The sequence below is a fragment of the Triticum urartu genome, chromosome 5A, assembly GCF_056163025.1.
Source record: "Triticum urartu cultivar PI428250 chromosome 5A, HENAU_Tu73, whole genome shotgun sequence".
Classification (NCBI taxonomy): Eukaryota; Viridiplantae; Streptophyta; class Magnoliopsida; order Poales; family Poaceae; genus Triticum; species Triticum urartu.
This window is the reverse complement of record NC_141877.1, coordinates 143,660,568-143,732,656: the sequence shown is the minus strand read 5'-3', so window position 1 is coordinate 143,732,656 and position 72,089 is coordinate 143,660,568.

Genomic DNA, 72,089 nt, shown 5'->3' with positions numbered 1-72,089 from the left:
CGTTTCGGTATCAAAGGCAAATTGGCTCCTCATTACATTGGACCCTTTCGCATTCTTTCTAAACAAGGAGAAGTTGCCTACCAATTGGAACTACCTCCGCATCTTTCCAGAGTTCACGATGTCTTCCACGTTTCACAACTCAGGCGTTGCTTCGCGGATCCTATCCGTGGAGTGGACCACGAAACGCTTGATCTACAAGATAACCTCTCTTATTGGGAATATCCCGTTCGTATCCTTGATCAAGCCGAGCATACCACTCGACGTCATAATATCAAGTTTCTCAAGGTTCAATGGTCACATCATTCCGAGGAAGAAGCCACTTGGGAAAGGGAGGATCGTCTTCGACTCGAGTACCCCACCTTCTTCCCAGAGGATCCTAAATCTCGGGACGAGATTCTTTTGAGTGGGGGTGAGTTGTCACACCCTAGCTAGTCCATGCATTAGAGTGTGCATCATGTTTATTTTTCATCAGAAACTTGAAATGGGGAAGGCAGAACCCCCAGCACCCCTCTTGAAATCAACTAGGGTTTACTAAAAATAATTTCAATGAACCTGAAATGCCCTTCTAAAATGTTCACCCACTTTGCCTTGGGTTAGAACCTCTGGCAAAATAGGTGCACAATTTTCTAGGTCAACAAAAGGTCACTGGATTAAATCATATGTATGTTGCCTTTGGACATTTAAATGCTAATAAATATTTTAAATGTTCAAATAATTCTGGAATTAAGTCAGGGCTGTTAGGAATAATCCCAACAGAGCCCATAACTATTTTCAGGATTTTAGAAAGTGCCTAGGTATTTTAAATAAAGCCCTGAAGCTACATAAAAAATAGAAAAGAAAACAAAAAAATAGAAAAACTTACCTGGCGCCACCTACCAGGCCCACCTGCCGGCCCAGCCCAGCCACCCCACCAGCGAGCAGCTTGGCTTGGCCAAGCAGGCAGGTGCTCGACGGCGAGCACCGCATGCGCGCCACGCAGCTGCCGCCGCCTCGCCGCTCCCCTCATCGACCTGTCGACATGAGACGAACTTCCTTGCATCCCCCGACCTCGCAGACACCGCACTTTCCCCCTGGTCCCTCTCCATCGCTCTTCCTCCGCCATGGCCGACGCTGCCGTGCTCGCGCCACCGTGAAACCGCGTCCACCGTCGTCCCCGTGTTGCACCACCGTGTCCATCCTCTCCGCCATCGTCGACTCCGTCGAATAGCTGAGCCCCGAGCGCTCACACGCTCTTCAACGTCTTCTTCGACCTCATCTTCACCGAGCATCGCCGGAGATCTCTTTCGACGTCGCCGCCGCATCGACTCGTCCCCGACCGCGCCTTCTGCCTCTACGTGATCGCCGTGAGCTGCTGCACCTCCCCATCCTCCCCGTTCTTCTTCTCATGCACCACAACGAGCACACGAAGCTCACCCGCACGTGCCGCCGTGGATCTCGTCGCCGACGTGTCTCCGGCCAAACACCGGCCACGCCACCTAGTCTAACTACTTCACTGCATCCCTAGGGGCACAACGCACCTCACCACACGCCTCGCCGTTCCCCGTAGCCTCGGGCTCACTTTCGCCCGACTCCGGCGACCGCAAGGCTCGTCGCCGGTGATGTTTTCGGCCACCCCGAGCCCAACCACCACCACCAAACGCCGTGGTTCGTTCCCAGCTACCCGTAGCTGCTCTCCGCGCATCAATTGGTGCCCTGTGGGCGATTTCCGCAGCGCGCCACCGCGTCTGGCCTCGCCGGCGGCTAAACGCCGGCAGGTTTTGACCCGCTGACCGGCGAGGTTGACCTGCTGACGTGGGTTGACCTCCCCCCTCTCTCTCACCGACATGCGGGCCCCGCCCGACTAATTACTCTGTTAGTGCTAACTAAATAGGTTAGGTAATTAGTATAGTCACTGACTAGTGGGCCCTGCCAGTCAATTAGGCTAACTAAACGTAGTTAGTGCACAGAGACACTGACTAGTGGACCCCACCAGTCAGGTTTAACCTGGACTGGCGCCTTTGACCTGCTGATGTCACCCTGACGTGTTGCTGACGTGGACCTGCAGGGTATAAACTATTCGAATAGCCGCGTCCGCGGTAAAGGACTACTTGGTTGCCTATACAGTTCATAGACAAGTTAATGGATACTACTAAAAGACTCAAGATAAGTGTGAGTACCGAGGATGGCCCTCTCGTAGGATGACGAGGGAGGATCCCCGCTGGAGTATTGTGTTCGTGAGTAGTGGACTCGTGTGCGAAAACTATTTTACTGGTGGAGTTCCGTAGGATAGCTTAGCCAAGAGTCAAAGCTGGCTTGCTGCATCAACCCCACCGCCTTCTTGAGAATAAGCATGTATAGTAGGTTCTGATGTAAGACTTGCTGAGTACCTTTGTACTCATGTTTGCTTATTTATTGTTTTCAGACGACAACACTGCCCCCTCCGATGGGTTTTTTGTAGACCTTGACGTCGACGAGTGACTAGCCACCCAGGTGGTGATCCTGGCCATGGAGGGCCCTATGTAGATAGACAGGCTTCAAGAAGCCTTCTTTCTTTCTAGAGTCTGTACTCAGACTAGTTGCTTCCGCATGTGCTTATATGTTTGTATGACTTGAGTGTCGGGTCATGTGACCCCTATCTGTATGAACATGTTATGTATGGCTCTCTGGAGCCTTTAAATAAAGTACTTGGGTTGTAGAGTTTTGTTGTGATGCCATGTTGTATGTACTCGTATCGGGCATATTGTGTGTATGATTGAAATGCTTGGTATGAGTGGGATCCGACAATCTAGTTGTTTATCCTTGGCAGCCTTTCTTATGGGGAAATGTAGTCTAGTGTTCCTCGAGCCATAGTAGTCCGCTACAGCCCGGTTCACCGGAGTCCTGCTAGCCCAGCACTACTATTCAGGACACTTGACTGGCCGGCATGTGTTTCACTTCGTCCCTATGTTTGTCCCTTCGCGGAAATGTCACACGGTGACTTCCGGAGTCCTGCCTAGCCTGCTACAGCCCGGGGTTCCCCGGAGTCCTGTTAGCCTAGTGCTACAGCCTAGAATCACTCGTTGATGACCGACATGTTCGATGTGATTCATGTATGCCTGTCTCCATAGGTCTGTGGCGCTTTGGGTTCACGACTAGCCATGTCGGCCCGGGTTCTCTGTCATATGGATGCTAGAGACACTATCATATACGTGAGCCAAAAGGCGCAAACGGTCCCGGACCATGGTAAGGCGACACCCGTGGGATACCGTGCGTGAGGCTGCAAAGTGATATGAGGTGTTACCGGCTAGATCGATGTGACTTGGAATCGGGGTCCTGACAGACACTGCGCGCCCTGGCGCCTGCCTGGCGCCCGCGTGGTCTCGATCGTCATGGCTCACGCCATGATGGCCTCGCGAGGTTTTCCCTACCTTGATCTCTCCGCCCCTCGTGAGGCTGCCTGGCGAGGCCGCTTCTGAGGAGGTCTTGCGTCGTCCATCTCGCGAGGCTTGGCCCCTCGCGAGGGTCTTGAATGCCTTGTCAATGAAGATGGGCCATACAGACCTACCAGCCCAGCCACGCCGTGGGCCGCAGGCAGGCAAGTCTGGGGACCCCCATTCCCAGGACGCCGACAGTAGCCCCCGGCCCTAAGGCGCGCTCGGGCTTGGCTTCGAGGCAAAGCCAAAGGGTCAAGCGCGGAGCGCCGCGGGCCCCCAAAGCCTGTGGCCTCAGTTTACGCGTGGCGGTTGATTGGACGTGGGCGTCTCTGCTTCCCCACGCTGCCTCGGCAACTGCCTGACTTGACAAGTCCCTGCAACATGCATGGAAACCCATCATTACATGTGATCTTGGGGTTGCTGGTTGGCCTTCTCCTGCTATAAATGGGGAGGGGGTCAGAGCCCCCGTCGCTCATCTTCTCCTATTCCACTCGCTCCTTCTTCCTCTGCTCCACCGCCATCAGCAGCTTCAATGGCGCCTATCCATAGGTTTTCTATTGAAGAGAAGGGAAAGGTTCCTCTCGGCGTGTCGGCGCTGCTCCCGCCGAAGAAGAGGTTGATCCACCGCCGTGACGCCGCGGAGATGCAGGTGGTGACGAGGCCTTGGTGCGAGTGGCCTCCTCCTGGGTATCCACTGCCCCTGTACACCCAAGCCGGGGGCTCGGGAGGAAGAAGCGACGGGCATCGGCGCGCGCACCGCGGCCAAGGTCGACGCGCCGCGGTGACGAGTTCCGTCGCTCTTGGAGTCCACGTCGCGGACTCCTCACGCAAGCTCGTGCTGTGGGCGGCGATGCCCACAAGCTCCTGGATCCGCTTCCCATGCTTCTTCTCTGACGTGATGCCACCGAGGGGGCCTCTCGAGCTCTGGTTGCAACATGCTGACTGCGACGCTCCGGTGACCGGAGCAGAGGTTGAAGCAGTCTCCACTGGCAAGATCTTCATGACCCATAGCTGGGGCGAGGTCGCGTGGGTTTGCCGTGCGGAGGGCGCCCTCGCGGTCCACTTCGAGTACGACGGCGCCTCCACGCTGTTCTTCAAGGTCTTCGACACGGAGGGTCACCGCTTGGAGTGCGGCCCCGAAGGATGGCGCCAGGATGAGGCGCGCCTTACTCGGGGCTGCTCCAGCAGCAGCGATTCTTGGGAGTCCAGCGGTTCTCCCGAGCTCTACGAGACACCGGAGACGAGCGACGATAGCTACGTGCCCCGAGCTCTCACCGCGCCTGGAGCAAGGCCGCAACATCCGGCCGCCGCTGTCGCTGATCTGGATGGGGTTGGCGTCGGCCTCCCGCAGCCCACTGTTGATGATGGCGTCGGCGCGGGGGTGTGTAGATAGGATTCTCCTAGATTCGTGTCTTTTTTCCCTGCAAGGAATCAAGAAGTACCCCGTGGGGGCATGTAAAGGGTTTGCAATGTCTTCGTTGATGTTATCCCAATTAAGAAAGCCTTGTTAGCGCAAGTCCTGTTTAGGCTCGGTCTTCCCTTTCCAACCTCGCGACAACTTGTTGCTCTACACTGACAGGTCCCGGTCCCCAGGCAAGCTTCAACCATCGCTGGTATGTCAGGTCGCGTGCCGTGGTCAAGGCCAGGAGGTGAGTGGCCCGGGGTCCAGTAAGAGCCTCTGAGGCGCGATGCTCAGGGGGTCCCCTTTAGCGTTCAAGCAGCTGTAGTAAGATAAGAAAGGGAGGCGACGTTGCCGCAATAGGGCCATGGCGAGCGTGTCCCCTAGGTCCCAATGATTGGTTGATCTGAGCTTGTGACTTATCTTGGCGGTCCGGGGTTGATTCTTCGCGATGCGCCAGACCTGTGCGTGAACGTCCGCAGTGTAGCTAGGACAGGCCCATACGAGTCCTCCCCCTCCTTTGTGCTCTACGTCCTCAGGTCCCGGCCCTCGAGCGAGCTCAGCCGCCGCTGGTATGCCAGGTCGCGTGCCGTGGTCAAGGCCAGGGGGTGAGGGCTGGAGAGCCAGTAAGAGCTCCTGAGTCACGATGCTCAGGAGCCCCCCTTTTAACGTGCAAGCGGATTACTTGGAAGAGGTGGGAGCTCACGGTGCCGCCTGGTGCTATCCTCGTGAGATTCCTGCAAGCCAGCACAAGGAAGAACACGATCTGCCATTACGGTTGCCAGCCTGCTGCTGGTTGCTCCGCGAGGGGGTGAAGGCACTAAGGGCCTGATGAGATGATGTGCGCGGGGCATGCCGCGAGCCAGAGCTCGACCGCTCAGGTTTATCGACATGGTAGGGACGGACCCATGCACCAGCGCCGTGCCAGCATGCTGAGGCCCCGTGGGAGGCGACGATTGAGCAAGTAGTAATCATAGGTAGATCGAACATGAGAGGGCTTAAGCAAGTGCATGAGAGATACATGCCACTGGGTCAGGCCCAAGCGACTTGGGGATTATGCAGCCCGAGGGGCACCCCCAACAAGGTAAGCTAAAGACATAAGAAAAGGGATACATGCCACATGGATGGACCCACGCAGCCTGGGAATGATGCAGCCCGAGGGGCGCTCCCAGCTGAATGACATGGAAAGATGTCACCTGGTCATGTTGACGAAGGAGAGTTGAGGCAGCTGAAGGTGCACGGCGAAGGGGTTGCTCCTCACGAGCCTTCGGAGCTCTAAGCCTCGGGAGGCTCTGGGGGCTCAAGTGGTTCCTTGAGGACCGTCTCCATATCCATCAGGACAGCATGGTGCCTGGCTTCCTGATCCGCTAGGATGCGTCGCAAGTTGCGTTGGTAGGCGGACGATACACTTGGCAGGCCAAAGGGCATGCGAACGTAGTTGTGCGGTGGGCCCTCGCAGCGTCCCACGCACGAAGGCCAGAAAAGCTCCTGAGAAGCGGCCATGTTGAGCCCTGGAACGTCGATGCAAACACGCAGCTCGGCATCCTCGCCTGGATGGGAAGCTGCGTCTCGTGAGCGGCGGTCGCCGCGCATGGCCCTTGCGTCTTGGAACTCCTAGGTTGTCTTGGTGATGAACTCCTGAACGGTGGGCAATCCTTGCCCTATGCCCTCATGAGGGAAACGTGCCGTGAAGCACGCCTCCAAGTGGTCCCCGAGTGCCTCCCTCGTGATGCGGGCAAAGTCTGAGGCCTTCCAGAAGAAAGCCCCCGAGCCCTGCCCAAGAAGGGCGCCGGGCGCGCCTTCCTATGCGATGGAGGGAGACGCCCCTAGAGCGGGCGCTGATCCTGACGAGACTCCATCCATGGCGTCACCCTCCTGAGGTCCTACGCGCCACAGCTACTTCTTCTTCTTCTTGGGGATGGCCTCAGGAGGGCCCTCGCCCTTGCTGTCGGGGTCGTCGATTGCTGCAGCTTGGAAGGCACGCTCGAGAGAGCACACCGCATCCCTTTCTTCACACGGGACCGTGATGATCCCGCTACTTCCCGGCATTTTGAGGACATTGTAGCCGTGATGGGCCACCGCCATGAACTTGGCTGGATACCCAAGGATGGCGTTGTACAGCAGACGGGTGTGCGCGATGTCGAAGTCGATGAGCTCGGTGCGGTAGTTCTTGCGTTCCCCGAAGGTGATAGGGAGGCGGACCTGCCCTATCGGTGTGGTAGAACCGTCGATCACTCCTGAGAAAGGCTTGGTGGGCTGAAGCTGGTCATACGGCACTTGGAGGCTCTCGAACATGTCGACGGACAGGACGTTGAGCCATGCACCACCCTCGATGAGGGTCTTGGTAACTAGCATGTTGCTGATGACTGGGGAGCAGAGCATCAGGAGGGTGCCAGCAGTAGCTGCGCACTTGAGCTGGTCTGCCGAGTTCAACGTAATGGGGCACTGGGACCATCTGAGCGGGCACGTGGCTTCGAGCTCGGGGAGGACTGCATTCACTTCACGGGCAAACTGCTTGAAGATACGCTGCGAGGCTGGGGCCTGGGCTCCGCCCAAGATGCAGGCGGTAGCATGCGGTTCCTGGAAGCCCCCAGCTCCCTTGTCCTGATGGTGTTCTCCATTCCTTCTTGGCGGTGGTGGCAGCGGAGGGAGCCCGGCATTGCCTTGAGGATGATCCTCGCGAGGCTGATCCCTCCAGGCGCCCTCGCGAGGCTGGTCCTGCCAGTGGTCCTCACGAGACCAATCGCGCCACTCCTGGCGCGGGCCACGGTCATCCCAGCGTCCGCCACCATGTCCTCCTCCTCGGCCGTAGCCCCCATCGCCGCGCTCGGGGTGTCGACCGAAGCGCCCTTCGCGAATGGCTCTGAGCTCTTGACGGTCGCTGGTGTTGTGGGTGTTCAGGTTGTGGAAGGCGCAGAACGGACTGCTGCCCTTGGATGCCTCTGGCTGGTCTCTGCCACGCTTGGTGTCTGGTTCCGCTGCGAGCACAGCTGCTCCCTTGTGCTTCACGTCCTTGGCCTTGGCTTTCTTCTCCTCTGGGTACGCAGCAGGGAGCTCGAGGAGGGAGAGGCGCCCCTCCTCGGCTCAAGCACACTTGGTTGCGATGTTGAACAGCTCCAGGGTCGTGCACAGCTCTTCATGGATGGCGAGCTCCTCCTTCATCTTGACGTCGCGGATGCCATCAGAGAACGCAGAGATGATGGCCTCGTCAGTCACCTTGGGGATCTTGATCCGTGCGTTGTTGAAGCGCTGAATGTACTTATGCAGGGTCTCCCCTGGTTGTTGCTTGATGCGGCGCAGGTCGCCCGCGACCGGGGGGCGGTCGCGAGTGCCCTGGAAGTTGGCGAGGAAGCGGGTGCGCATTTCGTCCCAGGAGGAGATTGAGCCCGGAGGCAGGTTCAGGAGCCAGGAGCAGGCGCCTTCCTTGAGACCCATGGGAAACTAGTTCGCCATTACCTTCTCGTCGCCGTTGGCCTCTTCGATGCTCAGCTCATAGAGCTGCAAGAACTCTTCGGGGTCGGGGGTGCCGTCGTAGCGAGGAGGTAGATTTGGCTTGAACTTGCCCGGCCAGGCGACGCTGCGCAGCTCAGGGGTGAAAGTGCGGCAGCCAGCTGTGGTCACCGGGACCCGCCTTGGGGTGGAGCTTGGTCTTGATGGGGTCTGCGCCCTGCCGCTACAGGTGGCGCGCGGACTTGCCGCAGCAGCCGTTCCTGGCGCGGCGGCGCGAGGAGCGGCGGATCGTTTTGTTGGGGCAGAGGGACTTCTTGACAGCTTCTCTCTTCACGCGCGGGCATGGGACGTGGCGGGTCGCGTCGTAGAGCCACGCGTCTTGGCGCCAGGGCGTCATCTTGGGGCTAAGGTGGTAGAGGAGCTCCGTGAGCTACGTCACCCGTAGCTAGCGGAGGGCGAGGCAGAGAGAGGGACGGCGCAGGGGAGCCCCCTGCGGCGCGGACAAGCTCAGCAATGCGATCGAGCCAGTCCTCGTAGAGGTCGTCGACCAGAGGAAGCGCAGGAGTTCGTGTGCCATGAGGAGCGCATCCCTTGCATCCATGGGAGGGCGACGTGCATGGGAAGAAGAACCGGCCGGGGTCAGCGATGGAGTGGCGGTGCGGCTGTCCCGTCGCACCGAGGGATGCAGAGAGGATGCTTGCTGCTTGTTCCCCGCCAGGCCGGTGGCGGCGTTTGCGGCAGCCAACGGGGAACAACGAGGCGGCCCGCCGACGGCAGCCGTCTGAGCAACGTGGGCGGCGAGGGCAGCCCGGCGCTCGGCACGAGCACAGCGCGTGTCTGCCATGGAGACGACGAAGCAACGGAGCGTGGAGTGGCGGAAGGAAGCTTCGGCGCACCCCTACCTGGCGCGCCAAATGTCAGATCACGGGTTCCGGCAGACCCTTGAGGTTCGAACACTGGGGTGCGCGTGATGGTTTTCTCCCTATCGATCCACGCCCTAGCTTTCTAAGGTCTCGCAGATGAACTCAACGAACTCACAACACAGAAAGACACAAGATTTATACTGGTTCGGGCCACCATTGTGGTGTAATACCCTACTCCAGTGTGGTGGTGGTGGATTGCCTCTTGGGCTGATGAAGAACAGTTACAAGGCGAAGAACAGCCTCCTGAGGTTGAGGTGTTCTTGTGCTCGGAGAACTTGTGTGGGTGAGACGATCTTGGATCTGATTCCCCCTTGTGATGAGGTCGATCCTCTCTCTTCTTGTCTTTCGTCCTCCTTCACTGTGGTGGCTAGTTCTACTTATATAGGCCCTGGTCCTCTCCCCAAATATTGAGCAGGAAGGGAGCCAACAACGGCCGATTCGAAAGGGGACAGCTAGTACAAGTTATCCTGACAAAAGGTGGTCTTCGCCTGCCAAAGGCTCCGGTGATGACGTCGTCTTGGGCTCCATGGTGACCTCCATCCTGCCGTCCTTCTGGTCTTGGTCTCGTTGCACCAATATGGAAACCTTTGCTTGATGCCTCGGTAATCCGCGCCTGCGCTTGCCCCCATGACACCAAAGAGGAAACAAGGACACTACACGCGCTGGCGCCCGTCTGGCGCCCGCCTGGTCTCGATCGTCATGGCTCACGTCACAAGGGCCTCGCGGGGTTTTCCCTACCTTGATCTCTTCGCCCCTCGTGATCCTGCCTAGCAAGGCCGCTTCTGAGGAGGTCTTGTGTCGTCCGTCTCGCGAGTCTTGGCCCCTCGCGATGGTCTTGAATGCCTTGTCGATGAAGATGGGCCGTACAAACCTGCCAGCCCAGCGACGCCGTGGGCCACAGGCAGGCAAGTCTGGGGACCCCCGTTCCCAGGATGCCAACAGACGAGACTCTGCCACATGCAGAGGAACATCATCATTACGTGCGATCGTGGTGGCCGCCGGTTGGCCTTCTCCTGGCTATAAATGAGGGAAGGGGCGGAGCCCCCTTTCTCATCTTTGTCTTCTCACAGTCGCTTCCTCTTCTTCTTTCCCGTCTCCCCATCTTGTTGCAGCTCCCATGGCACCGACGAGGAAGTTCCCCACTGCCGAGAAGGGGAAGGCCCCCAAGGAGGGACCGGACTCGCCCCCTCCCCAGAGAGGGCGGGGCCACCTGCGCAAGCATGCCGCGACCCCTATGGTGGCTCCTTGAGGGTGCAGGCACACCCTAGCTGGCCGTGGCGGCTCTTCTTCTCGTGGTGGGTGCCGCCGGGGGTGAGGCAGCCCTTGCGAAGAGGGGAGGCACACCGTGGTCACTCGACCTCCCAGGCCGTGCTTCCACTTGGCCGACGTGCTCCCTGAGTTCATCGTGTGGTCGGAGAAGATGGCCGGCACCTGGCTCCAGCTTCCACGCTCCTTTGTTGGCGAGCTGCTGGACATGGGTCTTGATGGCCTCTGGCTGCAGGCCGATGGTTGATGCAGCAAGGCCTCGTGAGTTGCGGTCGAGGTCTTCGCCGCAGGCAGTGTGGCCCTGACCCGCGGCTGGCAGATGTTCGCCCACGCGCGCGGCTTGATCGGGAGGTGCACCCTTCACTTCAGGTATGACAACACCGCAACCCTCTTAGTGAGGGTGTTTGGGGAGACGGTCGCCGCGCAGGGTGCTGCCCCGAAGACAGCAGCGGCGACGACGAGCTCGGCCTTGACGATGGTCGCAACGATGCTGAGGGCAAGCTCGCCCTTAGTGACGGCCGTTGTTCGTCCAGTGGTGGAAGCTCCTTCTCCAGTGAGAGCACCAGCTGTGGTGACTATGACCAGATGCCACACCACCGGGCTTGCTTCAAGGACGGTGGTGGGTCATCTCATCGCCATGCTTCGGTGAAGCGCGAGGAGGGCTCAGGCTGAGCTGAGTCCAGGAGTCCAGGTGAGCCGCCACAGTCACGGGGGCCGCTTTTATTTAGTCTTTCCCTTTTTCCTTTATTCGGAAAAAGGTGGAGGGTCCTTCTAGGGCGTGTGATGGACCATGATACCTATGTTACTATGCTATGTTTTATTGTTCTGGCGTTATGTTGCGGTGTTTATGTTCGAAATAGGTAGGGTAGGATAACTTAGCTTGATGCGCTCGCGGTAGCTTCCCTCCTCGTGAGGGCGCATGCTTCTTTTATCCGAGGAGGCCTTCTTGCTGGTGGCTCAGGGGCCATTGGCCTCAGGAGGCGTCTTGAAGCTGCGGAATTGTTAGAAAATTTGGTCAGGTGTCTTGTTCTTCCCTGCGCGATCCCTTAGGAATGGGCTAGTCATGGCTTAGTGCACCGCGTCGTAGTACCCGCGGGGCATGGACTTTAAGAGGGTGCGCGAGTCACGAGCCTACTCGAGGGCGTCTCGCGAGGATAGAGAAGGCCAAGGCCCTGGGGAACAAGGTTGTGCGAAGTATGTTCGTGGCGTGGGGCGGGCCCGACGCGTATGCACATACCTGCCTAGCCCCCGCGCGCGAGGCGCGCGAGGAAAGGCGACAGGCAACTGCCACCCCTCCTGGAGCAAGACCAACAGTCAAGAGAAAAGGCGAGGGGGAAACCCAACTTGGCAATCCAAAATGCGAGAACTAAAAATTCCATTCAGAGAGATTGCAAACCAACTATAGAAAGTAAGCAAATGAACAACCGCGTCCGGCACATAGTCTAATCTTCTCACCAGTGCGGAGCTAAGTGCTACCACTAGGACGTGGGAGGGAGCCCCTGAGGCCCGATGGCGTCTCTCTGGAGACTTCGGGGTGTGTACAGCCCCACTCATTATTACGTGAGAGTGTCACGAGCAGAGACCTTCACAGGCACTGGGCCTTGCTTCATTGTTAGAACTTCCGAAGGTGCTGGATGTTCCAGGCGTTCTGGATGGGGATCCCGTCCTGCATCTCCAGACGCCCAGTGCCAAGCCTGGAGACGCGGGTGACCCTAAATGGTCCCTCCTGCATGGGTGAGAGCTTATGCAGCCCTTCCCTAGAGAGCACCCGCCGTAGGACGAGATCTCCCACCTCGAGCATCCTGGAACGGACGCTGCGGCAGTGATACCGCCACAACGCCTGCTGGTACCTTGCCGCCCGGAGCGAGGCTTGACGGCGGCGTTCCTCCCCCAGCACGAGGTCCATCCCCCGCACGGCGTCCTAGCGTGCCTCGTCAAACACCAAGGCCCGCGCGGAGCGATGCCTGACCTCATGTGGGAGAACCGCTTCAGCTCCGTAGACGAGGAAGAATGGAGTTTCACCGGTCGGCTTGGTCGCGGTGGTGCATACGGACCATAGCATGGACTGGACCTCATCGAGCCAGCCCTTGCCATAGGCCTCGAGCATTTTCTTGAAGGTTCTTGTCTTGAGGCCCCTCAGGACCTCCGCGTTGGCGCGCTCAGCTTGGCCATTGCTCCTCGGGTGTGCCATTGAGGCGTAGCATATATGCATTCCAAGGTTAGCACAATATGTTTTGAAGAGATTGCTAGTGAACTGTGAGCCGTTGTCGGTGATGATGCGATTAGGGACTCCGAAACGGCTCATGAGGCCCTTGATGAACTTGACCGTCGAGCCGGCCGGGATGGTGCGGACTGCTTCCACCTCTGCCAATTTGGTAAACTTGTCGATGGCAACGTAGAGGTAGCGGTAGCCCCCGGGCGCTCGAGGGAACGGACCCCAGATGTCCAGCCCGCAGACCGCAAATGGCCATGAGAGTGGGATGGTCTGGAGGCCCTGGGCGGGCTGGTGGATTTGCTTCGCGTGCAACTGATACGTCCATTTTGCATCATGCTTTTATATCGATATTTATTACATTATGGGCTGTTATTACACATTATGTCACAATACTTATGTCTATTCTCTCTTATTTTACAAGGTTTACATAAAGAGGGAGAATGCAGGCAGCTGGAATTCTGGGCTGGAAAAGGAGCAAATATTAGAGACCTATTCTGCACAGCTCCAAAAGTCATGCAACTTCACGAATGTCATTTTCAGAATATATAAAAAATACTGAGTGCAAGAAGTTCCGGAGGGGGGCCAGACCTTGCCCACGAGGGTGGGGGCGCGCCCCCTGCCTCGTGGGCCCCCTGGTGACCCTCCGATGCCCATCTTCTGCTGTATGGAGTCTTTCGATGAGGAAAAAATAATAAGCCAGCTTTTGGGACGAGACTCCGCCGCCACGAGACGGAACCTTGGCGGAACCAATCTAGGGCTCCGGCGAAGCTGTTCTGCCGGGAAACTTCCCTCCGGGAGGGGGAAATCATCGCCATCGTCATCACCAGCGATCCTCTCATCGGGAGGGGGTCAATCTCCATCAACATCTTCACCAGCACCATCTCCTCTCAAACCCTAGTTCATCTCTTGTATCCAATTCTTGTCTCTAAGTCTAGGATTGGTACCTGTGGGTTGCTAGTAGTGTTGATTACTCCTTGTAGTTGATGCTAGTTGGTTTACTTGGTGGAAGATCATATGTTCAGATCCTATATGCATATTAATACCCCTCTGATTATGAACATGAATATGCTTTGTGAGTAGTTACGTTAGTTCCTGAGGACATGGGAGAAGTCTTGCTATTAGTAGTCATGTCAATTTGGTATTCGTTCGATATTTTGATGAGATGTATGTTGTCTCTCCTCTAGTGGTGTTATGTGAACGTCGACTACATGACACTTCACCATTATTTGGGCCTAGAGGAAGGCATTGGGAAGTAATAAGTAGATGATGGGTTGCTAGAGTGACAGAATCTTAAACCCTAGTTTATGCATTGCTTTGTAAGGGGCTGATTTGGATCCATATGTTTCATGCTATGGTTAGGTTTACCTTAACACTTTTGTTGTAGTTGCAGATTCTTGCAATAGATGTTGATCATAAGTGGGATGCTTGTCCAAGTAAGGGCGGTACCCAAGCACCGGTCCACCCACATACCAAATTATCAAAGTACCAAACGCGGATCATATGAACGTGATGAAAACTAGCTTGACGATAATTCCCATGTGTCCTCGGGAGCACTTTCCTCTATATAAGAATTTGTCCAGGCTTGTCCTTTGCTACAAAAAGGATTGGGCCACCTTGCTGCACTTTATTTACTTTTGTTACTTGTTGCTCGTTACCCATTATCTTATCACAAAACTATCTGTTACCTATAATTTCAGTGCTTGCAGAGAATACCTTGCTAGAAACCGCTTACCATTTCCTTCTGCTCCTCGTTGGGTTCGACACTCTTACTTATCGAAAGGACTACGATAGATCCCCTGTACTTGTGGGTCATCAGGAACTGGCAGGCTTCACAGGATCTCACCAGCTCGGCTGCGTCGCTGAGCGCCGTGGGCCAATAGAATCCGATGTGGAATGACTTGCCCATGAGGGTGCACGATGATGAGTGATGCTCTTAGTATCCACCGGGTATGTCGGCTAACAGCTCGCACCCCTGTTCCCTGGAGATGCATCGCAAGGAAACATCGTTTGGTCGCTTTCGGTAGAGCTCACCGTCCCGGATGTAGTAGGTTGTGGCCTGCTGAGCTACGTGCTCAGCGTCTTCTTCCTTCTTCAGTAGGGTCCCCTGATGCAAGTACGCCTTGAATTCCTCGGTCCAGCACCCCTCCAGAGGCTCAAGTGCAAGGAGCATGCGTGCTCCTGAGGTCGGGCCGCATGCGGGGGCTCTTGAGGTTGGTGTTGGCGGGAGCTCCTCCTGAGGCAGTGCCGGCTCCGCAACCGGAGGGGCTGCTGAAGGCTTGAAGAGCCACTCCTCAAAGACACCGGGCTCCTGAGGCTGGCACTTGGATGCCCTCTTGGCAATGTCATCGGCTTCCTTGTTCATGTGAGTGGATGCGGCACCACCATCACCGGCAGGCTGGTGAGGTTTCTCTTAAGATCTTGGAATGCGGCGTCGACCTCCGGAGTCCACTTGAACGGCCCGTTCTTCTTCATCAACTTAAAGAATGGGAGGGCGCGCTCCCCCAGCTTGGAGATGAAGCGCCCTAGCATGGTCACATAGCCCGCCAGCTTCTGCATTTCCTTAAGGGTTTGTGGCGGGCTCATCCTTTCTATCGCCTTGACCTTCTCCGGGTTTGTCTCGATCCCCCTGTGTGACACCAGAAAGCCCAACAGCTTGCCGAAGGAACGCCAAACACGCATTTCTCTAGATTGAGCCGCAGGTCCACCATGCACAGGCTAGCGAACGTCTCTTCCAGGTCCTCGATGAGGGTCCTTGCCTCTTGAGATTTCACCACACTACAAGAAATATGTCAACTTATGACCTTCTGTCAGTGACCCTCGAAGAATTGATCATAAATTTATGACCATTTTAGACCAATTGGTCAAAAGCTCTTCAGGGGGCTCCAAACCCTAAACCATTGCGACCATTTTGGTCAGAAAGGTCATAATTTCCTTACACGAAATGGTCACAAAGCAAACAGTGCTAGTCCGCTGCCTTATTTCTAGTTGTTAATGACCAATATAGATGGTCATAGCCTTGTAGATTGTGGTGGGTTGTGATGACTAGGCGCCATCTCATCAGTTTTGCCTATGTGTCATGTCCATGTGGTAGTTTTTGCCCTAGGTTGTGAAGCAACCTATATTTCTATCATTCCCAAAATTCCTAAAAAAATCTCATAAATTCTTTGGGGCATATCATCATCAAATATGTAAAAATCCTTCCTTGCCTAGTTCAAAACTAATTCAACAATATTCATTTTCCTATTCTGTTCACAACAACACTTTATGAAGGAAGTGCTATTTATATATTCTTGATTTCCCTCGGAATTTTTGGGCACTCTTTCCTATCCAAATAATTACCGCATGACAAAATTCAGCTCCATTTTCCTAGCAAATATTCCTCGGCAAATTTTCAAAGTTTTTGTCCACCTAGAAGCATTTTGAAGGAAGTACCTTTTTTATATCTCTAAATGACATGAAATTTATACAGTTCCTTCATATGCCCAAATTATCACCCTCCTCCAAATTGCAGCTCAGTCAAATCATCTATGTGAGCCCAGGTTCAATTTATATTTTATGGCCAAATTGGCATGTTGCCAAGCAAGTGTTATATAGACCCCTCCTATTACCCTCAAACTTTTCGGGCACTCTTCCATACCCAAATCATTGCCACATGGTAATATTCAGCTCAATTTTCCTAGTAAATATTTCTCGGGAAATTTCCAAAGTTTCTACCTCGAGAGAAGCTTTGTGAAGTAAGTACTAGCTAGGCTTACCCAAATGATCTGAAAATTGACCAGCGCATGACCATACCAAAGTAACTTACCTACACCAATTTTGAGCTCATTTCATTCATCCAATCTCTCTCACTAGTTTTCCCAAGTTTCTGTCCATAGAAGAGCATTGTGAAGGAACTACTACTTTGGCATATCCAAATGGTATCAATTTTCTACAATGCTTTCCTATGCCCAAATAACCATCCTCCACAAAATTTCAGCTCACTCCATTCATTATTTTGAGCCCAGCTTCAACATTCATATTTTTGTCCAACGTGGTACTTTGCAAAGCAAGTACCACCTAGGATCCTCCTTTTGAGCTAAAAATTTGTGAAGACATTCTCCTTAGTAGATGATCATCCTCAGCCAAAACTCACGCCCATTGGCCATGTGCATTTCCCGTACCGCAAATCAAACACTTGGCTGCTAATTCATGTTTGAGCATCGATCGGTCTCCTCGTGAGAATCTTATGTTGTAATTTTCTTCCTAGCACCAACCTGGGGAGTGCCCAACCCACTAGACATGCCTAGGCCGCCCAGAACACATGGCAACATTACGGTCACGCGGTGACCACGCGACGGGCATGCGAGTTTACGCGCTCTAGAGTTGGGGCCCTCAGCCACCGCCCAAACCTCGATGTATCGCCACCAAACCATGTATTTATGATTACATAGGTCCTTATGTAACTAGAAATGATTTTTGGAAAAAAATAAATAGCAAACTATGAGGCAGCTGCAGTTCAAATTTGACCCGCTTCCAGCTGAATCGGCGGAAATTTGTCTTTTTCACGAGAGGTGGATCAAAAATTTTTACACCCAACCATTTTGTCAATTGTGCATTAAATATGGCCTAGTATTTTATAAAAATAATTTGGTCCAATTTTGCAACAATTATTTGGTAGTTCCTTCACAAAAAAACCTCATTTCGGGCACTCGAAAAATGGAAATTGAATTTTCCGTGCAAAGAAAATGAAAACTCCCTTTGGCAACATTGTTTGGAATTCCAAGATGCACCCTTGTGCACAATATGAGATCACTTGACCAAACTATGCCATGAATGTGACCATGAGATTGAGCGTTTGGGTTGAAATCCATGAATCTTCACACATGATAGCTCATTTATGAGAACACTTTTCTAAAATAATTACCGTATTACAAGTTTATTATTTTTCCTGGAAACTTGGTCACATATAATGACACAATGCGAAGGTTTTCCAATTTTTTGATTTTTTTTGAATTTTTTATGCCCGTTTCAAAATGCAGTCAAAACGGCGGGCTTTACCATTCCTAGCTAGTGGTTGAATCTTGGAAAACTTTTGATATTTCTCTGATTAAATAGATACTTATGTACCTAGAAATGATTTTTGGAAAAAATAAATAGCAAACTATGAGACAGCTGCAGTTCAAATTTGACCCGCTTCCACCTGAATCGGCGGGAATTTGTCTTTTTCACCAGAGGTGGATCAAAACTTTTGGCACCCAACCATTTTGTAAATTGTGCATTAAATATGTCCTAATATTTTATAAAAATGATTTGGTACAATTTTGTAACAAATATATGGTAGGTCCTTCACAAAAAAACTCATTTTGAGCACTCAAAAAATGAAAAATGAATTTTCGTGCAAAGAAAATGAAAAGTTCCTTATTACTATTTTGTTATTTTTTTTCTTCTAAAAACTAGGTCACATTTGATGACATGATGAGAAGGTTTTTCATTTGTTTCATTTTTTTTCCAATGTATCAGGTCAAGTAAATAGCTAAGATGATCTAACATCTTATTTTTAAATTTATCACGACCAATTCAATTGGTCATAATATTGTATTGCGTTTTGATTGATCCATGGACAAGGCACACGGATCATGCACAAAACACCATTGGATCTTCCCGGATCCAACGGTAGCTGTCGCTCCTCGCCTCCCCCACCAACCCCACCTGAGGTGAAACCCTAGCTGGCATTTTCCATCCACCCCCCCCCCCCGCCTCCTTTCTTTCTTTCTTTCTTTCTTTCTTCCTCTCCCCTCTCCCCCGATGCAGATCCCCTCGTCCCCCTCAGATCCCCCTCCCCCGATCCCACCAGCCAGCGGTGACCTCCCCGCATCCATGGCCTCCCCGCACCCATCCTCGCCACCCTGACCCCTCCCTTCCCCACCGCATCCAGATCTCCGCCGCCAACCTCCTTCCCACCCCTCCCCGCACCCGCAGCGGCTCCCACCCTCCCCGCACCCGCGCACGCCGCCGTTGGCTCCTCCACCTCCAGGCGACGCCGAGCCCGCAGTCTCCCTCCCCAAGATCGCGTCGGAGCCCGCGGTCCTCCTCTACCTACAGCTCGTCTCCTCTCCGGTCGCGCCGCCGACCTGTTCGGGGTCGGGCTTCGGCGAGCTGAGCAGCAAAGCACCGGTGGCTCCTCCTCTCCCCCTGCAGCCGCCTGCCGCGCCACCCGCCTCCGGATCCCTCCGCCCACTCGCGCCCCTGCTCCCTCTCTGCCTACGGGGCCGCGCCCCTCGCGCTGCTCCCCGACGACGTGGGCGGGCGCGCGGGCCTCGACCCGCGGGGCTTGGCCAAGTGGCGGGCGAGCGATGGTGTCGCGAGGGGGCCGGAGGAGGCCAGGGCGTTCCCCTGCATGCTGCGGCGTCGCCGTCTCCGCCCCTGCCTCCTCCCCCGGCGCCCGTCACCATGGTAAGCATCCCCAGCCGAGTCCGCTCTCCCCGTTGGTTGCCCCGGTCGTAGAACCGCCTAATCTGACCTCCCTTGTCTCCCTCCGCGGATCATCTCCAAGAAGAACCGCCGCGAGATCTGCAAGTACCTCTTCCAGGGTGAGCTCCTCCCCCCCCTGCCCATTTTACGCACCGCGCCGGCCGTGGCCAGGATTCAGATGCCATCTCGTTAGTCTTCTTCTGTATGGTTCGATCCATGTGTTGCGTAGGGTTTTAACCATGTTGCCCCGTCAGTGTTCTTGGCACCCATTGACCGCAGCGAGTTCGCTCTTATGCGCGGTTGCTGCAAGGTTCGAGCATAGACAGTTTGGACACCACTAACTTCCTAACTGTAGAATCTTATTCATGTCAAGCTGCAATCTGGAAGAATTCTACTGACTATTACAGTAGTCTGAGCATCTTAACTGAATTCCTTGGTGCTAATTTCAACTTTTTATGTGTGCAAGAATGCCACTGCTTTGGACGGACTGAATGATTTTACTGATGAATCTATTGTGATGCGTGTGCAGAGGGAGTCTTGTACGCCAAGAAGGACTACAACCTGGCCAAGCACCCCCAGGTCGATGCCTTGAACCTCGAGGTCATCAAGCTCATGCAGAGCTTCAAGTCCAAGGAGTACGTCAGGGAGACCTTCTCGTGGCAGCACTACTACTAGTACCTAGCCAACGACGACATTGAGTTCCTCCGCACCTTCCTCAACCTGTCGTCTGAGATCGTGCCCAATCGATCCTGTGATGTGATGTGATGGATCCCCTTCCATGTCCATGTGTGCTCTTCACTTCAGATGCAGACGCAGAGCTGCGTGTAGATGACGGAGGCGGACAAGGAGCATAAGAAGATGCTCGACAACTACTCCCAGCAAGCCGACGACATCAAGGTACCACTTCTCCTTCGATTCGATCAATGTTTGATCTAGTGCTGGTCGTGGGTGCATCTGAATTCTGTATGCTCCATCCTAAGCATGTATATATACCCATTAATTTGTGTTCTTGATATCTACCTGTAGTGTCATGAGGAATAAATCTCCTCGCTTCATATGTTGCCCTATGGAATTCAGCAGACACTTTTTATCAACACTAAGTTCAGATTAATAGGCACTGCTTAACATACCTAAGAGTGTAGCATGTTGTCAAGTGATGCTGCAACTCCAGAGTAGACAATTATAACATATTAGTAAAATCAGTATGCATACCTGACTTGTATGTATTTTTTCAAGGTCTATACAAGTGCCATCTTTGTCTGGCAACATCTTTTTATCTTGTTATTTTAGTCCATGAGTGTTGTGTTGGAGCATCACTGACTTGTATGGTTTTTTTAAAGGCCTATAGAAGTGCCATCTTTGACTGGCAACATATGCCTCCTGTGTCATGTCATGTATCTATTTGACCTTACTTGTTTTAAGTGAATGATGTATTACTTACAAGTGTCAATGTACTGATGGAAACAATGATTGTTTACTTGTGACTAATCTACTTTCCATCTCATTTGTAGGAGTTCCCGAAATGCCCGACTCCAGCCCCGTCCTCCCCGACGCCTGGTCATGGCCCTGTGCATGGCGGACGCGGCTTGGTCGCTTCCTCCAAGAACCTTGTCCCCTCGATCTTGGTGCGGCAGGGGGCGCATCCACCAGATCCGCCAGCGGACATCAAGGCCATGGCTTGGACCTTGCTGCCCTCTACCAAGGAAGGAGCGAGCTCGTGCAGATGACGGCGGCTGTGCTCCACACTCGCGCAGATGCTGGCTGGATTGCTGCCCCTGTCGTAAAGTACACTATAGGTGAGCAGATCCAAGCCAGTCCGTCTGTCTCTTTGATTGATGGATTCAAACCATGCCATCCGTCAGTACGTACGTACGTACGTGTAGGATTCAACAAAATCATGCCTTATTACACCACTGCAGTACACGCTATGTATCTATCATTGGTGGACGGCATCATTCAACAGTTTAGTTTGGTGATGATTACCTAGTTTGCAGCAAGGAATGCACTAGGTAGTACTTGTATAAATTAGCCACATGGACTAACTGCCTGCCTGCCTAATTGAACGAATCAATCTGATTAGTATGTTTGCTGCCATTTTGTTAGTCTGCAGAAGCATATCTAGTTTGTTAGTCAGCCACTTTTTTGCTAGAACCATAAATCCTGATGCATGCTGATTATGGTCTGGTTTGTTAGACCTGTTCTGCTGTTGCTTAAAATTTGACTGGATTCTGAATGTGTATCTGCTGTGTATCTCCTGTTGCCTGGATTCTGAATGAACATGTCAGTATACTATATACCCAAAAAAACATGCTTACAGTTCTTTTCATTTCTATGATCAATTTAGTTAGAGTTGCACATGTCAGTATACTATATACCAAAAATATCCTAGCTAGTGAGAACATTTGTCACTCCATGAACACATACTGGTTAGTGTTAGTCATTCTATTTATCTACATGGCATTTGATGTCAATTCTTGCTTACAAGTTATTGGATCACTCCATGAACACATTCTTATTCTTATATTTTCATTCTTATTCTTTGCACAGGTGAAGTGTGAATCCAAGGCCGAAGCAGTGAATTATATCAACAAAGAGGAGCATATTATGTGTTGTAATTGTATGCATATCTGGGTTGTAGTATACTGAATTGTAATAGACTAATGTAGTCTTATTTTGGACGAATTTCATTTGCTCTCTAGTTTGTTCAAAACAATGATTGTGTATGTGATTTGAATACCCGTGAAATGGAAACCTAACAAGAGGGCCCATGCTATAATGGTTGTTTGACAAATTTCGAAATTTCTGACATGTGGGACATATTTTGAGATAAGCATGACATGTGGGGCTGGCTTACTAGTGGTACCCCAATGTATAATGGCTGAAACTAGAAAAATCAATGGACTAAAAAGGCTACGGCCCAAAAATAAAATGGCTTAAATGTTGGGCCTGGCCCATGTAGTTGACCAAAATTAATCAAGAAAAAAATATAAAAAAAGGCCGAATTGTTGGGCTAGGCCCATGTAGAAAACTGAATTGGACCGGGCTGAATCTTGTGCCACATCAGCTTGCCACGCTGGATGCCTACGTGGCCTGGAGAGGTTGCTAGTGACCAAAACGCCACAGTGGACATATTTTGGTCATAAACGTTTGCGACCATTCCAGAAGAAAGGTCGCTATAGTCAGTTTACGACGCCCAGCTTTTGACCTTATGTTTTTGGTCACAAAAAGGTCATAAATGGAAATTTGTGACCATTCAGTGACCAATAGTGGTGGTCATAAGTTGACATATTTCTTGTAGTGCCACTATGTCATCGACGTAGGCCTCAGCGTTTCTCCCGAGCTGCTGGCCTAGAGCGATGTGCATGAGCCGTTGGAAGGTCACTCCGGCATTGCACGGCCTAAAGGGCATGCAGGTGTAGCAGTACTCCCTGCAAGGGGTCAGGGCACAGCAGGTCGCACTCAGGAGTGGAATCGACGATCTGGTCAATGTGCGGCAGCGGAAAGGGGTCCTGAGGGCACGCCTTGTTGAGGTTGGTGAATTCCACGCACATGCGCTGCTTCCCACCTTTCTTAGGGACTATGACCAGGTTCGCCAGCCATTTTGGGTATTGCACCTCCCGAATGATGCCAACGTCTTGTAGCTTGCAGATTTCTTAGACAATGAAAGACTGCTTCTATATGGACTGCCGCCGGGCCTTCTGCTTCACTGGGCGTACATTGGGGCACACAATCAGGTGATGCTCGATCACTCCCCTTGGGACTCTAGCCAAGTCCTTAGGCTCCCATGCAAACACCTCCTTGTTCGCGCGCAAGAAATCGTCGACCGGCACCTGCTTCGTCTCGGCCCGGTCCTAAGAGAACAATTGTTTCTTCTTCGCCGGCGCAGCCCTCGGGGCCTCAGGGACCTCTCCCACTCCTGGCCGCGCAGCAGCCGCGGCCCTGAAGGCGAGCTTGAGATCCGCCAGTGCCTCCTTGGTGTCCCCGACCGCGGTGAGGACATCGCTGCTTCCTGGCATCTTCATGAGGTTGTAGGCGGGGTGAGTTGCTGCCATGAACTTGGCTAAGGCGGGGTACCCCAGGATGGCGCTGTACGGTAGATCGATACAGGCGATGTCGAAGTTGATGAGCTTGATGGGGTAGTTGTCGCGGGTATTGAAGGTGATGGATAGGCCGATCTGCCCCAGGGGGCTGGTGGAGCCATCGACGACCCCGGAGAACGGCTTGCTGGGGCTGAGCCGGCCGTGTGTTACATGGAGCAAGCTAAAAGCATCCACGGAGAGCACATTGAGTCCGGCCCCGCCGTCAATGAGAGTCTTGGTTACCGCCACATTACAGATGGTGGGGGTGCAGAGCATCGGGAGCGCGCCTGCGCCCGCTGTGGTCGTAGGATGGTCTCTTGAGTCAAAGGTGAGGTCGGCCTCGAGTGCCGCCCATCCTGGAGGAGTTCCCTGTCGCGCGCAAGCGGCACCTGCTTGATGAAAGAACTGCTTGATATGGCGGTCCGATGGCGGCGCCTGAGAACCGCCGAGGAGGGCTGTGAGGGCGTGTGGCGCTGGAGCCGCGAAGTGCGCGATGAAGAGGCCGCGCAGCTCTTCCCAGGAGGCCATAGAAGATTCCGGCATATTGAGAAGCCAGGCACACGGCATGCCCGCGAGGGCCATGGGGAACCATTTATCCATGACCTAGTCGTCGCCACCTTCCACCCAGACGGCCTCCTCATACGCCTGGAGGAAGCCTACCGGGTCCGCCTCGCCGTTGTATCGGGGCGGCAGGCCCGGCCTGAACTTGGGCGGCCACCGTACCCGCCCCAAAGCAGGGGTGAAGGCTCGGAGGCCCTCGTCACCTCCGCGCGTGCTGGTTGATCCAGCCGGAGGGGCGGCGCCTGCCATGGAAGCCGGATAAAGAAACGAAGCGGGCAGAGGGACGGGGCGGACGGGAAGGCGGAGCTTCGACGCACCCCTACATGGCGCTCCAAATGTCGGATTCAGGGCTCCGCGGACCCTAGAGAGGTTCGAACACTGGGGTGTGTACGAAGAACTCCTTCTTCCCGACCTGCCGGCCCAATGATTCCACAGCCTAGCTCGACAAACCCAAGGCACAAGAGACACAGCAATTTATCCTGGTTCGGGCCACCTTGCTGTCACGCCCATGATGCGGCTATATCTCCCAGGTGTCGAGGCACGACTTAGAGGCATAACCACATTGTGGTTTTGTCGCAATAAGGGTCATCTTCACACAATCCCATGTAATGAACAAGAAAGGGATAAAAGAGAGTTGGCTTACAATCGCCACTTCACACAGTAATTAAATAATTCATACATCATCCAAAATACACACATAGTCTGTCTACGGACAAATCCAAATGAAAAGGAAGATAAACCCGAAATACTATATCCCCGATCAACCCAACTGGGCTCCACTACTGATCATCAGGAAATGAAACATAGCAGCGACCAACTTCCTCGTCAAACTCCCACTTGAGTTCGGTAGCATCACCTGCACTGGTATCATCGGCACCTGCAACTATTTTGGTAGTATCTGTGAGTCACGAGGACTCATCAATCTCAAAACCCACGAGATCAAGACTATTTAAGCTTATGGGTAGGATAAGGTAAAGAGGTGGAGTTGCAGCAAGCACTAAGCAAATATGGTGGCTAACATACGCAAATAAGAGTAAGATGAAAAGCTATGCAATGGTCGTGAAGCTAGATATGATCAATATGTGATCCTGAAACTAATTACGTTCAAGCATATATAACCCAAACCGTGTTCACTTCCCGATCTCCACCGAAAAGAGACCATCATGGCTACACACGCGATTGATTCATTTTAATTAAGTCAAGTCTCAAGTTCTCTATAACCGGATATTAACAAATTCCCATCTGCCACATAACCGCGGGCATGACTCTCGAAAGTTTAAACCCTGCAGGGGTGTCCCAACTTAACCCATCACAAGCTCTCACGGTCAACGAAGGATATTCCTTCTCCCGGAAAGACCCGATTAGTCACGGAATCCCGGTTACAAGACATTTCCATAATGGTAAAACAAGACCAGCAAGACCGCCCAACTGTGCTGACAAATCCCGATAGGAGCTGCACATATCTCGTTCTCAGGGCACACCGGATGAGACATCCTATGAGTAAAACCAACCCTCAAGTTTCCCCGAGGTGGCCCCGTAGTCTACTCGGTTCGGACCAACACTTAGAGGAGCACTGGCCTGGGGGGCTTAAAATAAAGATGACCCTCGGGTTCGCAACCCCAAGGGAAAGTTATAGGTTGTTAGGAAAATGTAAAACCAAGGTTGGGCCTTGCTGGAGGAGTTTTATTCAAAGCGAACTGTCAAGGGGGTCCCATAACCCCAACCGCGTAAGGAATGCAAAATCAAGGAACATAACACCAGTATGACGGAAACTAAGGCGACAAGAGTGGAACAAAACACCAAGCAAAAGGCCAAGCCTTCCGCCCGTTACCAAGTATATAGATGCTTTAATTAAATAAGAGATATTGTGATATCCCAACATATCCATGTTCCAACATGGAACAACCTGCAAGGCACATGCAACTAGCAACACTATAAGAGGGGCTGAGCAAAAGCGGTAACCTAGCCAAACAACGGTTTGCTAGGAAGGAGGGTTAGAGGCTTGACATGGCAATAAGGGAGGCATCATATAACAAGTGGTAGGTAGCGTGACATAGCGATAGAACGAACAACTAGCAAGCAAAGATAGAAGTGGTATCGAGGGTAATGGTCATCTTGTCTGAGATCCCGCAAGGAAGAAGAACGAGTCCATGAAGAAGACAAACGCACGTAGTCGAACGAATCCTCACAACTCCGGAACGAAACCGAAGCTAACGAGAGAAGCAAACCGAAAAGAAGCAAGCAACATGGTAAACACACAAGCATAAACATGGCATGATGCACAACCAAGGATGATGCATGTCCAGTTTAAATATGCATGGCATGGCAAAGTGCACAAACAAAACAACAAGTTAAGTGGAGCTCAACATGTAACAAGATGTATGTTGATGAAACACCACATTCGATTATTTCGTTCACTCCTGGTTAGGTACTCAACAATATTAAATGTCGGTTAACATGGCAAGAGGTGAAGCATAAGTAAATAAACTATTTAGGCAAGTTTAAATGAGGCCGGAAATAACAAGCAACAATTCCAGAAAAATCCCCATATGCATATTATGAATTTGGTACTATTCTGCCCTAAACCATATTTTAGAGTTGTTAAACATGCAAGATGAGTGCACCAAGTTAAAATATGCATTTGTCTACCCCAATTGCATATAAAGTCTATTTAAATCAAAGCTACGTTTAATTAGTTATGAAATAAAACATTTTAGCATGTCATCTAAGCAAATTTAAAAAAATAGCATTTTAATCATGGATGAAAGTTGGAAATTATGAACCTAGACAAAATTCTAAGCATTTTACATATATAAAGTATTTACATATGATGCACGGTTTGTGAGGCTATTATATGCATGATGTATGAGGGATTTTCTGCAAAACAGGTAAATCCTGGAATAATTAGCAAGATCGATGGTCAGGAAAAAAACATGGGCTGAATCTGGAGGGGCTGGGAGCTGCTCACATTGGGCCAAGCCCAGCTGGAGGAGAGGCTGGGTAACGACCGCACTGGGCGTTGGAGGCGGAGAAGTGGCCCACCACTGGAGGCGCTAGCTCGGGACGAGCGAACTCCTCTGCTCGTGAAGAGCAGAGCAGAGGCCGGCGGCGGCTGCTGGCGGGCTTGTGGGGCGGTGGAAGGAGCGAATCCGTGGCGGCTAGAGACGGACTTGGCAAGGCAGGGGCGTGCAATGGCCGGTCCACACAGAAGAAGGGGAGGTCAACGCGGCCACGGGAAGGAGGTCACGCGGTGGAGCAGTGGGGCCAGCGACGATGCTAGGGCATGGGAGTGTGACACCCTCGATGAGGCTATATCTCCCACGTGTCGAAGCACGAAATAGAGGCATAACCACATTGAAAGCAGTGTCGCAAGTGAGGTAATCTTCACGCAACCCATGTAATACATAAGGGAAAGAGATACATAGTTGGCTTACAATCGCCACTTCACACAATACATGAATACAGCATTACAACAATCAAATATAATCAAGGTACGACTACGGAACCAAAATAAAAGAAGAACCCCAAAAGCGACAAGGTCCCCCGATCGACCCCAACTGGGCTCCACTACTGATCAACTAGAATGAAACAACACAAAGGACAAGATCTTTATCGAGCTCCTCCTGAGCTTGGTTGCATCATCTGCACTGACTCATCGGCACCTGCAAGCTGGTTTTGGAAGTATCTGTGAGTCACGGGGACTCAGCAATCTCACACCCTCGCGATCAAGACTATTTAAGCTTATGGGAAAGGTAAAGGTATGAGGTGGAGCTGCAGCAAGCGACTAGCATATATGGTGGCTAAACATACGCAAATGAGAGCGAGAAAAGAAGGCAAAGAACGGTCGAACAACTATGATCAAGAAGTGATCCTAGAACAACCTACGTCAAGCATAACTCCAACACCGTGTTCACTTCCCGGACTCCGCCGGAAAGAGACCATCACGGTTACACACGCGGTTGATGCATTTTAATTAAGGTCAACTTTAGGTTTTCTATAACTGGACATTAACAAATTCCCATCTGCCCATAACCGCGGGCACAGCTTTCAAAAGTTCAAATCCCTACAGGGGTGTCCCAACTTAGCCCATCACAAGCTCTCACGGTCAACGAAGGATATTCCTTCTAGCGGGAAGACCCGATCAGACTCGGAATCCCAGTTACAAGACATTTCGACAATGGTAAAACAAGACCAGCAAAGCCGCCTGATGCGCCGACATCCTGATGGGAGCTGCACATATCTCGTTCTCAGGGCAACACCGGATGAGACATCCTACGAGTTAAAGCAGCCCTCAAGTTTCCCCGAGGTGGCCCCGTAGTCTACTCAGTTCGGACCAACACTTAGACAAGCACTGGCCCGGGGGGGTTAAAATAAAGATGACCCTTGGGCTGGCATGGAAACATGCTAGAGATGGTGGGGTGCTCCCGACTACCGGGTTCCCACGGGTTAGTGGCATGGAAACGAGTGACAATTCGGACACGGTGCAAACACAAGCATCTCATACATCACACAACATTCGTTCACGAGCGTCGTCTCGGTGGTTATACCTTCCAAGGGAGCATTCTCGAGTGGTTCGAGTTTGTAGAGGAAGTAGTTGTTCTCGTGACGGTACTGGAAGTAGGGGTACACGTTCATTTTCGAAGAGGTACTTGACGGGTCCGAATCCCTTCGGGGTTGTCGTGGTACTTGCGGTCTCGGCGATGGTAGTCGTTCACGTTCGGAGAGGAACTTGATGCACCCATGTGCTTCACAGGTCGTTGTTGAACTTGACGAAATCCATCCGCAGGTAAGCCGTCCGTGGTCGTACTCATGTTGGTGTGCAACATGATGGTCTCGAGGATCGTAGTCGAACTTGGCGGTCCATATGGTCGAACTTGGTGCATCCGAATGGTACTTGGCGAATCCTCGTAGTCAAACTCGGTGGCCTTGACGTCCAACACAACACAGCACAAGGGGCCTCGGGATGCCAACAGCAAAGAGGCGATGGTGGTAGCTGCGAGCTCCTGTGCGGGGGAAGGAGAGGGCAGCCTCGTGGTCGTGCTGGTTGCTGACAGGGGCGACTCCAGCCGAGGCCAGGTGCAAAGGAGGGAGGCGGCCATGGCGCGGCCGTGGCCGGGTTCTGCGGATGCGAGGCGTCGAGGTGGAGCATGGCCAGGGGCGCATCGAGAGGGTGCAGCAGCTCCTGGCCGCAGCGGCGCGGCGCCGGAGTAGGGTCCAGCGACGAGGCAAGGCAACGAGGAGGAGCCCGCGAGGGATCCTGGCAAGGAGGCAGTGGAGGACGATGCTGGCGACGCTGGCCTTGGCGAGGCCGGCAGGAGACCGTGTCGGTGGCCGGCGCGTGAGGGAGGGCTCTACGCTCCAGTGGCGGGACTCGCGGAGTCGCGGTAGTGAAGCTGCACGAGACGGCAGACCGGAGGGCAGGCGGCTCTTGGCGGCGGGGTTGGCACGGTTGGAGAGGTCGTCGGCGCTAGGAGCAGCGACAAGGGCGTGAAGGACGAGGGGGTCGAGGGAGAGAATGGATCGGGCGCTGAGGCAACGGGCGCGGGCGCTCTCTCCTGGCGGTGCGCGCAAGGAGAACAAGGAGGAGGGGTCGATCCGGATTGGGGCTACATTAGCAGGTTAGGTGGGCCTAGGGTTAGAAGGGGGTTGGGCTGCGGGAATGGATGGCCTTGGGTGGCCGGCATGGGAGGTTGGGAGGCCCAGGAGGCCAGCGGGCTAGCTCTTATTCTCTCCTCTCTTCTTATTTCTCCTTTATTTCCTGAAAAACAAATAAACCGAGAAACAAGAAAAGGCAGAGAGAGATAGGAGAAGAATTTGAGCAGGGCGCCAATTTTCTTAGACTCATACAAAGGATCTTGATCCAAGAAAAATACATTTGGCACCGTTTGGAAGGATTGCAATCGAACACATTTGAATGTGATTCAAATAAGTTTGAATTAGGAAAACATTTTTGGAGAGTCCAAAAATGTTCGGAATTTTTGTGGAGAACGGGAAAGCGATGAAAGAAATTATGGTCAAGGTTTTGGGGACCAAACTTGAAGTATAAAATACATGGAATTATTTTGCAAGTGTGTTTGAATATTAATTATAGCTCCCTAATAATATTGGGAGGATATATGTTATAAAGAGAAAATCACCATGTGCATTCCCTCGGTTTAAATGGACTGAAAATCCATACGGTTTATTTATTTGAGTTGCAAAAGATTTATGAGATGATGGCATGATGACATGATGCAACGCAAAATATCCAATGATGCAAAGATGAAATGCAACGGACCAAACAAATCACACGACGAAACCTGGAAACCCTGGAAGGCATGTGAAGCTCCGGTCTTGGGGCGTTACAACACTCCACCACTACGAGAGGATCTCGTCCCGAGATCTAGAATGGCACCGGAGGGAAAAACGAAAGAGAAAGAGAAGAGGTAAAACTAAGTTGCTTCTTTGAGAAACGAGTGAAACCAAAGAACCTTGAAAAGGTTAAGCCATTTCGAGAAAAGAATACAACTGAGATGAATGAAATTGAAATCACTCCGTTAGGAAAGAGGAACGAGGAAGAACAAAGTCGGACAGCACTCCGGTTGAAAAGAGATGCAAGGCTTGATAAGGCGAAAAGAAATTGAACAAAGGGGCACAATACTCCGGTTAAAACAAGATAGGGAAGGAATAAGAATGATATAATTTGGACAGCACTCCGCCTGTAAATGGAAGGAATTGAACTAGACAAGATGAGAGGATACTTGAAAAGAGGACACAACACTCCGGTTAAAAGGATAAGCACGAAAAGAACACGATCCTGATAAAACAAGAAGATGGGTTGAAGAGAGCAACATCACAATGCCTCCGGAACAAAAGTAATAATGGAATGAACGAAGGGAATAAAAAAAATGAGAGCACGCTTACAACAAATGTTAGAACAGAGTTGTTGGAAAACCAACAACGAAAAGAATAAGCTTGATATGGTCTTATGGAATACGTCTCAAATTATGAGGTGCCAACCTGCCACTCATGGGAAAAGAATAGGATTGATAAGAACAAGGAGACGAGAAAATATTTCCACCGGGAGGATAAAGAAGATCTTGGGTCCTTTATAAGCACCATGGATAGCAACAATCCTCAGGGAAGGCTTTAGGTGAAATATAACCCAAAACAATTCCAACGAATAGGTTGATGGATTTAAAATACCTCATTCTTAACAATGTGTGAATCATGAAGCATGAACTCAAATTAATCAAGAATGATGTAAAACCACCTCCAATGATACGGTTGAAAGAAATTGCACTCCGGATTGCAATATGAAGAATGCTTGAGCTCCTTAAAAGAATCTCGATGAAAAACTTCGAGAAGAAAATTAAATCCTTGATGAACCATCATGTAGAACCTCCATGAAGAACTCCGGTAATAAAAGGATGATCAAAACGGAAGGAAAGAGAGGTCGAAAAAAAACACAAGGTGAAACCTTGTAATGCTTTAGATGAAGCTTAGCAACGAGATAAAGAGAAAACTTGGCACTCCGGAAAAGAAAGATGAACAAATGGAAACAAGAATTTGATGAGCCTCCGGAATAAGGAATTGAATTTAGTCGATGAAACAAGAATAGGAATTACATTATGCGTATCCTTCAACAATTTAATTGCTGACAAGCAACGGATTTGGCATACTACTTATCCTCGTAGAAAGATTAAGAGAGATATAGCACAAACTTGAGAAGGTCTTCAATGAACCACCGGTAGAATTTGAAAAGCACGAATGCATAGATATGATACACGAAGGAAGAAAACTCTTGAACGAACCACCGGTAGAATTGAAACAACGACTGAATTGATATGATAACCATGGAATAGAATCTTGGGCAAACCACCGTAAGAATAGCTCAAGGAAAAAGCAAAAGTATAATTCACCAGAAATAATTAGAAGATGAGACGAAGATACTTGAGAGAGTTTAGATGCAAGTGAACGAAGAGATCATGAATTGATTAGAGAAAAACTTGAACGAAGCACCGGTAAGATTTTTGAAGAATGAGAGCTGAAAGCTGAAATGGATAATCCCGAAATGATGGCCTTCGGAGTAAAGAAATGGAAACAACTCATGAAAAGCTCCGGATAGGTGAAAAGAATACCCACAATCAAAACAATTATGAGAGGATGGCATTACGCTAGAACCCTGAATCTCTGAGAGAACGGATAAGATATGGAGTTAAAAACTCTCCTTCGGTCTTCAAATCTCCGAGAATGACAATGAGAAACACCACCATGAATTATTTAGAAACTCCGGAATAGAGAAGAATAGAAAAGTTGAACCAATGATGAAAATAATTTGTAACATCTTGGAGAAAGACATTTGACTGATGATAAATCATTCTTACGTCAAACTTCGAAAAGAAATTTGAGGATAGCTCCGGGAAATAAGAAGAGTCAGGTAAGATCCTGGGAAAAGACCTGTGGGTTAGGCCCAACTCAAAATAAAACACCGTTGAATGATTTAAAAGAGAGGTTGCACTGGTTGAATTAAAAGGCTTGAATGAGATAAACATCCTCAAAATAGGATTAACGAATCTTGAATGACAAGACGATCCTTCTAAGATATCTTCGGCATTCCGGAACAATTGAATAGCGAGAGGTGAATGATTAACAATTGCACTGGCATGAGAAAACATTGAAACGAGGAAAGGATATGATCAACAAAGCTTGACTTGAAACCACCGGAGATGAAAAATGAGTGAGGAATGACAAACTAGAAGAGCATCTTCATGTGAACCACCGGATAGAACATTCAAAGAAAAGAATCAAGAGACTTCACAAGAATAAAAGGATGCTTGATTAAGAAATCCGAGTCCTTGAGGAAAAAAGGGTGGGTGGGCGGGAAAACAAAGGCAACTTGGAGACGGATGAAACAAACACTGTTGAGAAGAAGTGATAATTGATATTGCGGAAGTTGAAATGATCGGATCCACTTGAAGAGAAGCACACCAGTTGAAAAGGATTGACATGACAGTCTCGATTATCATGAAGGTTTAGTATTCACATAGGAGTATGAGAACACCGCTTAGGAAAAATATGGAATCAACATTTGACTTTGAAGCAACTCGAATACCACAACTCAAAACAAAAAACAAAGGATTGGCTTGTAGAATAAGCCGGAACAAACATATGATAGAGATTTCGTCCGAAGTTTTCGTGGTGGGGCCTACACGGGGTCGATCGTACAGCACCATCATGTACAAGGCAGTGCACATGACATACGAAGCGTCCCCGAGTCGGCATAGCCAAGGACTCTTTAGGACACAACAAGACCACTGTAAAACCAACCGTGAATAGGTGGACCACTAGACGTCGAACCCCAATTTCGTATCATACATCTGTCGGAAAGATATCCTAAGAGCTACTTGAATTCCCACTTATAAACTCCCGAAACTTTTCGGTTATGCAATCAGGTGTTGGGGAAGCATAAAATCTCACCCAAATCTAGCAAATCCTACATCCAGCTGTATCCATCCTTCAACACATAACCAAGAAAAACTTCGGAAATCGTCTATCTCAACCTTCGAAAAGCATCCGTTATACAAGTTATGGCAATACTCCCGAACTCCCGCCCCAGTACTGGGTGGCGTCGAGGTTATATCACCAACAACTGCATAAAAGAGATTTTCGATGTCGGCGAAACAAAACTCAGGTATTCCAGAACTGCAACGATAAAATTGTGATGACAACACCTCGGAGCTCAACTCCCCGGGACACTGCCACAACCCCTAAATGACAGGAGGCACCAAGAACAATGTTCTCGTCACAAAACCATCAGAACGATTCCAAGATACCCGCGTGATCCAAAAAAAAATTTAGTGAAATTTGAGAAGAGAAGAGTCAAAACTCTACGTCAGGATGCCTTACAAGAGCGATGAAGGGACTGGGGAGTAAAAGGAATTCCTAAACTCTCCGATATATAATTCCTAAATGACTCAAAACATTTTTTCTAGACTCAACTCGGCTGCTAGTTCGATCAAGCAATGGGGCTCCTAAGGTCGGGGAAGGCTCTGATACCAACTTGTGATGCCCTCGATGCGGCTATATCTCCCACGTGTCGAAGCACGAAATAGAGGCATAACCGCATTGAAAGCAATGTTGCAAGTGAGGTAATCTTCACGCAACCCATGTAATACATAAGGGAAAGAGATACATAGTTGGCTTACAATCGCCACTTCACACAATACATGAATATAGCATTACAACAATCAAATACAATCAAGGTCTGACTACGGAACCAAAATAAAAGAAGAACCCCAAAAGTGACAAGGTCCCCCAATCGACCCCAACTGGGCTCCACTACTGATCAACTAGAACGAAACAACACAAAGGACAAGATCTTTATTGAGCTCCTCCTGAGCTTGGTTGCGTCATCTGCACTGACGCATCGGCACCTGCAAGCTGGTTTTGGAAGTATCTGTGAGTCACGGGGACTCAGCAATCTCACACCCTCGCGATCAAGACTATTTAAGCTTATGGGAAAGGTAAAGGTATGAGGTGGAGCTGCAGCAAGCGACTAGCATATATGGTGGCTAAACATACGCAAATGAGAGCGAGAAGAGAAGGCAAAGCACGGTCGAACAACTATGATCAAGAAGTGATCCTATAACAACCTACGTCAAGCATAACTCCAACACCGTGTTCACTTCCCGGACTCCGCCGGAAGGAGACCATCACGGTTACACACGCGGTTGATGCATTTAAGGTCAACTTCAGGTTTTCTATAACCGGACATTAACAAATTCCCATCTGCCCATAACCGCGAGCACGGCTTTCGAAAGTTCATATCCCTGCAGGGGTGTCCCAACTTAGCCCATCACAAGCTCTCACGGTCAACGAAGGATATTCCTTCTAGCGGGAAGACCCGATCAAACTCGGAATACCGGTTACAAGACATTTAGACAATGGTAAAACAAGACCAGCAAAGCCGCCCGATGCGCCAACATCCTGATGGGAGCTGCACATATCTCGTTCTCAGGGCAACACCGGATGAGACATCCTACGAGTTAAACCAGCCCTCAAGTTTCCCCGAGGTGGCCCCGCAGTCTACTCAGTTCGGACCAACACTTAGACAAGCACTGGCCCGGGGGGTTAAAATAAAGATGACCCTTGGGCTGGCCTAACCCAAGGGAAAAAGAGGCTAGGTGGCGAATGGTAAAACCAAGGTTGGGCCTTGCTAGAGGAGTTTTATTCAAAGCGAACTGTCAAGGGGTTCCCATTATACCCAACCGCGTAAGGAACGCAAAATCTGGGAACATAACACCGATATGACGGAAACTAGGGCGGCAAGAGTGGAACAAAACACCAAGCATAAGGCCGAGCCTTCCACCCTTTACCAAGTATATAGATGCATTAATTAAATAAGAGATATTGTGATATCCCAACAAGTAAACATGTTCCAACAAGGAACAACATCTCCGTGTCCCAACAAGGAACAAACTTCAATCTTCACCTGCAACTAACAACGCTATAAGAGGGGCTGAGCAAAGCGGTAACATCGCCAAACAACGGTTTGCTAGGACAAGGTGGGTTAGAGGCTTAGTTCAACAATATGGGAGGTACGACAAGCAAGTGGTAGGTATCGCCGCGTAGGCATAGCAAAAGAGCGAGCATCTAGCAAGCAAAGATAGAAGTGATTTCGAGGGTATGATCATCTTTCCTGAAATCCCGCAAGGAAGAAGAACGAGCCCATGAAGAAGACGAACGGACGTAGGCAAACGGTTCCTCACAAACACGACGTTATCGGAACCAACCCGAAGAAGCAACACCGGAAAGAAGCAAACAACATAGTGAACAACCACCACATAGACATGGCATGATGCACAACCAGGTATGATGCATGTCCGGTTTAATGATACATGTCATGGCAAAGTGCACAAACAACTCTACAAGTTAAGTGGAGCTCAATATGCAACGAGTTGTATATTGACGAAACACCACATCAATTATTTAGTTGAAGCATAACAAAACTATAACATCTAAACAATTTAAATGGGGCCGGATATAACAAACAACAAATCCGGTAAATCCCCATATGCATTTAGCAAATTGATGGAAACAACAAATATAAACATTTTAAATGTTGTTATTATGATGTGGATGACATATGCAAGTTTTAAGCAATTTTATGAAAATGTTGACATGAGCATGTTATGAAGCATTTGTCACCGTGGTGGAAGAAAGGGGTGCCACGGCAATGAATCCGAAAATGATGCCACGGCAACATATCGGTTCCGGTAGCTCATGGAGATACCGGTGCAAAAGGAAGCGTGTGGATATGCGAAACATGCTAGAGATGGTGGGGTGCTCCCGACTACCGGGTTCCCACGGGTTAGTGGCATGGCAATGAGTGACAATTCGGACACAGTGCAAACACAAGCATCTCATACATCACACAACATTCGTTCACGGGCGTCGTCTCGATGGTTATACCTTCCAAGGGAGCATTCTCGAGTGGTTTGAGTTCGTAGAGGAAGTAGTTGTTCTCGTGACGGTACTGGAAGTAGGGGTACACGTTCGTTTTCGAGGAGGTACTTGACGGGTCCGAATTCCTTCGGGGTTGTCGTGGTACTTGCGGTCTCGGCGATGGTAGTCGTTCACGTTCGGAGAGGAACTTGATGTACCCATGTGCTTCACGGGTCATCGTTGAACTTGACGAAATCCATCCACAGGTAAGCCGTCCGTGGTCGTACTCATGTTGGCGTGCAACATGATGGTCTCGAGGATCATAGTCGAACTTGGCGGTCCATATGGTCGAACTTGGTGCATCCGAATGGTACTTGGCGAATCCTCGTAGTCGAACTCGGTGGCCTTGACGTCTAACACAAAACAGCACAAGGGGCCTCGAGATGCCAACAGCAAAGAGGCGATGGTGGTAGCTGCGAGCTCCTGTGCAGGGGAAGGAGAGGGCAGCCTCGTGGTCGTGCTGGTTGCTGACAGGGGCGACTCCAGCCGAGGCCAGGTGCAAAGGAGGGAGGCGGCCATGGCGCGGCCGTGGCCGGGTTCTGTGGATGCGAGGCGTCGAGGTGGAGCATGGCCAGGGGCGCGTCGAGAGGGTGCAGCAGCTCCTGGCCGCAGCGGCGCGGCGCCGGAGCAGGGTCCAGCGACGAGGCAAGGCAACGAGGAGGAGCCCGCGAGGGATCCTGGCGAGGAGGCAGTGGAGGACGATGCTGGCGACGCTGGCCTTGGCGAGGCCGGCAGGAGACCGCGTCGGTGCCCGGCGCGCGAGGGAGGGCTCTGCGCTCCAGCGGCGGGACTCGCGGAGTCGCGGTAGTGAAGCTGCACGAGACGGCAGACCGGAGGGCAGGCGGCTCTTGGCGGCGGGGTTGGCACGGTTGGAGAGGTCGTCGGCGCTAGGAGCAGCGACAAGGGCGTGAAGGACGAGGGGGTCGAGGGAGAGAACGGATCGGGCGCTGAGGCAACGGGCGCGGGCGCTCTCTCCTGGCGGCGCAAGCAGGGAGAACAAGGAGGAGGGGATCGATCCGGATTGGGGCTACATTAGCAGGTTAGGTGGGCCTAGGGTTAGAAGGGGGTTGGGCTGCGGGAATGGATGGCCTTGGGTGGCCGGCATGGGAGGTTGGGAGGCCCAGGAGGCCAGCGGGCTAGCTCGTATTCTCTCCTCTCTTCTTATTTCTCCTTTATTTCCTGAAAAACAAATAAACCGAGAAACAAGAAAAAGCAGAGAGAGATAGGAGAAGAATTTGAGCAGGGCGCCAATTTTCTTAGACTCATAAAAAGGAGCTTGATCCAAGAAAAATACATTTGGCACCGTTTGGAAGGATTGCAATCGAACACATTTGAATGCGATTCAAATAAGTTTGAATTAGGAAAACATTTTTGGAGAGTCCAAAAATGGTCGGAATTTTTGTGGAGAACGGGAAAGCGATGAAAGAAATTATGGGCAAGGTTTTGGGGACCAAACTTGAAGTATAAAATACATGGAATTATTTTGCAAGTGTGTTTGAATATTAATTATAGCTCCCTAATAATATTGGGAGGATATATGTTATAAAGAGAAAATCACCATGTGCATTCCCTCGGTTTAAATGGACTGAAAATCCATATGGTTTATTTATTTGAGTTGCAAAAGATTTATGAGATGATGGCATGATGACATGATGCAACGCAAAATATGCAATGATGCAAAGATGAAATGCAACGGACCAAACAAATCACACAACGAAACCCGGAAACCCTGGAAGGCATCTGAAGCTCCGGTCTTGGGGCGTTACAGGGAGGCCGCTTCCAGCGCGGACGGGGCGAGGAGGAGGAGCTCAAGCGCAGCTCCGGTAGTGGCGCTCGCCGGCGATGCTGGAGATGGGACTTGCAGCGGCGACGACGAGGCATGGCGACGCAATCGCCGGGAGGCAAGGGCGGTGGAGATGTGGTGGGGCATGGCGCTGGACCTGGGGCGGCCGGTCCGGCGGGAAGTCGAGGCGGGCGGCTCCCTGGAGGTTGGCGCACGGGCGCTGGTCGGAGCGGAGGACCTCGGGCATCCATGGTGGTTCCAGCGTAAAGCTCCTGTAGGCACAGAGACAATGGATTTCGGGGTGAGGGAAGAGAGATGAGAGAGGGAGAAAGGAACAGGAGGAAGAGGCGAGGACTTGGTGCTCCTCCGGTGACAGCGGGCGAGGAACTCGGGTGCCTCGAGCGCAAGATTGAGCAGGGAGGCGCTGTGACTGGCTGATGTGGCTTGGCCTGCTCGTGGATAGGCCCGCACGACGAGGGAGGTGGTCGGAGGCTACAGGGTGGAGGCCGAGAGGAATTTTGGATCGGGGACTCTGGTTGGTGGATCAGGAGGAGGCTGCGGGATTGGTCTGGTGAAGAAAACGAGGTGGGTGGCGACAGCTGATCCAAGGAAGGAGGAGGCTATAGGTGGCGGCTAGGGGGAACAAATGACCTAGTTTTTAAGGTTTGGTCTGATTTATATAACAAGTGGATTTCATATAGGGCATTTGGTCCCTCTGATCTTAATCGGACGGTCCCGGATAAATAGGCTATGGATACCAAAAATAAAACGAAGATGTTTTATAGATGTTAGGGGATGATCCAGACCCATCGGTGATGACTGAGCGGGTCAGGTTCGGGAGAGTTTCAGATGCTGACGAGGGGTCAATGCACTGTTCAAAGAGGGGTTACGCGGACGTGGTCAAGTGTGTGGTTGGACTGAGAATGGTCCATGGAGACAAAGCGGTCTGACAGCATTGCCACGGAGAAGACAAGAGAGAAGAGAACGGTCTGGCAGAGACAAGGAAGAAGCAGCAACCATGAACGGATGCAAGTTTCGAAAACATGAGGATGCAATGCAGATGATGACATGGCAAGATGTAACACGCAAGCAAATAACATGGCAACGACATCGAATAACTAGAAGACACATGGCGCATCAGGCTCGGGGCGTCACAACACTCCTCCACTTACAAGAGATCTCGTCCCGAGATCTAAGGATGGCACCGGAGAGATGCGAAAGAGCAAGAGGTAAAACAAAGTTGCTTCTTTAACAAAAGAGTGAAACCAACATACCTTGAGAGGTTAAACAAATTGATAGAAGGAATCCAACAAAGATGCAAAAATTTGAAAATGCTCCATTATAAAAGAGGAACATGGAACATTGTGAGAACCGTGTAGGTTGAAGGACATGAAACAAGAGCTTAACAGACCAAAAAGAATATGAAAGCACACTGGTAGAATAGAGAAACAAGGAACACCATGTGAACCTTGGAGTTTGCTTGCTATGAATGACGAGAACAATGGACAAGAAGTACATGCAAGCACTCTGGTTGAAACGAGATGTACAAGGAACGATAAGGATCAATTACGACAACACTCCGGTTGGAAATGGAAGGCATAGAATATGAACATGGCACAATGAAAGCACTTGGATGAGACTCCGGTTAGAAGAGGAATGATAGACACAACACTCAGGTTAAAAAAAGATAGAGAAGGAATAAGAATGATATAATTTGGATAGCACTCTGACTGTAAATGGAAGGAATTGAACATGAACTTTACAAGATGAGAGGATACTTGATGAAATCGAACACACACTACCTCCGGAACTATTGAAAGAATGGCACAAGAGGTAAGAAAGATTCCAGATAGCACTCCGGTTGAGAAGGGAGGCAAAACTTGATAAGATGAGAGAACTTGAACGGAGGACACTACACTCCAGTTGAATGGATAAGCAAAGGAAAAAACATGATCTTCGATAAAATGGGATGATGGGTCGAAGAGTGCAACATCATAATGCCTCCGGAACGAAAGAATAGAAGCTAGATAGTTAGGGAAGAAAGAAAGTAGAAGAAAATGATAACTTCTACGACCAATGAATTTGAAAGCACCCTTAGAAAGAAGGATTGAACGGAGTTGTTGGAAAATCAACAACAAAAGATATGATTTCCAGTGGTCTTATGGAAAACATCCTAAAATTATGAGGTGAAGACCAGCCACCAACGGAATCAATTAATTGGATTGAGATCAACAAGGAGATGAAAACTCCTTTTACCGAGAGAATAGGAGAAAACTTGGATCATTGATAAACACCATAATAGCAACATTCCTTAGGGAAGGCTTTAAGTGAAATCTATACCAAGATAGCTCCAACGAAGAGATTGATGGACTAAAAAGATAACGAAGACAAAATGATGGACTTAAATATCTTTTTCCTGACAACTTGTGAATCATGAAACACAAGGAGAAATTCCCAAGGATGACATAACACCATCTCAAGAAATAAGGTAGAAAGAATTGCACTTCAGAAGGCAAGATGAAGAATGCTTGAACTCCTCAAAACAAAACATGTGTTGAGGACCCTGTTCAATTTAGAGTATAGCTTGGTAGAACTTAATTTCGAGAGAAAAACTTGAAGAACAATTGAAGAATTAAAAGAATCCCTGACGAACCACCACGTAGAGCCTCCATGACGAACTCCGGTAATAAAAGGATGACAGAAATGAAAAGAGAAGTTGAAAGAACAAGGTGAAGCCTTGCAATGATTTAGATGAAGCTTCGCGACGAGATAATGCGGAAAACTTGGAACTCCGGAAAAGAAAATATGATGCATCACAAACCGAGAATGTGACATGATGAACAACTTTGGAAAGAAGTTATAACTTGGATGAAACAATAATAAGAATTATGTTATGCGTATCCTTCACCAATTTAGATTGATGACAAGCAACAGATTTGGCATACTACTTATTCTCGTAGAAAAAGTTAAGATAGATATAGCGCAAACTTGAGAAGGTATTGATGGAACCACCGGTGGGATTGAAACAATGAATAAAATAATATGAGAACATAGGAAGAGGAATCTTGAACAAACCGCCGTAAGAATCAAAAGGAACAAAGAAAAGATACCGAAACACCAGGAAGAGTTAGAAAATGAACGAAGATACTTGAGAGAATTTAGATACAAGCGAACGAAGAGATCCCGAGCTGATTACACAATACTTGAATGATGCCCCGGTAAGATTTGGAGAACGAGAGCTGAAAGCTGGAATGAATAATTCTGAGATGATGGGCTCCAGAGAATCAAACTGAAAAGACTCCTGAATTGCTCCGGATGGGTGAAAAGAATTCTCACAATCAAAAACAATTATGGGAGGATGGCATCAAGCTTGAACTACACATCTTTGGAAGAACGGATAAGATTGAAGAGAAACTCTTCTTCGGTCTTCGAAATCTGAGAAAGACGATGAGATAGACCACCATGAATTATTGAGACACTCCGGAGTAATGAAGAATAGAAAATTTGAGCCAAAGAGGAAAAGAATTTGGAAGCGATCTTGAAGGAGGCATATGACTGATGGAATCCATACTTACGTCATACTTTGAAAAGAATTGAGAATAACTCCAGAATAATTAGGAGAGCCAGGTAAGATCCTGGGAAAATACCTGTGGGTTAGGGCCCACTAAAAAGATACACCGTTGAACGATTTAGAGAAAGATTGCACCGGTTGAATTAAGTGACTTGAACGAGATAACAACCTCGAAATAACTTGAACGGGTCGAGAAAGGAAACGTGAATCTTTTGAGATATCTTCGGCACTTCGGATATGAATAGAGAGACATGAACGATTAAGAGGTGCACCAACATGGGAAAACATTTCAAACAAGGAAAGGGATATGATCAACACAGAAAGATTGAATTGAATCCACCAGAGAAGGAACAGAATGAAGAATGATGAACTTGAATCTCCCTAAGCATCTTCCTGAGAATCACCGGATAAGAACATTGACGGAAAAGAATGGAGAGACTTCCCATCAATAAAAATGATACTTGATTAAGAAATCTGAGTCCTTGAAGAAAAGGGTGGGAGGGTGGGAAAACAAAGACAACTTGGGACGGATGAAACAAACACCGTTGATAAAACTGAGAGGTGACCTTGCAAACGGGGAAAATGATAGGATCATCTTGACGAGAAGCACGCCGGTTGAAAATGATTGTCATGACAATCTCAATGATACATAAGGATTAGCATTCACATAGAAATATGAGAACGCCTCTTATGAAAGGTATGGAATCAACACTTGACATTGAAGCAACTCAAAAACCACAACTCAAAACAAAACAGAGGATTTGGCTTGGAAAATGAGCCGAAAACAAACATATGATAGAGATTTACCCAATCCCATATCATGCATCTATCGGAAAGATATTCTAGGAGCTACTTGAATTCCCACCTATTAACTCTCGAAACTTTCTGGTTATGCAATCTGGTGTTGGGGATACAGGGAGGCACAATATATATCACACAACTAACAAGCCCTACGCTCCAACTGTTTCCATCCGTCAAAACATAACCAAGAAAACTCCAGAAATCATGTACCTCGACCTTCAAAAATCATCTGTTATATGAGTTACGACAATACTCCCAAACTCCCGCCCCAGTACTGAGTGGCACCGAGGTTATCTCACCAACCATTACATGAAAGAGATTTTTGATGTTGGAAAACTCAGGTATTCTAGAACTGCAACGGTAAAATTGTGATGACAACACCACCGAGCTCAACTCCCCGGGACACTGCCACAACCCCTAAATGTCAGGAGGCACCAAGAACAATTTTCTCGTCACAATAATATCAGAATGATCCCAAGATACACGCGCGATCCTAAAAAAATTCATGAAATTTGAGGAGAGGAAAGACAAAACATCTACATCAGGAGGCCTCACCAGAGCGACGAATGGACTGAGGAGTAAAAAGAATCCTACTCTCTGATATATATAATCCTAAGACTCAAAACATTTTTGTTCTAGACTCAACAACGTCAGCGACTCGATCAAGCAGGGGGGCTCCTAAGTCGGGGATGGCTCTGATTACCAACTTGTCACGCCCACGATGCGGCTGTATCTCCCACGTGTCGAGGCATGACTTAGAGGCATAACCACATTGTGGTTTTGTCGCAAGAAGGGTCATCTTCACACAATCCCATGTAATGAACAAGAAAGGGATAAAGAGAGTTGGCTTAGAATCGCCACTTCACACAATACTTAAATAATTCATACATCATCCAAAATACACACATAGTCCGTCTACGGACAAATCCAAATGAAAAGGAAGATAAACCCCAAATGCTAGATCCCCGATCGTCCCAACTGGCCCCACTACTGATCATCAGGAAACGAGACATAGTAGCGACCAAGGTCCTCGTTAAACTCCCACTTGAGTTCAGTAGCATCACCTGCACTGGTATCATCGGCACCTTCAACTGTTTTAATAGTATATGTGAGTCACGAGGACTCAGTAATCTCAAAACCCGCGAGATCAAGACTATTTAAGCTTATGAGTAGGATAAGGTAAAGAGGTGGAGTTCAGCAAGCGCTAAGCAAATATGGTGGCTAACATATGCAAATAAGAGTAAGATGAGAAGCTACGCAATGGTTGTGAAGCTAGATATGATCAAGAAGTGATCCTGAAACTACTTACGTTCAAGCATAACCCAAACCGTGTTCACTTCATGGACTCCACCAAAAGAGACCATCACGGCTACACACGCGGTTGATTCATTTTAATTAAGTCAAGTCTCAAGTTCTCTACAACCGGATATTAACAAATTCTCGTCTGCCACATAACCGCGGGCACGGCTCTCGAAAGTTTAAACCCTGCAGGGGTGTCCCAACTTAGCCCATCACAAGCTCTCACGGTCAATGAAGGATATTCCTTCTCCCAGAAAGACCCGATCAGTCTCGGAATCCCGGTTACAAGACATTTCCACAATGGTAAAATAAGACCAGTAAGACCGCCCGACTGTGCCAACAAATCCCAATAAGAGCTGCGCATATCTCTTTCTCACGGCACACCGGATGAGACATCCTACGAGTAAAACCAACCCTCAAGTTTCCCTGAGGTGGCCCCGCAGTCTACTCAGTTCGGACCAACACTCAGAGGAGCACTCTCCCGGGGGGGTTAAATAAATATGACCCTCGGGTTCACGACACCAAGGAAAGTTATAGGTTGTTAGGCAAATGTAAAACCAAGGTTGGGCCTTGCTGGGGGAGTTTTATTCAAAGTGAACTGTCAAGGGGGTCCCATAACCCCAACCGCGTAAGGAACACAAAATCAAGGAACATAGCACCAGTATGACGGAAACTAAGGCGGCAAGAGTGGACCAAAACACCGAGAAAAAGACCAAGCCTTCCAACACCGAGCAAAATACCAAGTATATAGATGCATTAATTAAATAAGAGATATTGTGATATCCCAACATATCCATGTTCCAACATGGAACAACCTGCAAGGCACCTGCAACTAGCAACGCTATAAGAGGGGCTGAGAAAAAGCGGTAACTTAGCCAAACAATGGTTTGCTAGATAGGTGGGCTAAAGGCTTGACATGGCAATAAGGGAGGCATGATATAACAAGTGGTAGGTAGCGCGACATGGTGATAGAACGAACAACTAGCAAGCAAAGATAGAAGTGATATCGAGGGTAATGGTCATCTTGCCTGAGATCCCGCAAGGAAGAAGAATGACTCCATGAAGAAGACAAACAGACGTAGTCGAACGAATCCTCACAACTCCGGAACGAAACCGAAGCTAACGAGAGAAGCAAACCGGAAAGAAGCAAGCAACATGGTAAACACACAAGCATAAACATGGCATGATGCACAACCAAGCATGATGCATGTCCGGTTTAAATATGCATGGCATGGCAAAGTGCACAAACGAAACTACAAGTTAAGTGGAGCTCAACATGTAACAAGATGCATGTTGACGAAACACCACATTTCATTATTTAGTTCACTCCCAGTTAGGTACTCAACAATATTAAATGTTGGTTAACATGGCAAGAGGTGAAGCATAAGTAAACTAACTATTTAGGCAAGTTTAAATGAGGCTAGAAATAACAAGCAACAATTCTGGAAAAATCCCCATATGCATATTATGAATTTGGTACTGTTCTTCTCTAAACCATATTTTAGAGTTTTTGAACATGCAAGATGAGTGCACCAAGTTAAACTATGCATTTTTCTACCCCAATTGCATATAAAGTTTATTTAAATCCGAGCTACGGTTAATTAGTTATGAAATAAAACATTTTAGCATGTCATCTAAGAAAATTTAGACAAACAGCATTTTAAACATTTTAAACATGGATGAAAGTTGGAAATTATGAAACTAGACAAAATTCTAAGCATTTTACATATATAAAGTATTTACATATGATGCACGGTTTGTGGGCCTATTATATGCATGATGTATGAGGGGTTTTCTGCAAAACAGGTAAATCCTGGAATAATTAGCAAAATCTCAAGTCAAGAACAAAACACGGGCCAAATCTGGATGGGCTGGGAGCTGCTCACATTGGGCCAAGCCCAGCTGGAGGAGAGGCTGGGTAGCGACCGCGCTGGGCATTGGAGGCGGAGAAGTGGCCCACCATTGGAGGCGCTAGCGCGAGACGAGCGAACACCTCTGCTTGTGCAGAGCAGAGCAGAGGCCGGTGGCGACTGCTGGCAGGCTTGCATGGCGGGGGAAGGAGTGGATCCGCGGCAGCTGGAGACGGACTTGGCAAGGCAGGGGCGCACGACGGCCGGTCCACGCAGAAGCAGGGGAGGTCAACGCGGCCACGGGAAGGAGGTGACGCGATGGAGCAGTGGGGCCGGAAATCATGTTGGGGCATGGGAGGCTGCTTCTAGTGTGGACGAGGCGAGGAGGAGGAGCTCAAGCACAGCTCCGGTAGTGGCGTTCGCCAGCGACGCTGGAGATGGGACTTGCTGCTGCGACGATGAGGCATGGCGACGCAATCGCCGAGAGGCAAGGGCGGTGGAGATGCGGCGGGGCATGGCGCTGGACCTTGGGTGGCCGGTCCGGCGGGAAGTCGAGGCGGGCAGCTCCCTGGAGGTTGGTGCATGGGCGCTGGTCGGAGCGGAGGACCTCAGGCGTCCATGGCGGTTCCAGCGTGAAGCTCCTGTAGGCATAGAGACAAGGGATTTCGGGGTGAGGGAAGAGAGATGAGAGAGGGAGAAAGGAACATGAGGAAGAGGTAAGGACTTGGTGCTCCTCCGATGACAGTTGGTGAGGAACTCGGGCGCCTCGAGCGCAAGATCAAGCAGGGAGGCGCAACGACTGGCTGATGTGGCTTGGGCTGCTCGTGGATAGGCCCGCACGGCGAGGGAGGTGGTCAGAGGCTACATGGTGGAGGCCGAGAGGAATTTTGGATCGGGGGCTCTGGTTGGTGGATCGGGAGGAGGCTGCGGGATTGGTCTGGTGAAGAAAATGAGGTGGGTGGTGGCAGCTGATCCGAGGAAGGAGGAGGCTGTAGGTGGCGGCTAGGGGGAACAAATGACCTAGTTTTTAGGGTTAGGTCTGATTTATATAACAAGTGGATTTTCGAATAGGGGCATTTGGTCCCTTCGATCTTAATCGAACAGTCCCGGATAAATAAGCTAGGGAGACCAAAAAGAAAACTGAGATGTTTTATAGATGTTAGGGGATGATCCGGACCCATTGGTGATGACTAAGCGGGTCGGTCCGGGAGAGTTTCAGACGCAGGCAAGGGGTCAATGCACTATGCAAAGAGGGGTTACGCGGACATGGTCAAGTGTGTGGTTGGACTGAGAATGGTCAATGGAGACAAAGCGGTCTGACAGCATTGCCACGGAGAATATAGGGGAGAAGAGAACGGTCTGGCAGAGACAAGGAAGAAGCGGCAACCACGAACAGATGTAAGTTTCAAAAACATGAGGATGCAATGCACATAATGACTTGGCAAGATGCAACACACAAGCAAATGACATGGCAACGGCATTGAATAACTGGAAGACACCCGGCGCATTGGGCTTGGGGTGTCACACTTGCGGTGTAATACCCTACTCCAGCTTTGTGGTGGATTGCCTCGAGGGGCCGATGATGAACTAGTATAGTGGTTGAATAGCCTCAGGAGCTGAGGGTTCTTGGGCTCGATGAGCTGGTGGGTGTCAGGATGTTCTGAATGATCCAATCCCCCTCTTGGTGAAGGAAATATGCCCTAGAGGCAATAATAAAGTTATTATTTATTTCCTTATATCATGATAAAAGTTTATTATTCATGCTAGAATTGTATTAACCGGAAACATAATACATGTGTGAATACATAGACAAACAGAGTGTCACTAGTGTGCCTCTACTTGACTAGCTCGTTAATCAAAGGGAGCTAACAAAGTGTGCAAGCTCCAGCGATCCATTTATGGACTGGTGCAAGCCTCTCGCAGTTGGAATAAACGCTTTGATAGTGTGATCAAAGCATTTGGTTTTATATAGACTTTTGGAGAAGCCTGTATTTACAAGAAAGTGAGTGGGAGCTTTGTAGCATTTCTAATATTATATGTGGATGACATATTACTGATCGGAAATGATATAGAATTTCTGGATAGCATAAAGGGATACTTGAATAAGAGTTTTTCAATGAAAGACCTCGGTGAAGCTGCTTACATATTAGGCATAAAGATCTATAGAGATAGATCAAGACGTTTAATTGGACTTTCACAAAGCACATACCTTGACAAGATTTTGAAGAAGTTCAAAATGGATCAAGCAAAGAAAGGGTTCTTGCCTGTGTTACAAGGTGTGAAGTTGAGTCAGACTCAATGCCCGACCACTGCAGAAGATAGAGAGAAAATGAAACATGTTCCCTATGCTTCAGCCATAGGCTCTATCATGTATGCAATGCTGTGTACCAGACCTGATGTGTGCCTTGCTATAAGTCTAGCAGGGAGGTACCAAAGTAATCCAGGAGTGGATCACTGGACAGCGGTCAAGAACATCCTAAAGTACCTGAAAAGGACTAAGGATATGTTTCTCGTATATGGAGGTGACAAAGAGCTCATCGTAAACGGTTACGTTGATGCAAGCTTTGACACTGATCCGGACGATTCTAAATCGCAAACCGGATACGTGTTTACATTAAACGGTGGAGCTGTCAGTTGGTGCAGTTCTAAACAAAGCATCGTGGCGGGATCTACGTGTGAAGCGGAATACATAGCTGCTTCGGAAGCAGCAAATGAAGGAGTCTGGATGAAGGAGTTCATATCCGATCTAGGTGTCATACCTAGTGCATCAGGTCCAATGAAAATCTTTTGTGACAATACTGGTGCAATTGCCTTGGCGAAGGAATCCAGATTTCACAAGAGAACCAAGCACATCAAGAGACGCTTCAATTCCATCCGGGATCTAGTCCAGGTGGGAGACATAGAGATTTGCAAGATACATACGGATCTGAATCTTGCAGACCCGTTGACTAAGCCTCTTCCACGAGCAAAACATGATCAGCACCAAGGCTCCATGGGTGTTAGAATCATTACTGTGTAATCTAGATTATTGACTCTAGTGCAAGTGGGAGACTGAAGGAAATATGCCCTAGAGGCAATAATAAAGTTATTATTTATTTCCTTATATCATGATAAAAGTTTATTATTCATGCTAGAATTGTATTAACCGGAAACATAATACATGTGTGAATACATAGACAAACAGAGTGTCACTAGTATGCCTCTACTTGACTAGCTCGTTAATCAAAGATGGCTATGTTTCCTAACCATGGACAAAGAGTTGTTATTTGATTAACGGGATCACATCATTAGTTGAATGATCTGATTGACATGACCCATTCCATTAGCTTAGCACCCGATCGTTTAGTATGTTGCTATTGCTTTCTTCATGACTTATACATGTTCCTATGACTATGAGATTATGCAACTCCCATTTGCCAAAGGAACACTTTGTGTGCTACCAAATGTCACAACGTAACTGGGTGATTATAAAGGAGCTCTACATGTGTCTCTAAAGGTACATGTTGGGTTGGCGTATTTCAAGATTAGGATTTGTCACTCCGATTGTCGGAGAGGTATCTCTGGGCCCTCTCGGTAATGCACATCACTTAAGCCTTGCAAGCATTGCAACTAATGAGTTAGTTGCGGGATGATGTATTACGGAACGAGTAAAGAGACTTGCCGGTAACGAGATTGAACTAGGTATGGGATACCGACGATCGAATCTCGGGTAAGTAACATACCGATGACAAAGGGAACAACGTATGTTGTTATGCGGTCTGACCGATAAAGATCTTCGTAGAATATGTAGGAGCCAATATGAGCATCCAGGTTCCGCTATTGGTTATTGACCGGAGACATGTCTCGGTCATGTCTACATTGTTCTCGAACCCGTAGGGTCCGCATGCTTAAGGTTTTGATGACAGTTATATTATGAGTTTATGAGTTTTGATGTACCGAAGTTAGTTCGCAGTCCCAGATGTGATCACGGACATGACGAGGAGTCTCGAAATGGTCGAGACATAAAGATTGATATATTGGACGGCTATATTCGGACACCGGAAGTGTTCCGGGGAAGTTTCGGATAAAATCGGAGCACCGGGGGGTTACCGGAACCCCCCGGGGGGTTAATGGGCCTCATGGGCCTAAAGTGGAGAAGAGGAGGGGCTGCAAGGGCAGGCCGCGCGCCCCCTCTCCCCCTAGTCCGAATTGGACAAGGAGGGAGGGGCGGTGCCCCCCCTTTTCCTTCTCTCCTTCCCCCTCTCCTACTTGGACAAGGAAAGGGAGGGGAGTCCTACTCCCGGTAGGAGTAGGACTCCTCCTGCGCGCCTCCTACTAGGGCCGGCCGCACCCCCCCTTGGATCCTTTATATACGGAGGCAAGGGGCACCCCTAGACACACAAGTTGATCCACGTGATCATATTCTTAGCCGTGTGCGGTGCCCCCTTCCACCATAGTCCTCAGTAATATTGTAGCGGTGCTTAGGCGAAGCCCTGCGATGGTATGTTACGCCCTCGATGCAGCTATATCTCCCACGTGTCGAAGCACGACTTAGAGGCATAACCGCATTGAAAGCAATGTCGCAAGTGAGGTAATCTTCACACAACCCATGTAATACATAAGGGAAAGAGATACATAGTTGGCTTACAATCGCCACTTCACACAATTACATGAATAAAGCATTACATCATCCAGATACAATCAAGGTCCGACTACGGAACCAAAATAAAATAAGAACCCCAAATGCGACAATGGTCCCCGATCGACCCCAGCTGGGCTCCACTACTGATCAACTAGAACGAAACAACACAACGGACAAAGTCTTCATCGAGCTCCTCCTGAGCTTTGTTGCGTCATCTGCACGGACTCATCGGCACCTGCAAGCTGGTTTTGGAAGTATCTGTGAGCCACGGGGACTCAGCAATCTCGCACCCTCGCGATCAAGACTATTTAAGCTTATGGGTAAGGTAAAAGTATGAGGTGAAGCTGCAGCAAGCGACTAGCATATATGGTGGCTAACATACGCAAAAGAGAGCGAGAAGAGAAGGCAAAGCACGGTCGATAAAAGTATGATCAAGAAGTGATCCTAATACAACCTACGTCAAGCATAACTCCAACACCGTGTTCACTTCCCGGACTCCGCTGGAAAGAGACCATCACTGTTACACACGCGATTGATTCATTTTAATTAAGTTAAGGTTCAAGTTATCTACAACTGGACATTAACAAATTCACATCTGCCCATAACCGCGGGCACGGCTTTCGAAAGTTCAAATTCCTGCAGGGGTGTCCCAACTTAGCCCATCACAAGCTCTCACAGTCAACGGAGGAATAGACCTCCTCCCGAGACATTCCGATCAGACTCGGTATCCCGGTACAACAAGACATTTCGACAGGGTAAAACTAAACCAGCAACACCGCCCGAATGTGCCGACAAATCCCGATAGGAGCTGCACATATCTCTTTCTCATGGCACACCGGATTGTCTAAACTTCCGGTAGGCCAGCCCAGAGTTGCCCCTGGTGGCCACCGGCGGCTGAGAAGTTGGACCAACACTCAGAGGAGCACTGGCCCGGGGGGGTAAAATAATGATGACCCTCAGGAGCGCGACTCCCAAGGGAAAAGAAAAGGCTAGGTGGCAAATGGTAAAACCAATGTTGGGCATTGCTGGAAGAGCTTTACTTAAGGCGAACTGTCAAGGGGTTCCCATAATAGCCCAACCACGTAAGGAACGCAAAATCCGGGAACATAACACCGATATGACGGAAACTAGGGCGGCAAGAGTGGAACAAAACACCAGGCATAAGGCTGAGCCTTCCATCCTTTACCAAGTATATAGATGCATTAATTAAATAAGATATATCGTGATATCCCAACAAGTAAACATGTTCCAACAAGGAACAACATCTCCATGTTCCAACAAGGAACAAACTTCAATCTTCACCTGCAACTAACAACGCTATAAGAGGGGCTGAGCAAAGCGGTAACATAGCCAATCAACGGTTTGCTAGGACAAGGTGGGTTAGAGGCTTGGTTCAACAATATGGGAGGCATGATTAGCAAGTGGTAGGTATCGCAGCATAGGCATAGCAAAAGAGCGAGCATCTAAGCAAGCAAAGATAGAAGTGATTTCAAGAGTATGGTCATCTTGCCTGAAATCCCGCAAGGAAGAAGAACGAGTCCATGAAGAAGACAAACGGACGTAGTCGAACGGTTCCTCACAAGCACGACGTTATCGGAACCAACCCGAAGAAGCAACACCGGAAAGAAGCAAACAACATAGTAAACAACCATCACATAATCATGGCACGATGCGCAAACAAGTATGATGCATGTCCGGTTTAATGAGGCATGGCATGGCAAAGTGCACAAACAATCCTACAAATTAAGTGGAGCTCAATATGCAAGGGTTGCATATTGACGAAACACCACATTCAAGTTATTTAGTTCGATCTCGTTTATGTACCCAACAACATTAAATGTTGTTAAACATGGCAAGAGGGTGAAGTGAAAGAAAACTATCTATCTAGTCAAGTTTAAATGAGGCCGGAAGCAACGAACAACATTTCCGAAAACTCCTCATAAGCATATATTAGGTTTGTTCCTGTTCTGCCCTAAACCATATTTTATAGTTATTAAGCATGCAAAGTGAATCCACCATGTTAAACTAGGCAAAATTCTACCCCATTTACATATAAAGTTTATTAAATTCGGAGTTACGGTTATTTAGTTATGAATTAAATCATTTTAGCATGGCATAGGAGTAAATTTAGTCAAACAACATTTTAGACATTTTAAACATGGATGAAGGTGACATATTATTAAACTAGACAAAATTCTGAGCAAGTTTCATATATAAAACATTTTAATACGATGCACGAATTGTGAGTTATTATATGCATGAACATGAGGGTCTTTTCTGTAAAACTGCAGTCTCAGGATAAATGGCTAAAACGCAGATCTGAAAAAAACAGGAACTGGGCCGAATCTGGAACAGGGGCCGAACAGGGCAGGCGTTGGGGGTGGCTCACCCTGGGCTTTGGCCCGTCGGTGGGAGGAGGGAGGCCTGCAGGGGCGATGCTGGACCGGATGAGGCAGACGGCTGGGCTGGGCCGGCTTGAGCTGGCCTTGAAGGCCGATGGGGAAGCAGGCGCTGCGTGTCTCAGGCAGCAGAGGCGAGGCGCTGGGCCTGGAATCGGGACGAGGCCGGCTGGATCCACGCAAGAAGTCAACGCGATAAGGGGTCGAGCGGGTGGCTCGTCCTGGAAGCAGAGTACGCAAGCGGCGGGACCTGGCGCTGGCGTCTCCCGGCGACGAGTGGAAGGGCGAGGGGGACGGATCCGGTGCGCAGGAAGCCGAGGAGGGCCGAGGTGAGACTGGAGCTGCTCCTTTCCTCCCGGCGTGCGACGGACGACGCAGACGAGGGACTTGGTGGAGCGGCAGTTTGTGAGGCAGGTGCACGGGCGGAGCTGGAGGCCATGGCGGCGGTGCAGGTGAGATCCGGCGACGCGGATCCTATCCAGGACTGGCGCGGGAGGCGAGATCCGTCGCGAGGAAGCTCTTGGCGGCGGCGAACTGCATCGATCCGGCTGGCGTCGAGGAGCTCCGGGCGGCGCAGAAGATTGAAGCGGATTCCCTGGTGATCCCTGTCCATGGAGAAAAATAGACAAGGGGAAAACGAGGTAATGCTGGGAGGAGAAGGAAGGAAGAGGAGCAGGGAAAGAGCAGCGATGGGCTTGGCCTGTAGGTGGCCGAAGGCATGTCGGCGAGGTCGCCGACAGCGGCGCTAGGAGGTTGTGGCGCGGTCGGGCTCTGGTTGGGTGGATCGGCAGGGGAAGATCCCGAGGGGGATTTGGAAAGCGGCGGCAGGCGACGGGACACAGTCCCTAGATTTTAGGGGATTGGTCTATATGTAGTAAGTGGATTTTTGGATAAGGGCATTAGGTCCCTCCGATCTTAATCGGACGGACGGGAAAAAAAGGTTAGGTATCCCAAAGAGAAAAACGGAGACGTTTTGTAGACTTGTGGGGATGTTCCGGACCCAACGGTGGCGACAGTCCGGGTCGGGTTTGGGACAACTTTCGGACGTGCGCGAGGGGCCGATGCATTGTGCAAGGAGGGCGTTTCGGGGCCTGGGGGTTGGTAGCGGACTGTGTAGAAAGCTCGAGCTGAGAGAAGAGAAGAGAGAAGAGAGACCCGGTGACTGTTCCCGGAGACCGAAAACGTCCGACGTTTTGACCGGCTACTATTGCCGCTATATTTATCCGTTGGGCTATCAAACGAACTCCGAACGCGATGAAACTTGGCGGGCGGTCTACTGACAACAAAACAACACCACACGCCAACTTTCATCCCATTCCGAGAACATTTTCCGGCCACTAATAAAATAATATTTCGGACAAGTCGTGGGCGCGTGCAAGTGTGGTTGGGCTCAGAACGGACAACGGAGAGAACGAGGAGGCCGGGACGGATGCAAGTTTTGAAAACATGATGATGCAATGCACATGATGACATGATAAGATGCAACACACAAGCAAATGACATGGCAACGACAGCGAATAACTGGAAGACACCTGGCACATCGGTCTCGGGGCGTTACACGGTAGTACATCAAGATCGTCACCACACCGTCATGCTGACGGAACTCTTCCCCGACACTTTGCTGGATCGGAGTCCGGGGATCATCATCGAGCTGAACGTGTGCTAGAACTCGGAGGTGCCGTAGTTTCGGTGCTTGATCGGTCGGGCCGTGTAGACGTACGACTACATCAACCAAGTTAACGCTTCCATTGTCGATCTACAAGGGTACGTAGATCACACTCTCCCCCTCTCGTTGCTATGCATCACCATGATCTTGCGTGTGCGTAGGAAATTTTTTGAAATTACTACGTTTCCCAACAGTGGCATCCGAGCCTAGGTTTTATATGTTGATGTTATATGCACGAGTAGAACACAAGTGAGTTGTGGGCGATATAAGTCATACTGCTTACCAGCATGTCATACTTTGGTTCGGCGGTATTGTTGGATGAAGCGGCCCGGACCGACATTACGCGTACGCTTACGCGAGACCGGTTCTCCCGACGTGCTTTGCACATAGGTGGCTTGCGGGTGACAGTTTCTCCAACTTTAGTTGAACCGAGTGTGGCTATGCCCGGTCCTTGCGAAGGTTAAAATAGCACCAACTTGACAAACTATCGTTGTGATTTTGATGCGTAGGTAAGATTGGTTCTTGATTAAGCCCGTAGTAGCCACGTAAAACTTGCAACAACAAAGTAGAGGACGTCTAACTTGTTTTCGCAGGGCATGTTGTGATGTGATATGGTCAAGACATGATGCTAAATTTTATTGTATGAGATGATCATGTTTTGTAACCAAGTTATCGGCAACTGGCAGGAGCCATATGGTTGTCGCTTTATTGTATGCAATGCAATCGCGCTGTAATGCTTTACTTTATCACTAAGAGGTAGCGATAGTCGTGGAAGCATAAGATTGGCGAGACGACAACGATGCTATGATGGAGATCAAGGTGTCGCGCCGGTGACGATGGTGCTCACGACGGTGCTTCGGAGATGGAGATCACAAGCACAAGATGATGATGGCCATATCATATCACTTATATTGATTGCATGTGATGTTTATCTTTTATGCATCTTATCTTGCTTTGATTGACGGTAGCATTATAAGATGATCTCTCACTAAATTATCAAGAAGTGTTCTCCCTTAGTATGCACCGTTGCGAAAGTTCTTCGTGCTGAGACACCACGTGATGATCGGGTGTGATAGGCTCTATGTTCAAATACAACGGGTGCAAAACAGTTGCACACGCAGAATACTCAGGTTATACTTGACGAGCCAAGCATATACATATATGGCCTCAGAACACGGAGACCGAAAGGTCGAGCGTGAATCATATAGTAGATATGATCAACATAGTGATGTTCACCAATGAAACTACTCCATCTCACGTGATGATCGGACATGGTTTAGTTGATTTGGATCACGTAATCACTTACAGGATTAGAGGGATATCTATCTAAGTGGGAGTTCTTTAAGTAATATGATTAATTGAACCTAAATTTATCATGAACTTAGTACCTGATAGTATCTTGCTTGTTTATGTATGATTGTAGATAAATGGCCCGTGTTGTTGTTCCGTTGAATTTTAATGCGTTCCGTGAGAAAGCAAAGTTGAAAGATGATGGTAGCAATTACACGGACTAGGTCCGTAACTTGAGGATTATCCTCATTGCTGCACAGAAGAATTACGTCCTGGAAGCACCGCTGGGTGCCAGGCCTGCTGCTGGAGCAACACCAGATGTTGTGAACGTCTGGCAGAGCAAAGCTGATGACTACTCGATAGTTCAGTGTGCCATGCTTTATGGCTTAGAACCGGGACTTCAACAACGTTTTGAACGTCATGGAGCATATGAGATGTTCCAGGAGTTGAAGTTAATATTTCAAGCAAATGCCCGGATTGAGAGATATGAAGTCTCCAATAAGTTCTATGGCTACAAGATGGAGGAGAACAGTTCTGTCAGTGAGCATATACTCAAAATGTCTGGGTATAATAATCACTTGATTCAAATGGGAGTTAATCTTCCAGATGATTGCGTCATTGACAGAATTCTCCAATCACTGCCACCAAGCTACAAGAGCTTCGTGATGAACTATAATATGCAAGGGATGAATAAGACTATTCCCGAGCTCTTTGCAATGCTGAAAGCTGCGGAGGTAGAAATCAAAAAGGAGCATCAAGTGTTGATGGTCAACAAGACCACTAGTTTCAAGAAAAAGGGCAAAGGGAAGAAGAAGGGGAACTTCAAGAAGAACAGCAAGCAAGTTGCTGCTCAAGAGAAGAAACCCAAGTCTAGACCTAAGCCTGAAACTGAGTGCTTCTACTGCAAGCAGACTGGTCACTGGAAGCGGAACTGCCCCAAGTATTTGGCGGATAAGAAGGATGGCAAGGTGAACAAAGGTATATGTGATATACATGTTATTGATGTGTACCTTACTAATGCTCGCAGTAGCACCTGGGTATTTGATACTGGTTCTGTTGTTAATATTTGCAACTCGAAACAGGGACTACGAATTAAGCGAAGATTGGCTAAGGACGAGGTGACGATGCGCGTGGGAAACGGTTCCAAAGTCGATGTGATCGCGGTCGGCACGCTACCTCTACATCTACCTTCGGGATTAATATTAGACCTAAATAATTGTTATTTGGTGCCAGCGTTAAGCATGAACATTATATCTGGATCTTGTTTGATGCGAGACGGTTATTCATTTAAATTAGAGAATAATGGTAGTTCTATTTATATGAGTAATATCTTTTATGGTCATGCACCCTTGAAGAGTGGTCTATTCTTATTGAATCTCGATAGTAGTAACACACATATTCATAATGTTGAAGCCAAAAGACGCAGAGTTGATAATGATAGTGCAACTTATTTGTGGCACTGCCGTCTAGGTCATATCGATGTAAAGCGCATGAAGAAACTCCATACTGATGGACTTTTGGAACCACTTGATTATGAATCACTTGGTACTTGCGAACCGTGCCTCATGGGCAAGATGACTAAAACGCCGTTCTCCGGTACTATGGAGAGAGCAACAGATTTGTTGGAAATCATACATACAGATGTATGTGGTCCGATGAATATTGAGGCTCGTGGCGGATATCGTTATTTTCTCACCTTCATAGATGACTTAAGCAGATATGGGTATATCTACTTAATGAAACATAAGTCTGAAATGTTTGAAAAGTTCAAAGAATTTCAGAGTGAAGTTGAAAATCATCGTAACAAGAAAATAAAGTTTCTACGATCTGATCGTGGAGGAGAATATTTGAGTTACGAGTTTGGTGTACATTTGAAACAATGCGGAATAGTTTCGCAACTCACGCCGCCCGGAACACCACAGCGTAATGGTGTGTCCAAACGTCGTAATCGTACTTTACTAGATATGGTGCGATCTATGATGTCTCTTACTGATTTACCACTATCGTTTTGGGGTTATGCTTTGGAGACGGCCGCATTCACGTTAAAGAGGGCACCATCAAAATCCGTTGAGGCGACGCCTTATGAACTATGGTTTGGCAAGAAACCAAAGTTGTCGTTTCTGAAAGTTTGGGGCTGCGATGCTTATGTGAAAAAGCTTCAACCTGATAAGCTCGAACCCAAATCGGAGAAATGTGTCTTCATAGGATATCCAAAGGAGACTATTGGATACACCTTCTATCACAGATCCGAAGGCAAGACTTTTGTTGCTAAGTTCGGAAACTTTCTAGAGAAGGAGTTTCTCTCGAAAGAAGTGAGTGGGAGGAAAGTAGAACTTGACGAGGTAACTGTACCTGCTCCCTTATTGGAAAGTAGTGCATCACAGAAAACTGTTTCTGTGACACCTACACCAATTAGTGAGGAAGCTAATGATAATGATCATGAAACTTCAGAACAAGATACTACTGAACCTCGTACATCAACCAGAGTGAGATCCGCGCCAGAGTGGTACGGTAATCCAGTTCTGGAAGTCATGCTACTAGATCATGATGAACCTACGAACTATGAAGAAGCGATGGTGAGCCCAGATTCTGCAAAATGGCTTGAAGCCATGAAATCTGAGATGGGATCCATGTATGAGAACAAAGTGTGTACTTTGGTTGACTTGCCCAATGAACGGCAAGCAATTGAGAATAAATGGATCTTCAAGAAGAAGACTGACGCCGACGGTAATATTAATGTCTACAAAGCTCGACTTGTCGCAAAAGGGTTTCGGCAAGTTCAAGGGGTTGACTACGATGAGACCTTCTCACTCGTAGCGATGCTCAAGTCTGTCCGAATCATGTTAGCAATTGCCGTATTTTATGATTATGAAATTTGGCAGATGGATGTCAAAACTGCATTCCGGAATGGATTTCTGGAAGAAGAGTTGTATATGATACAACCAGAAGGTTTTGTCGATCCAAAGGGAGCTAACAAAGTGTGCAAGCTCCAGCGATCCATTTATGGACTGGTGCAAGCCTCTCGCAGTTGGAATAAACGCTTTGATAGTGTGATCAAAGCATTTGGTTTTATATAGACTTTTGGAGAAGCCTGTATTTACAAGAAAGTGAGTGGGAGCTCTGTAGCATTTCTGATATTATATGTGGATGACATATTACTGATCGGAAATGATATAGAATTTCTGGATAGCATAAAGGGATACTTGAATAAGAGTTTTTCAATGAAAGACCTCGGTGAAGCTGCTTACATATTAGGCATAAAGATCTATAGAGATAGATCAAGACGTTTAATTGGACTTTCACAAAGCACATACCTTGACAAGATTTTGAAGAAGTTCAAAATGGATCAAGCAAAGAAAGGGTTCTTGCCTGTGTTACAAGGTGTGAAGTTGAGTCAGACTCAATGCCCGACCACTGCAGAAGATAGAGAGAAAATGAAACATGTTCCCTATGCTTCAGCCATAGGCTCTATCATGTATGCAATGCTGTGTACCAGACCTGATGTGTGCCTTGCTATAAGTCTAGCAGGGAGGTACCAAAGTAATCCAGGAGTGGATCACTGGACAGCGGTCAAGAACATCCTAAAGTACCTGAAAAGGACTAAGGATATGTTTCTCGTATATGGAGGTGACAAAGAGCTCATCGTAAACGGTTACGTTGATGCAAGCTTTGACACTGATCCGGACGATTCTAAATCGCAAACCGGATACGTGTTTACATTAAACGGTGGAGCTGTCAGTTGGTGCAGTTCTAAACAAAGCATCGTGGCGGGATCTACGTGTGAAGCAGAATACATAGCTGCTTCGGAAGCAGCAAATGAAGGAGTCTGGATGAAGGAGTTCATATCCGATCTAGGTGTCATACCTAGTGCATCAGGTCCAATGAAAATCTTTTGTGACAATACTGGTGCAATTGCCTTGGCGAAAGGATCCAGATTTCACAAGAGAACCAAGCACATCAAGAGACGCTTCAATTCCATCCGGGATCTAGTCCAGGTGGGAGACATAGAGATTTGCAAGATACATACGGATCTGAATCTTGCAGACCCGTTGACTAAGCCTCTTCCACGAGCAAAACATGATCAGCACCAAGGCTCCATGGGTGTTAGAATCATTACTGTGTAATCTAGATTATTGACTCTAGTGCAAGTGGGAGACTGAAGGAAATATGCCCTAGAGGCAATAATAAAGTTATTATTTATTTCCTTATATCATGATAAAAGTTTATTATTCATGCTAGAATTGTATTAACCGGAAACATAATACATGTGTGAATACATAGACAAACAGAGTGTCACTAGTATGCCTCTACTTGACTAGCTCGTTAATCAAAGATGGCTATGTTTCCTAACCATGGACAAAGAGTTGTTATTTGATTAACGGGATCACATCATTAGTTGAATGATCTGATTGACATGACCCATTCCATTAGCTTAGCACCCGATCGTTTAGTATGTTGCTATTGCTTTCTTCATGACTTATACATGTTCCTATGACTATGAGATTATGCAACTCCCGTTTGCCAAAGGAACACTTTGTGTGCTACCAAATGTCACAACGTAACTGGGTGATTATAAAGGAGCTCTACAGGTGTCTCCAAAGGTACATGTTGGGTTGGCGTATTTCAAGATTAGGATTTGTCACTCCGATTGTCGGAGAGGTATCTCTGGGCCCTCTCGGTAATGCACATCACTTAAGCCTTGCAAGCATTGCAACTAATGAGTTAGTTGCGGGATGATGTATTACGGAACGAGTAAAGAGACTTGCCGGTAACGAGATTGAACTAGGTATGGGATACCGACGATCGAATCTCGGGTAAGTAACATACCGATGACAAAGGGAACAACGTATGTTGTTATGCGGTCTGACCGATAAAGATCTTCGTAGAATATGTAGGAGCCAATATGAGCATCCAGGTTCCGCTATTGGTTATTGACCGGAGACGTGTCTCGGTCATGTCTACATTGTTCTCGAACCCGTAGGGTCCGCACGCTTAAGGTTTTGATGATAGTTATATTATGAGTTTATGAGTTTTGATGTACCGAAGTTAGTTCGGAGTCCCGGATGTGATCACGGACATGACGAGGAGTCTCGAAATGGTCGAGACATAAAGATTGATATATTGGACGGCTATATTCGGACACCGGAAGTGTTCCGGGGAAGTTTCGGATAAAACCGGAGCACCGGGGGGTTACCGGAACCCCCCGGGGGGGTTAATGGGCCTCATGGGCCTAAAGTGGAGAAGAGGAGGGGCTGCCAGGGCAGGCCGCGCGCCCCCTCTCCCCCTAGTCCGAATTGGACAAGGAGGGAGGGGCGGCGCCCCCCCTTTTCCTTCTCTCCTTCCCCCTCTCCTACTTGGACAAGGAAAGGGAGGGGAGTCCTACTCCCGGTAGGAGTAGGACTCCTCCTGCGCGCCTCCTACTAGGGCCGGCCGCACCCCCCCTTGGATTCTTTATATACGGAGGCAAGGGGCACCCCTAGACACACAAGTTGATCCACGTGATCATATTCTTAGCCGTGTGCGGTGCCCCCTTCCACCATAGTCCTCGATAATATTGTAGCGGTGCTTAGGAGAAGCCCTCCGACGGTAGTACATCAAGATCGTCACCACGCCGTCGTGCTGACAGAACTCTTCCCCAGCACTTTGCTGGATCGGAGTCCGGGGATCGTCATCGAGCTGAACGTGTGCTAGAACTCGGAGGTGCCGTAGTTTCGGTGCTTGATCGGTCGGGCCGTGGAGACGTACGACTACATCAACCAAGTTAACGCTTCCGTTGTCGATATACAAGGGTACGTAGATCACACTCTCCCCCTCTCGTTGCTATGCATCACCATGATCTTGCATGTGCGTAGGAATTTTTTTGAAATTACTACGTTTCCCAACACTTGGGTGGTGGCAAATTCCTATTTATAGTGGCCTTGTTCCTCTTCCGAAATGTAGGCGGGAAGGGATCCCACAACGGCCAAATTCGAAGGGAGACAACTAGTACAAGTTATCCTGACAAAATTAGTCTTGGCCGGCAAAGGCTCTGGTGGTGACGCTGCAGTGGGCTCCGCGATGACCTCCGTGCTGGCGGTCTTGGTCTTGTTGCAACAATATGGCAACCTTTGCCTGATTCCTCGGGACTCTGCGCCCGCGCTTGCCTCCTTGGCACCAATCGGGAAACTGGCACACTGCACCCGCTGGCGCCCGCCTGGCCTCGGTCGTCATGGCTCACGTCACGTGAACCTTGCAAGCTGCACCTTGCCTTGATATCTCTTCTCCTCGGGAGCCAGCCTAGCGAGGCCGCCCCCAGGGAGGTCTTGGTGTCGTCCGCCTCGTGAAGCTTGGCCCCTTGCGAGGGTCTTGAGCTGTTGTTGTTGAAACTGGGTCGTAGCAGGCCCCAACTGAGCCACACTGTGGGTCGCATTCAGGAAAGTATGGGTACCCTTGTTCCCAGGACGCCGATAGAAGGGGACAACGCAGAGCCAGGGAAGATGCGGCAGTGGATGCCCACGCGGAGAGGAGTACAAGGGTTCACTGGTACAGCTGCGGTGTGAGGCTTCCATCGCCGCAGAATAACAGGGGGTGCGGGTGAGTAGAGGGATGGCCTGGCCAATGGTGGGAGTAGTAGGGGCGGTGAGGCCTCTACGGCAGCACAACCGGCCATGGGAGGCATGAGCAGGCGGCACGACCGGCACTGGTTTGGGTGGCTAGAGCAAGAGGACCAGAGGTTGAAGAAGCACTACAGCCGTTGGATGGACATCGATCGTACGGTCACTTGAGCCAGAATCGTTCATATTGACTAAGTTGACAAAGCCCTTCATCCTCGTCAACTTCATAGGCCCACAGGTCAGCCTCCCACTACGATGGCTCCCAGCTAGCAGGGGGAGTATTCATTTTTTGTGCATAATAAGGAGGCACTTCCTTGCGTGCGAAGATATAGCTGGTGGGTTCGAGCTGACAGCGGGGCGAACATTTTTTCGTGAAATACAGAGGCCCTTCTGGTGGGTCCCAGTGGTCAAGTGGAGGAATCATTATTTTGCACATAATAAGGAGGCATTTTGTTGGAGTAAATGACCACGGGTAGCCTCGTCAGCCCTCCCACGGTATTTCAAGACATCGAGGCCGACTGTGCCCCTCATACCTCTCGGACGAACGACTGCTCCGTTAAGCCGGCTGGTCCAAGTGGCCGGCTGCTAGAAGGCGGTAGGATACCAGAAGGCGGCTACGAGGTGGCCGGCTTCCAGCAGGCGGCCCCTCGTGCCCTCAAAGTTCGCACCCACATAACTGCGATGTGACGGGGCGTGGCTACAGTGCAATTTCCACCCTCGAATCCCGGGCTGAGCGCAGCTACAGTACGAGCGTACCTGGTGGACGCCCGCCATCTGGCGGGGTACTGTAGCCACGCTGCCCGTGACATCACCTACTACCTAGGGAGATACGCTCCCATGACGACCTGTCGATACGGCCCGCAGGCGGTGGGCCCTACCTGTCGGCGAGCCCCAGAGGGCAGTAGATCTCCAAAAGGCGGCAACGGGGGCGGGCCTCCTCCCAGCAGGCGGCTCCCTCCCCCCTCAAAGTATGTGCACCATTAATCAGAGGAAACGGGGAATGGCTATAGTGAAACACCCACTAGGCGGCGGTACTGTAGCCATGCTTCCCCCAACAAAGCATCCATCATCAATAGCGAGGCTACAGTGCGGAGTGATCAACCAGACCCACAAGTGGCGGGAACGGCCTGTCGGCCGAGTACGCGATAGACAGCGGGACCCCAGGCGGCGGGCCCCAGCTGCCGGCGGAGAAGCCGGTGTTTAGAGAGACTAACGGTTGGGTCCCACACCCGGCCGGATTACCATTGTACCCCTGGGGGTAGGCCTATATGAATCCCCCAGGTCACCCATGCAAAGGGTTCAGAACCTTAGTAGACACACACCCGCACGTAGAGAGGGGAAGAAGGGCTAGCCTTGCTCATCTTCCTCCTCTAGTCAAATAGCTCAAGTAGCAATCTTGTAGCTACCATTGTTGAGATAGTGATCATGCGGAGACCCCGCAGAGTAGGACTAAGGGTTTTATGTCCTAGGAGAGCCCCGAACCTGGGTAAGATCCACAGGCGCATGCGATCTCGCTTACTGCCGCTTCTAGAGCCCGACGATGTACTCTTGACCCTCTCCATGATTAGCCATCCATCCTTTGGCATATGTCGCACCACGACCCCGACATTTGGCGCCCACCATGGGGCAAGGTGCACCGTCGACCCGAAACACGTTATGGATGGGAACCCTTTTCCTTCCAAGCGAACGCAGCCAGCCCGGCACGCCGGATGGCGTTTGTGTTGACACGCTGCGTGGTGTAGACGCCGCTTGCGCTGCGAGCACTCTTGCTGACCTCGTCAGCGAGATCCGTCTCTCTGATGAGCCTGCACCCAACGAGGGAGCAGCCCGCTCCGAAAGCTACCTCGTCGACCTCCTTGGCAAGATCAACATCGCCAACGAACCCGCCTTCGACATTGAGTTTGTTGGATCCACCGACCCGATGCTCGTTGACTTCGATGTGGCGTCCCCTGATTCCTTCCTCGCTAACGTGGTGATCATCGACAACCCACTCCCTCCTACAATCAGCGACACCAGCACCAGCACCATCACGGAGGTGCTGGTCATCAGTCACGATGGAGCTTCTGGTGGGGCCGGCCAGGACCCGCTGTAGGCGGCAATGTGGGACCTGTCTGCGCCCATCGCGGCAGACGCTAACGGTGAGACGATGGAAGCCTTCCGCGTCGCACTTGTCGAGAGCGCCAAAAAGTTGGCTGCCATGAGACGCCTCACTGAGGCCTACCAGCGCGAGATCGACCGCGCCATCTGTGGCACGCCGGCTGCTGGCGAGCCCAGCCGGATGGTAACCATTCGGCAGCGGGGCACGGCCGTCGCCAACATGTTGGGGGTTGACCGCCCCATTTACGCATGTCCCTTAGAGAACATGCGTGCCGCCCAGGCGGCGGCAGACCAACTGGATCACCTGGAGGGTGACGAGCGATGCTGCATGACGGAGCGCGTCCAGCAGCTCCCCGGCGCTGCTACCGCGTAGCAAGAAGCCCGCCACCGCGTGGTGGAACCCGGCCTACATGCCGAGGACCTCCCTCCCCGCCGAGAACACGACGCGACCTCCCAGACGCCGACAGGCGGCGCCCGCGACCGAAGAGACCAAGAGCCGGCTGCTAGCCGCAGCCGCACACGCATCACCATCGAGCGTGACCAGGATAGCCGCCCTCGAACAGTCGAGGAGCGGGGTGATCATCCGCCTCCCCCACACAGGGAGAGGCGCGTCTCCCCGCCGGCTGTTGATCACCCAACTCTCGGCGACCGGCTCCTTGGCCAGGCGGTCGCACTCCTAGGCTGCCCTGCTGCGCTCCTCCTCCATGCGCAGCTCGGTTCGGACCTCGCCCAGGCGCCACTGCAAGTCAGCGGCTGCCCCTGCAAGTACAAAAAATAAAACATATAAACAATCAACAAAGAAGACAAGTGTTTGCCAGGAGATCCAGCCCGACTGCTCAGCAGTCGGCTCGAATCTCGAGGGCTACACCCAGCGGGTGCGCTGACGCGCCCCCGTGAGAAAAAAAACGAAGTGCTTACTCCAGCTCTCGGTCAAGTCGGCGGTCCGCTTAGCCAGCTCCTGGACCTGGGAGCTATAGGCCGCCACGCGGACGTTGTGGTAGTCCTGCGATAAAAGCAACAAAAAGGGAGAAACAAGTCAAGCACTCGGAACTAACCTAAAGTTTGAGCCGCCCACTCTGCAGCCGGCCCAGAACTCGGGGGCTACACCCAGTGGGTGCGCTTGTGCGCCCCCACCGAAGATTACAAGAATCAAAAAATAATAAAGCAAGAAACCTACCCGGACAGCCGCTTGCATCGCCAAGAACTCCTGCGTATACTGTTGGAGGGCGGCGCCTTGGGCATTGAACCAGGCCTGGACGTCTTGCACGGCCACGTTCAACATGCCCGTGCCGCCTCCAGACGCCTAACTTGGCAGGGCAGCACTGGTGGCCTCAGCATCGGGGGCTGATGAGCTCGCAGCCCCGACCTCCAACGGTTGTGCTGCTAAGGCCGCCCTCTCCGGACGCTGGCGCACCGGAGTATGGGCCACGGAGTCTGGCCCACCACCAGCTCGCCGCCAGACGGCGGCACCAATGGCGCTTCGGCCTGGCTGCTCTGCGCGCCAGCAGTCGGCGCACGAGGAGTCACCTCTGCCTCCAAGATGACGGGGCCTCCACCCTCTCTCTCCATGATCGGCTGATCACCGCCAGCCCCTCCAGTCGGCGCCTGGTCCTCCAGTGCCGATGGCTCCGCACGTAGTGGGATAACGAGCTCTATGGTCCGGCCATGCGCCGCCTCCTCCGCCCGAGCCTTGGCGGCCGCGTCCACCTGCTCCTTGGCCGCCAAGTCGGCCTGGGCCTTGGCCGCTGTGTCGGCCTCCGCCTGTGCCGCCATGGCCGCCTCCGCCTTCTCCCGCTCCTCGCGCACTTCCCGCGCGTTCCTCTCCATCGCCTCCCGGAGGTCAGTGAGCGGGTCCATGCGGCAGGGTTCCACGGAGCCGTCTGCCACCCCAATCACCCAGGCGGACGGGGCCCGCTCAAGAGAGAGCGGGCCCCTGTTCAAGACAAGAAAGAAGAACTAAGAAAACGTTTGCGAGAAAGGAAGAGGAGAAAATTCAAGGCAACAACGGACAAAGACCAAAAAACTTACGCAAACACCACCAGGCGCTGCTTTGGGGCCTTCTGGAGTTGGGCCGCCTTCGCAGCGGCCTCCTGCCGCCTAGTCGCGGCAGCCGAAGACTTGAGCTTCTTGGGCCGACTGTCGTATATCCCGGCGTCGGCCCGGCACTTCGGCGCAGCTGAAGAGCTCGCGCCCGCCTTATCAGCACCGTGAGGACGGTGCAGTTTGTTGGCCTCATCATCATCATCCGGCCAGTCCTCAAGGCCGCCTGCTGAGGAGCCGCCTGCTCCACCTCCACCACCGCCTGTGGCGTCATCATCCTCCATGGTGGATGCCCCCAAATCGGGGTCGTCCATGTCGCTCTCTGCTCGGTCCGGCTGATATTGGCGGCCTGGCTCCAGGGCGTCAGCGGCCGACTGGGTCGAGAGGATCTACTCGATAGCCGACTGATCAGGCGGCAAAAATAAGAACATGGACGAATGAAGGAAGAAAGAATCAACAAGACTTACTGAAGGAGGAGGGTGTGCTCGACTATATGGCGGCTTTCCAAACTGCCACTCCTTCTCCGAGAGCTTGCAGTTGGAGAAGTAGTTTACCAACCGGATGATCTCCATGTCTGGCATCTCCTTGGTGCCCATCTGGCATGGGTCCCGGCGCCCGCTCATAAGGCAGATGATGTGGGCCGGGATTGAAGGGGAAGCACTCAGCGCGCCACGAAGGCGGTCGGCAGATCCGACGCCTTGAGGCCCTCCGACTCCATCATCACTTGAAGCCGAGCGAGAGTGGCGGAGGAGGCGGCTCACAGAGTCTTTGGTCGGAACTACCAATTGGTGCGAGGCTCAGCCGGCGGGTCAACTGCATAGGCAGGCAGGTTGATGTAGTCCTCCGCCAGGTTGATGTTCTGGACGTAGAAGTAGGATCACTGCCACAGCTTGACAGACTGCGTCAGCGGAAGGGCCGGGAAGCGAACCCTAGTCCCCGAGCGCCGCACTATGACGCAGGCCCTGCACTTGGCCGCCTCGTTCTTGGCGGCGGTACCCAGCTTGAGGTAGAAAAACTCCCCCCCAGAGCTCAAGGGTGAGGAGTATGCCGAGGTAGCCTTCACAGAGAGTGTCGAAGGTGGCCAGCAGCACCACCATGTTCGGCATGAGGTGGTGCGGCTGGACTTTGTAGAAGGTAAGAAAGGAGCGGATGAAGCTGCTTGTTGGCAGGCCGAAGCCATGGAGAAAGTGAGAACGGAACACGAGGCGTTCGCCGTCCTCCGGTGCCGGCGAGATTTCTGCCTCCGGGGGAACATGCGCTTTCACGCGTGCCTCAAGAGGCAGTCGACGCGTCCAGTGGAGGAAGGCGAGGTGATCCTCAGGGATGTTGGAGCCGTCCCAGTCGCCGGACCTTTCGTGTGCCATGGGAGTGGATGCTGGGTGGAGGCATGCCGCGATGGCAAGTAGGCGAGTCCGCGGCAAAGCAAGAAAGCTGTAGCGTGGGGAGGCTCGATGATGACGAGCTGCAGCAGTGCATCGGCAAGATGAAGGAGCGTGGTGGCAGCAACAAGAAGAAGAAAATGGCAAAGGCAAAGGGAGAGGAGGGCACGCGTGCGTCTGCCGCCCCCCTCCTCCCCCTACTTATAGCCCCAAACGGCGAAGCCGAGGGGGCGAGACGTGGGGGTCATGGGATTAACTGTGCCCACTCTGCCCATGTTCCCATGATTTATCGCACGAAAAGGTGTGTATTAACTGCCGCAGATGCCCACCCCCCCGCCTTGGCCGCAACGGATCCACGTGCGTGCCGAGGCCCTGTAGTTGCGGGCCCCGACCTACAGCGACATCCCATCGCACGCGTGGGCTGGCAGGCCGGCCTGGCCTGCTGGCGCGACGTGGCGGGCAAGCAACGAGCGGTCAACCTACCACCCGGCCAGCGTGCCACTCGGCCCCCACCACGACGTTTCGAATTCATCAGGCGGCCGGCCTGGTGATGGCCGGCTCCTAGCTGTCGGCACCTCCAGAAGACGGATGAAGCAAGTTGACCACACGACTCAGAGTAGGAAGCTGCTGGGGCTTCTCGCCTTTCCAGCCGTGATGCCCCACCAGCTACGGGGACTACTGTCGGAGTAAATGACCACGGGTAGCCTCATCAGCCCCCCGCGGTATTTAAAGACATCGGGGCCGACTGTGCCCCTCATACCTCCCGGCCGAATGACTGCTCCCTTAAGACGGCTAGTCCAAGCAGTCGGCTACTAGAAGGAGGCAGGATACTAGAAGGCGGCTACAAGGCGGCCGGCTTCCAGTAGGCGGCCCCTCGTGCCCTCAAAGTTCGCACCCACATAACTGCGACGGGACGGGGCGTGGCTACAGTGCAACCTGTCACTCTTGAATCCCGAGCCGAGCGCGACTACAGTACGAGCATACCTGGCGAATCCCGCCATCCGGTAGGGTACTATAACCATGCTGCCCCTGACATCACCTACTACCTAGGGAGCTATGCTCCCATGACGACCTGTCGGTACGGCCCGCAGGAGGCGGGCCCTACCTGTCGGCGAGCCGTCTCCCACTAGGCGGCTCCCTCCCCCCTCAAAGTCTGTGCACCATTAATCAGAGGAAACAGGGAATGGCTATAGTGAAACGCCACCAGATGGTGGTACTATAGCCATGCTTCCCTCGACAAAGCATCCATCATCAGTAGTGAGGCTACAGTGAGGAGTGATCAACCAGACCCACAAGCGATGGGCACGGCCTGTCGGCCGAGTACGCGACAGCCAGCGGGACCTACCAGGCGACGGGCCCCAGCTGCCAGCGGAGAAGCCGGTATTTAGACAGACTGACGGCTAGGTCCCACACCCGGTCGGATTACCATGGTACCCCTGGGGGTTGGCCTATATGAACCGCCCAGGTCACCCATGCAAAGGGTTCAGAACCTTAGTAGACACACACTCGCACGTAGAGAGGGGAAGAAGGGTGTCGGATGTGGGGTTCCGGCAAACCCTTAAGGTTCAGACACTGGGGTGCGCGCGAAGTCTTTCCTTCCTTCCAATCTACGACCTAGCTCACTAAGATCTCGCGGACGAACTCGACGAACTCGCAACACAGAAATACACGAGGTTTATACTGGTTCGGGCCACCATTGTGGTGTAATACCCTACTCCAGTGTGGTGGTGGTGGATTGCCTCTAGGGCTAGTGATGAACAGTACAAGGGAAGAACAGCCTCCGGAGGTTGAGGTGGTCTTGTGAGTAGGCTCTCGATCGGTTTGGATCGAGCTAAGGCCTGTCTCCCAGATCCGATCCCCACTGCCATGGTGGCTAGCTCTACTTATATAGGCCCTGGTCCTCTTCCCAAATATCGAGCGGGGAGGGAGCCAACAATGGTGGGACGATTTGAAGGGGGACAGCTAGTACAAACTATCCTGACAAAAGTGGTCTTCGCCTGCGAAAAGCTCTGTGGTGACGCCGTCTTGGGCTCCACAATGACCTCTGTCTTGCCGTCCTCTTGGCCTTGGTCTCGTTGCACCAATATGGCAACCTTTACCTGACGCCTCGGTACTCTTCGCCTGCGCTGGCCTCCTTAGCACCAAAGAGGAAACAAGGACGCTGCGTGCGCTGGCGCCCGCCTGGTGTCGTGCGTCATGGCTCACGTCATGAGGGCCTCGTGAGGTTTGCCCTGCCTTGATATCTCCACTCCTCGCAAGCCTGCCCGGCTAGGCTACTCCAGAGGAGGCCTTGCGTCGCCCGCCTCACGAGGGTCTTGGATGATTTGTTGGTGAAGATGGGCCATACAGTATGCTGGCTCAGCCATGCCGTGGGCCGTAGGCAGGCAAGTCTGGGGACCCCCGTTCCCAGGATGCCGACAGTAGCCCCTGGGCCCAAGGTGCGCTCGGGCTTGGCTTCGCGGCGAAGCCAAGGGCCAAGTACGGAGCGTCGCGAGCCCCAAAGGCCTGTGGCCTCGATTGACGCGTGGTGGATGATTGGACGTGGGCGTCTCCTCTTCCTCACATTGCCTCGGCAACTGCTCGACTTGTCAGGTCCCCGCGACATGCAAGGAAAACCATCATTACCTGCGATCGTGGGAGACGCCGGTTGGCCTTCCCTAGCTATAAATGGTGAGGGGGCGGAGCCCCCATTGCCCATCTCTTCCTTGCTTGCTTGCTCCTTCCTCCTCGCTCCATCACTTGCAGTGATACCAATCGCACCATGAAGGAAGTTCTCCGCCGCCGAGAAGGGGAAAGCCCCTCGCGAGGGACCCGGCTCCCCGGCGCCCAAGCGCGGCCGCGGCCGCCCGCGTAAACATGCCATGACCCCCGTCGTGGCCCATTGTCGAGACAGCGCCACGGCATGCGGAGTGGGTCATCCCAGCCATGGCGGTCCAGTTGATGAGGGGAGGCGTGCCATGGTGGCACGGCCTCCTCGTCCGCGCTTCCACACGACGGAGGTGTCGCCGGAGTTCATCGTCTGGTCAGAGAACCCGGCCGGCAACTGGCTCCAACTCCCACGCTTCTTTGCCGGCGAACTGCCAGCCTCTGGTCCAGGCGAACTCTGGCTACAGGCAGATGGCTGTTGCAACAAGGCCTCTTGGGTTGCGGTCGAGACTTCTGCCACGGGCAACATAGCCCTGGCCCGCGGCTGGCAAACATTCGCCCCCGCACGCGCGGCCTGGGCAGGCGGTGCACCCTCCACTTCAGGTATGATGGTGGGTCGACCCTTTGTGTGAGGGTGTTTGGGGAAGATGGTCGCCGCGCCGGGTGCTGCCCCGAGGCGAACGACGGTGAGGAGGTACTCGGCCTTGGGGACGGTCGCGATGAGGACGAGGGCGAGCCCGCCCTCGTCGGCGATCGTGCCTCATCCGGCTACGGCTGCTCTTCCTCCGGCTACAGCTCCAGCAGTGGCGGCTATGCCCAGCCGTCGCGCCCGTTTTGAAGGCGGCAGTGGGTCGTCTCGTCGCCGCACCTCCGTGAAGTGTGAGGAAGGATCTGGCTAGGCTCGGGGTAGTGCTAGGTGCCTGTCCTCGCGGATCGCTGCAACGTTACTTTTGTTTTGCTCTTTTCCTGCATCAACAATGAAACTAGCATGGGCCCAGGGGGCGTGTATCAAACTATGGTTCCTTGGTTATATCGGTATGCGTGTTGTTCTCGTGTTGTGTCGTTATTTTGCATAAAGATAACATAACCTGGTATACTCAAGACGTCCTCTTCCTCGTGAAGCGTTTATTTCCTTGCATTCATCTTGCCTCGGTGGCCTGCATTCGCTCAGGAACTGCGAAAAACTCGTTAGGAAGTGCATTAAAATATTTGTCGTTCATCCTAGCCCTGACCTGGCGCTTTGTGTCGCGGTACCCGAGGGGCACGGACTAGGAGAGGTGCGCTAGCTTTTGGGCTCGAACAAGGGTGGCTCGCGAGAAGGCAAAAAGGAGAAAAAATGCTCGCGAGGGCACCTGCCTAGCCCCCTCGCGAGGCATGTGAGAGAGAGAACACGAGCAAATTCGAACCGGAAAAAATGCAGTGATAGGTGAGGGAATCAAATCGGCAAGGAACGCCAAAGGCAAACTTTGATTAAGGAAAAGCGAGTCAACTACGAAAAGCAAATGAAAAGCCGCGTCGGGCACCTAATCTAGTCTTCAAGTCTTCTCACTAGCGCGGAGCTAAGTGTTGTCCACTAGGCGTGGGAGGGAGCCCCAGGGCCTGAGGCCGGCACTCCTGAGACTCTGGCACGTGTACAGCCCCACTCATTATTATGTGAGAGTGTCACGGGCGGCGATTCTTCACAGGCACCAGGCCTTCTTCACAGGCTCTGGGCCTTTCTTCTCAGGCTCTAGGCCTTGCTTCTCAGGCTCTGGGCCTTGATTCATGGATAGACTTCTGGAGGTGCTAGATGTTCCAGGCGTTCTGGATAGGTATCCCGTCCTGCGTCTCAGG